Source organism: Rattus norvegicus, chromosome 13, assembly GCF_021556685.1.
Source record: "Rattus norvegicus strain SHRSP/BbbUtx chromosome 13, alternate assembly SHRSP_T2T, whole genome shotgun sequence".
Classification (NCBI taxonomy): Eukaryota; Metazoa; Chordata; class Mammalia; order Rodentia; family Muridae; genus Rattus; species Rattus norvegicus.
In genome coordinates, this window is record NC_141546.1 from 87,631,401 (window position 1) to 87,702,117 (window position 70,717).

The 70,717-nt window shown below is 47.4% G+C and overlaps 3 protein-coding genes and 1 long non-coding RNA gene across 8 annotated transcripts; 1 reads left to right on the plus strand and 3 right to left on the minus strand.

Annotated features, from left to right (window-relative positions):
- Positions 1 to 8,135: 8,135 nt before the first annotated feature.
- Slamf8 (SLAM family member 8) lies at positions 8,136 to 17,963 on the minus strand. Of its 2 annotated transcripts, none has more exon segments than NM_001105973.2 (5): positions 8,136 to 9,284; positions 10,960 to 11,070; positions 11,152 to 11,457; positions 14,748 to 15,074; positions 17,518 to 17,963. In NM_001105973.2, coding segments are annotated over 5 exon segments (840 nt in total). In that variant the 5' UTR covers positions 17,552 to 17,963; the 3' UTR covers positions 8,136 to 9,222.
- Positions 15,381 to 19,207, plus strand: LOC148001818 (uncharacterized). The gene is made up of 3 exons (XR_015636193.1): positions 15,381 to 15,647; positions 16,259 to 16,341; positions 17,099 to 19,207. It is a non-coding gene; the product is annotated as an uncharacterized LOC148001818 (long non-coding RNA).
- A 3,908-nt stretch (positions 19,208 to 23,115) lies between these two features.
- Fcrl6 (Fc receptor-like 6) lies at positions 23,116 to 35,698 on the minus strand. Of its 4 annotated transcripts, XM_087581093.1 has the most exons (8): positions 34,994 to 35,698; positions 33,741 to 33,844; positions 32,500 to 32,578; positions 29,346 to 29,366; positions 28,467 to 28,742; positions 28,035 to 28,316; positions 27,580 to 27,706; positions 23,124 to 23,573 (listed from the first exon to the last, which is right to left on the minus strand). In XM_087581093.1, the coding sequence occupies exons 3-7, from the start codon at positions 32,528 to 32,530 to the stop codon at positions 27,615 to 27,617; spliced, it is 702 nt and encodes a 233-aa protein (XP_087437219.1). In that variant the 5' UTR covers positions 32,531 to 32,578; positions 33,741 to 33,844; positions 34,994 to 35,698; the 3' UTR covers positions 23,124 to 23,573; positions 27,580 to 27,614.
- A 22,680-nt stretch (positions 35,699 to 58,378) lies between these two features.
- On the minus strand, positions 58,379 to 60,552 carry Dusp23 (dual specificity phosphatase 23). Its single transcript, NM_001191830.2, is given in 2 exon segments — positions 58,379 to 59,474; positions 60,216 to 60,552. Coding segments are annotated over 2 exon segments (453 nt in total). The 5' UTR covers positions 60,483 to 60,552; the 3' UTR covers positions 58,379 to 59,288.
- Positions 60,553 to 70,717: the final 10,165 nt, after the last annotated feature.

Below are 70,717 nucleotides of genomic sequence, written 5' to 3' on the forward strand. Positions count from 1 at the left end.
ATAGCATGTAACTAAACAGGAGCTTTGCAGTATGTGAAGCGCCTCCTTCTGTGTCTGACCTTGTCTGACTATGGCCCTGCCATTACTTAGAAAGGCTTCTCTCAGGAACTCCAGCCAGATGCTCCGTGTAGCACCCCAAATGCTGCAGGAGTCTCTGTGGGTAGCTTGGAGTCACAGGAGGTTGAGGTGCCTCGTGGCTCCTGAGGCCGCTCCAGTACTCCCCGTCATTAAGACTTCAGGTCCCGAATGTTCTTGGTTGCTTTTGAAAATGCAAAGGCAAAATCTGGGCCCGGAGAAAGGATCCTGTGTGTCTGGATGAGTTTGGGCTTAAAGCTCTTTGGGAGATGCTCTTACCTTATAAACCTCAATTCTCAAGTTCACATCCAAGGAACCTGTCAGATCTGCAATGTAAAAACGTGCCCGATTAGAGGCATAGCCCTATGATCCTAGCTGGCTGTAAAATCGGAGCAGAGGAGGGATTTTTCTTCTTTAGGCTGACTTATATTTAAATTATTAGGTCGAATTCTATGAAATCATCTGTACTTCTTGTATCTATGGTAATCTTCACATGATCCAATCCAATATATTTTTCATCCCCCTCATATTTTTTTTGGTGAGATCCTGTCCCCTGATAATTAAGGATGAATGAATTCTTGACTTTAACCTACAATTTGCTCAGGCTCTCGATATTACCAGTTTTGGTGAATGACACCTCCATCTGCCTATCATGCCTCTCAGGGCAGATACCTCTGTGGTGTCCTCGGCCTTTCTTCAACCAAGGACACAATGCCCTGTCTATTCAGGTCCTGGGTGGTTGTTGGACATCCTTGTTTTCCCACCACCGCCTGACTCCATCCTAGGCAGACGTCACTTTCTTCCAGGACTGCTGCGATCACTTAGTCTTCATGTCTTCAATCCATTCTTCACACAGGTCTTTTAAAAACGCATCAGATCATGTCGTTTCCTTCTTCAAAGCTCTTCACCACTACCCTCCTTCTGTGTTTACAATTAAAGTTGAAATCTTCCTGTGTCTTACCAGACCCTGCCTGGCCTGGTTCCTTCCCAGGCCTCTCATTACCCACGGGCCACAGGGATCTTACTTTGGAGTCTAAAGTTTAGACAGTCACACACATCAAAACCTTTCCAGAAAGCGTTCTGTACTTGCTGACTTCTGAGTTTTCAGACCCTACCCACTCTGTTTTACTAATTTCTCTCTTTCTGCTGCTTGTGGCTTAAACATCCCTTCCTTAGAGAGACATTTTACACATTGCTTTCCTTTCGCTCCCTCGTTTTTTTCCTTACTCATTGCTCTCAGTTATTTTCTTCTGAGGAAGCTTAGTACCTCTTTAATGACGCATTTGCGCTTATTCCCTTGTTCGGGTCTCTCTCTGCCTTGCAGACTGCTTCCTGAGGGCAGCGAGGGGCAGAGGCAGGCTTGTCTCCTTGGCAGCCATCTCCCCAGTGTTTCTTGCTTGTAGTAGGCACTCCTTAAAGGCACGCTGAGAGGATGACTTTTGAGGATAGACAGAGTGGTTGACTGGAGCCGTTGTGCCAACTTCAAATTCGTACCCTTCTGTTGTGTATCTTCAGGGGCTCTAGACAAAGCTGCCGGATTGCCTTTAGTTATGAAGAGTGACTAAGAATTATGGCAGGAAGAAAGGTGGAGGGATGGCTACTCTTAACGTTTGTAACTATAAATCATCGTAGAAGGGGGAGCAGAGTGATCGGAAGAGCCAGAGGTGGTGGAGTGTCTACAGCAGATAGTGGACAAGACAGCGCCATTGCACATGCGCTCACAGTGGCTGTGTGTGCACGCAGTCTCTGCACTGACCAAGGAAGGGCTCATTAAGTCCCATTCCTGGCTGACAAGCTATTGACAGTTGCCGGCTGGGAGGAGATGCGGTCTCAGTGTATTTATGCTCCAGTAGATGGTCCTATCCCCACCCCACCCCCCGCCATCCTCCCTCACACACACAGAGGCAGCCCTGAGCACAGCCAGTGGAGTTTGAACAAGAGCAGCAGATGAACTTGAGAGGAAACAGTGGCAGTGGCAGGGAGGGTGTGGGAGGGTCGGAAGGGTAGGGCAATGTGGATGAGTTCAATCAAAACGTGTTACATGCATGTGCAAAAATCCTCAATAAAACATTTTGTTACTTGAAATTGTTAGATGTTTTCTTTCAAAATGACCTGGGAGGCCACATTTGGACTGAGCAACTTTGGGGTTTCATATTAAAGCATGGTAGTTAAAAAAACAAGACAGAACAAAACTTGTTTCTTGTCCTGGGCCGGGGGGTTGGCCCTTTATTTTCTTACCTGTAGCTACACCTTCTAGTGAGAAAGAAGACCTTGCACACAAAGATGTGGAACTATGTTCTCCGCCACCCCCAGGCTAACTGCAGACTTAGGGGCATATATATGGTGTCTCCCCCATCATTTACCTAGAAAGAAGTCTCAGAGTTCTTATTTGGTCAGGGACTTACGGGATCTTGGATTCAAAGAGTATTGAAGGTCCAGAGGGAGGATGAACTCCCCACAGTGTCCCTTTGTCTCTTTACTGAGATGGAGGTGAGACAGGGAAGGCCATCGGTAGCACAGGTCAGAGCAGCAGCCATCTTGAAGAAGCGAGGGTGACATTATTTCTGAGCATACCTAGGGGTAACTGCTTGGGAATGAGTTGATGGGTGTTTCAATCCACTGTCCTTTTTGGACACAGTCTCCAGGGAATGAAAGTCTGAGTTTGCTGCTACCTGGACTCAGCTGAAGCTCTGAGTGTTAACTCTGCCTTCTGGTAAAGAATTCTCTGACAGATGTATGCAGTGATGGCCTTCTTCTGTTGAATGGCCAGGTAATAGTCTGTGAGCCTCGGTCTCTACCCCGTACCTCTTATCTTTGCCCCTGTAGTAGCCAGGTCTGTAGCCAGTCCACCTCCTCTCTGACCTTGTCATGCTGAGGTATTGCTGCATGTGGTATTGAAATGTTCTTAAGGCTCAGGAAGAAGTCAAGGCTGAGGGGTGTGTGTGTGTGTGTGTGAGTGTGTGTGTGTGATATGTATGTTGTATGTGTGTTTCATGTGTGTGTTGTGTGTATGCTATAGGTGTGTTGCATGTGTTTTCTGTGTATGTTTGTATATATGTTGTGTATGTGATGTATGTGCTTGTGTGTGATGGGTTTATGTTGTGTTGTGTGTGCGTGTGTTGTGTGTATGTGTTATAAGGTGGGACTGTTAGGGATTTTCTGGGTATTAGGCTGTATGGTAACTTCTTACAGGAGGATCCCACAATATTTCTGAGGAGGGAGAAAGAGGGCCAGATGGCCAGTGGATCATGGGTGGGAGGATTGGGGAGTGGGAGCTGATGTGTTCCTGGGTCTGACAGGCAGGACAATGGTAAGTACCTACTTCTGAACTCCTGCAGTTAACGCTGGCTGGCAGCAGCCGGTGAGTAGACCAACCAGTGCAGGTAGCAAGCAGCAGGTGGGTGCAGCCCACCTCACTTTCTCTCCAGTTAGGTAGAATTTCGTTGACTTTACCTGACCATGGTGATCCCTGAGTAACCTCAACAAGGAAGTGCAACAGCTGTGTGGTGGGGCTTAAAGACAAGACAGAGTATGACAGGCAATGTCCTGGTCCAAGGATTCCAGGTCACATGATCACCCCTGCCCCCCTAGTGTGGCTTTGGCCCCAGCACCCCTCTCCCTTTTCTGCCCTCCTTGGAGGGGAAGCCAAAGGTCACCCATCAGCCTGTAATGTCTCCCCATTCTGGGAGCACAGCTGAACAGAACTTCTTGCTTTAGGAAGATCTGCCCAGGGAATCACCATGCTCTCCAGTCTTCTATGCCAGCTATTTCTAGGCAAAACCTCTGCCCAATTGCCCCTACCCCCACGTGGGGACTGGACTGGCCCTCAGTGGGGACAGAGAGGTCTCACAGATCAGAAGATAGCTTTGAACTCACTTGTGGGGCTGTGTGGCTGTCACTGCTACTGCTGTTGACGAAGGGATCAGAAGCCCTTTGAGGGCAGGGCTGTGACATGTTTTAGCAACTGATGGATCTCTCTGCAGCAGGTGTTCAGAAAAGCTCACCGAACGAGCAGATGGATGCATTTCCTGTTTGTTAAACTAATTATTACTTCTGACAAGATGTCATAAACCAATCTTCCGCTGTCCCAGAAGGAAAGTCCTTGGCTGCAACATCACTGATTTTGAATTTTTTTAGTGAGCAACTGGGGAAGAGAACGTATAAGAGAATAACTCCACGGAAACTCCAAGTGTAGTCAACACTTTTCTTTGGGTTTGGGGTGGGAAAATCTCTGAGCAACCCAAAACTTTAAGATAAACTCTATATTTGCTTTAGTTAAGGACAAAGAGGTTTGTTTCTGTGTTTTTTTGCTGCTGCTGCTTTTGCTTTTCCATAGAAGCTTGACTAATGCCAGCATTTCTCTTTTATTCTTAGACATTCTAAGAAACACGACAGTTTCAGTGACCGTGCGTTATTCACTTGTTTGTATGATTGCTGGTTTGTGTTTCTTGGTAATGGTGTAACTACGTCCATCGCTCTCCCCTCTGCAGTGCACATATTTCCCCCAAGCAACGGGCTGAGAGAAATGGCAGAGGAAGGGAAGCTCCATAAATCTTCCTCCACAAAGCTTGCCTGCTTTCCCACTCCGTAGCCGACCCCTTCCACTGGCCCCTGCCATCTCATTGTTTAGTCACCCATTCTTGCCCTAATTTGTAACGAATTCTCACTGTCGGAGGATGCTATAGATTTTTCCGCCAGAATAGCAAATAGTTCTCCAGAAAACAGTTTGATTGGAACAGTTGGTGCGGGTAATGTCAACATTGCATCTAGACTAGTTGGGAAAGTGTGTTAACGTGTATTAGTCGGGCCTGACATGGCCCTGGAAGTGTGTGTGTGTGTGTGTGTGTGTGTGTATGTGTATGTGTGTGTGTGTATGTGCGCGTGTGCATACATGGACACACACACACACACACACACACACACACACACACACACACACACACCCCTAAAGCATTTGTCACTCCTGGAGCAGCAGCTTCCTAGTGTGATCAATCTCTACTCTTGCTTGGTCTTGCTCTGAGACAGTTTCTCACATCTGCTGAGTCAGCTCGTTTCATAACCGTTTCGTCATCGGTTACAAAGTTCTTTCCTGGTGATGTAGTATAGTGTGAGGGGCTGAACTGACTTAGAAAATCCAGAACTAATATGGACTTCACGTTGACTAATTATGTCTCCTTGGACTAATTATGTCCGCTTTCTACCTAACAAGTTGAACGGAGTAACCCCAAAGCTGCCTCCCAGCTATGATAGCATGTTATTCACACAGGTCAGTATCGGTGTCTTGGTAACATGCTCTGTTGGCCCTGGTTACACACTCTGGGCCTCTGCTAAAGCCCTTCAAATATTTGTAGAGCTGCGTCCATCTGAGGTTTGTTTTTCAGGCTCAGCACCACCAGTTTTCTTGCTTCTCATGCCATAAAGGCTTCCAGGCTCCTCACCCTTTTGTCCATTCTCTTCTGGGTGCACGAAGTTTACTGTTTCCCCCTCAAAGTATAGCTCCTAGAATGGGAGGTAGCCGTGCAGTAGGAGAGCCCCGCTATCCACTCATATGCTCAACGAGACACTCCTGGCCATTGACTGTCATCAACACATAGCTCAAAGGAGAGACAGACACAGAAACTTTCACAGACCTGGGGAGGTTTTATTCTGGAATTTTGCAGGCTCCTCTTGCAGGCAGCATGCAGAATGGAAACAGGGAGCCCATGGATGAAGTCTTGAGAGGGCTGGTTGTCTCCCTGAGAGATCAGTACGTAACCAAGAGCTAAGAGCAGGCACTACATCATAAATGTGGAAGAAAGGCTTACCAGAGACGTCATCGATAATTGTGCCAGCCTCCCCTCCCCCAAGCATTGAGTATTTATAGCCATAAAGGAAATGGAACTCTCTCCAAACAGATTCCTGTTTTATGCTATCTCCCAGTCTCTCATATTAGTTTTGAGATACAGGGTCTCACTCTGTAGCCCAGTTTGGCTTGGTACTCCCTAGGTAACCGAGGCTGGATTTGAAGACACAGAGGTTCTCCAGCTTCAGACTCTTGAGTGCTAAGATTAAAGGTGTGAACCCTGTGCTCAGCTGTATTCTGTCATGTGACCTCTTGGTTCTAGCTAATCTTGCATTTATCCTTCCTAGAAAGGAAAATGGTGTTACTGAAGACAACAGGAGAGTGAGGAAGAGAAAGGGCAGTCTGGAAAGGTTTCTGGTCTGCTCATGTGCATACTGAAAAATCCTCCCCCACAAAGAGACTGACACGTTGGCTCTCTAGGGCCCCCTCTGCTATCCCAACTCGGAGGAGAGGAAGCTCTTCCTCTGTAGACCATGAGGTCCTACTCTGTTTGGATCCAGCCATATGGTCTCTGTTGACTGTGAACTGTGCTCCTATTTAAGAGCTCTGCAAGCTCTGGTCTGTGCTGATGGAGCACTCTGTGCCTGTGCATTAGTCCTCCCCAACAAATGAGTCCTCCCCAACACATCAGTTCCTAGCCTTTTACTCATCCTTCTCCCTCCCTCCCTTCTCCCTCTATCCTTCCTTCCTTCCTCCCTCCTTCCCTCTCTCTCTCTCTCTCTCTCTCTCTCTCTCTCTCTCTCTCTCTCTCTCTGTGGTTCCAGGGCTTGAACCCAGAGCCTCGTGCAGGCCAGGAAACACTCTCCTACTCTCCCACTGAGCTATTTCCCCCAGCACATCTTTTCTCGTCTTGTTTTGAGACAAGTTTGTAAGCCAGCCAGGCAAACCTTGAACTTCTTCCTCCTACCTCCCAAGCCTCCCAAGGAGCTGGGTTTCTAAGCTGTACCACAGAGCTAGGCTGCCCGGCCTTTTAAACAGAACCTGTCAGCATCTAGCATGGACTTATCGGCTTATTTATATGCCATCAAACATGGACTCCAGGTAGGCAAAGGCTTTGCTTCATCCGAAACCAATTCTTCAGTGCCTCAAGGAGTTCCCAGTATATGCTCTGCCCTCAGTTTATTCCTGGGATGGTGTAACTTCTAAAGTGTCTTTCCCAATGCCTCTTAGAATAAGATTGGTCTCCCAGATGTACTCTGTGTTTTCCAGAGGAAGGGTAATAAGTCTACTCGTTGACAAGTGAGTCACTGGGATGTTTGTTTGAGTAGCACGGGGCCTGTTCCAAGAGGCCTTGGTACAACCTACTGCCAAACCACTGCCTATAAGAGTTACCTCATGAAGAGGAGAACTGTGCTCTGACCTGAGGTGAGGCTGTGGAGAAAGAGGGAGGGATGAAATGACAAGGAGCATTTCATCACTCTAGAATCACCATGGCCCATCACTAGATTCTTTTCATACTGACTCTAGGAACAGACTGGTTTTTCCATAATTTGGTGAGAAAATGCCTACAGGTGGCAGGGGAGGGTGGACTGGGCATGTGCATGCTGCAGGAGGATGTTGGAAAGGGGACAGATGAAAAGTGAGTATAGGAGAGAATGAGAATTATATAAAGTCAGATACCTCTGAGAAAAGCCAGCAAGGGGAGTTCTGGGTAAGCAGAGAGGAGGTGTGTAATGTGAACACACAGCCAGTGGATTCCACTTGTCCCAGGTGAAGTGACTGTCCGTCTTGGCATTCAGGAGAGAGGAAAAGTACCAGGGCAGGTTGACCTCTTGGGTGGAGAGACTAAGCCACCTAGGAACCATATTCAAAACGACTTCTGCTTCTTCAATGTTTCCTTTCTCTCTAATAAAGGTCTGGGTGGGGCCCCAGCATAAAACCCATTACATTAGGATCGGAATAAGCGTGAACCTTTGTAGGTACTACTCCCCAGGGATATGTTTAATTCATTAAATGTTTTGTTTTTATCTAAATGTAGCAATAAACAGCCTAGATGCTTTCAGGACAGAATCATTCAGCGGGAGGACACATCTTTCAAAATGGCCATAGCTATATCCTCTATGGTATATGTCAAAGTGACCTTTGATGATCCCGTGGTAGAGACTTCTTTGTCTTTCCCCTTGAAGTTAGGTGGATCGTCTATGCTTGCATCTGGAAATAAATATGGCAGGTTCTAAAATGTCTCCATACTCTTCCCCTATACACTTTTTCTCCTGTGTAGCTTTTAAAAAAGATTTATTTATTTTATGTATATGAGTACACTATAGATCTCTTCACACACACCAGAAGAGAACATTGGATCCCATTACAGATGGTTGTGAGCCACCATGTGGTTGCTGGGAATTGAACTCAGGACCTCCGGAAGAATGGTCAATGCTCTTAACCGCTGAGCCATCTCTCCAGCCCCCCTTGCATAGCTTTTTATGGCTCTTCATTCTCCCAGTTTTAGGAAGACAGACTTATCCTGAACTTAGCTGTTTCTCTTGACATTGTGGAAGAATTTCCTGCTGGCTGGGTCAAACTCTCTGTATTTTTTTCTTTGCTTTTCTTTCTTTTTTTCTGGCAACCATGTAGAATATATGGAAAGAGTTTGAAACACCACCCCGGATATGCAGGAGACACCAGAATTAATGGCAATTATGATGTCTATTAATGTGGTGCTACTAGAAAAATGGCTTCCATCCCAACATGGCGCAATAGCTATCCCTCGTCATCTGTAACCTCAACTTACCTTTGAGGGTCCTTGAACTCAGATGACCTTAAAGTCCTTCAGGCCAGAAAGAGAAAGCCCTGCCCTCCATCTTTCCCTGTTCTATGACTTTTCTTATGACAACATCTTGAACATAAGGACCTCAGACTCTGGGGGTGGGGGTGCAGTTGGCCGAGATGAGCTCCATCTTATGTTCATTCAAACTTCTGATCTCTCTTTGAGCCCAGGACCTGGAGGCAATCTCTTGGTGGCAGTTGGGTAAGATGGACCTTATGTACAGTGGTAGAAGAATGGATGCCTTGGATAATCAATGTCTCTGTAGATCCTAGAGAAAGTTCGGTGTTTTTAAGGACGCGTCCTATTAGTCCACCTTGCCCAGAGAGCGTCCAGCACGTGCAGACTGAATGGAGGAGGGAGGAAGTTTAGGCTAGGGCCATGTTCCAGGATGGTGGTTTTCTTGGCTGTCCAGCAGAGGCAGACAGACTTGTGGAAGTTAGGAGGATCCTGGAGGTGTCCAGACGTGGAGCATCATGTGGCTGGGCAGGCATCTCATCATGGTCCAAGCACCAGTGTATGCTGTCTTTCATGACATCCTCTATGCGACGGCACTCTCTGTCTCTGGAAGCGCTCTGTCAGTGCAGGCATCCTTCCTCTTCCCTGCTGAGGAGATCAGAGAGTTACCCCTCCAGTGTTTGGAGTTGGCACACCTGGCCTGGCCTCAATCCTCTGAAAGCTAAATGTCCTGAACCCAATCACCCCTTCTTATATCCTAAAACCCTGGAAGAGGAGAAGCTTGCTAAGAATAGGACCTTCTTAATGCACGCTATCTACATCCATGCCATCAGTTAGTGCCATAGTATGCCTTGTTAAAGGACAAGAAGTCATGCGGCACATCAGGGCAAGCCTCTGGACACATTTTGTAGAGCTTTTACATTATCCTAGGTGGCCCGAGCTGTTCTTTTATGGGCCTTTAAAATGTTAGGGTAAGTAAAAGGAGCCCATCAGGAAGAACCTCAGAGTGGGATTCCATTCATGTGAAGTGTCCAGAACAGACAAAGAAGGTAGATACGTGGTTTCCGAGGGCTGGGGAAGCACCGGAGGGTGGAGGAATGTTGACTAAGTGGTTATGGTATTCTTTTGGTGGGAAAAGCGATAGAAATGTTCTAAAGTTGGTTGTGGGTTGGAGGTTAAGCTCCGGATTAACTTAAAGCCATTAAATTGCACGCCTTAACTAGGTGAATTGTACAACGTATGATTTACATCTCAATAAAAATGGTTTTTAAAAGCTGTTCTTTTCTAGGCTTCTACCTTCTTACCACTATTTTGAGGGGAGCAAAGGGTCTAGGAAAGACTCACTTCCTAGCAGACAGGACCCCTAAATGGGGTACACTTTCAGCTGTCCACCCACACCTTTCCTGTCCCTTGAGAAGACTATACAAGTACCTGTCACTCTTGGACCCAGTGCCTAATCACAGAACAAGTTTGTGTTGAGGATACAAATAACATAGTAAAACCAGCAAGCTCAGCTGGAAATAACCATGAAGCCCATGTCATCTGAGATGCTCCTTCAGGGACAAGGTATGGGGGCATCTGGGAAGATGTGGGGCTAATCTGTGTGTAGAGCCTAGAACTTAATTCGACAAGATTTTCCTCACCATTCTTCTGTGGAAGTAGGTGTTATCAGCCATTGGCCAGGGCTGGGTGTGGGTGGGGCTTCTCTTGAGAGTTTCCTTCTCAAGAGTTGTTGGCAAGAAATGAGTAGGGTTCATGTATACCTTTCCTCAATAACTGTTCACCAAGGCCGTTCCTGATCCAGGAGCCATTGATGCTCAAGAACCTGTTAGGTGTGTCCCATGGGGACCCAGCCTTTGCCTTTGGAAGGCTCCGAGGTCAGCAGGAGCAAAGAGGTAATTAGTCCTTGGGATGGAGTGATCGAAGGCGATTAAAGGAAGGATATTACTCAGACTGAAGGTAGGGATGTAGATGGGGAGTCAGGGAAGACTTCCTGGAACCCACTTACCTTGAAGGCTCAGCAAGAGAGGGCCGAATAGGGGGGTAAAGTCACAGAAAGTGTGGTCTAGGTAGAGAGAATATAACGTGCACAGGCTTGGGGGGGTGTATGGGAGGGAGCAAGTCATTTGAAGAATTGTGGAAGAAGATTCAAGTTGTTCAGTCTGGTTGGAGACCGAAGTGTAAGGCGAGGGCTGAGGCATGAAACAGGAGATTCAAAGGGGCAGGCAGGCCAGTGGATCTAGGTGGGAGCAGCCCAGCTCCTTCCCGGCATTCATCTCCAGCATTCCAAAACCCCTCTTCTGACTCATAAGACTCCTACCTGAGCACAGGCCATGGTGCCATGCCCCAAAGAGACCAGCCAGAATCAGGAACAGTGTAATTGGCATTACAACCAGGAGCACGTCCTTGTAGGAGGCCTTCCCAGAGGAGGCTGCAACATGGAAGGTAGAGTCAGGGACAGGCCCGATGCACCACGATCCCTCAAAACATTGCCTACTGGTCCTTGGCATACCTGCCTCATGATGGCAGCTCTCCCAGGGGGTGACTGTGGTCATATCCCAGCTGACAGGGTTGGAGGCAATGCAGGTAAAGGCCACATCCTTGTCCCCCAGTCCCAGTGAAACACTTAACACCTGTCCATTTGAGAAAAGGCTGTGCAGTTCCCCATTAAAGTCCATTGTCCCCTCCCGTCGCCAGCTGTAGGTTATGTCGCTGATGTTGGGGGCCCAGCAGGACAAGAAGACCTGACAGGTATTGAGAGGTTGAGCCTCCTCTGTTGCAGCCGTGAACACTTGAACCTCAGGCTTGGGTACTGCATCTGTGGGAGATTAGCAGAGGGGAGCGGGTTAAAAGGCTGCTGGGGAAGGTCCACAGCTCAGTCTGGGTTCTATGCATGGTTAGATGGCTCTCTTACTCTTTAATCTCACTTCTCTCCTCTCTGCTGATTCTTTAGCTTGGTATCCAGAGCCTTTTATGAAATGGTCCATGTCAACCTCTTCAGTTATGCTCTCTGCTGGTTTTCCTTGCCTAGTCCCTTGGTTTGCAGTTCCCCCAAACATGAGGTGCTGCTTCATGCCTCCAATGTCTCTGTGTGGCTCATCTGTGCTCATAAGTGCTCTCTGAATTCTCTCTTGGAGAAAAGGTCTCAGTCTGTACTCTGGGTTGTCCTTGTACTCAGAATCCTCCTGCTTCTACTTGCAGAATGCTGCAATCTCAGGGGCGTGTCACCCCACCTTTTCCTTCTTGCCTCCTATGCATCCTTTAAGAACCGCCACCTCCCGCTGTCCCTGACTCTGTTGCCTGCCTGTGGATCCTGTTTCTCTAACTGGGCGGCCTTGTCTGGCCTCAGTGGGAGAGGATGTGCCCAGTCCTGCAGTGACTTGAAGTGTCAGAGTAGATTGGTGCCCAGGGGAGGGGGCTCCTCCATCTCAGAGGGGAAGGGAAGGGGATCTGGGGGAAGAGCTATGAGAGAGAGAGAGAGAGAGAGAGAGAGAGAGAGAGAGAGAGAGAGAGTCTCGTGGACTGGGAGGAGAGGAAGGGCTGCGTTCAGGATGTAAAATGGATAAATGAACAAACGAATAAATGAAAAACAGACACCAGACACCCCTTGGGCAGATTGCTTTATGCCTTGACTGTGACACTTTTCCTGACAGTTCAGGTGTGACTCAGAACTCTCTAGGCGCCCTGTTCCTGTCTTTTTCTTGTAGCACTTCTTTCACAGTGTGCCAGTCACTCAACAAGAGATGACAAGTATTTATTAGTTCAGGTAAGAGCACACGTTCCTGCACTTTGGGAGCCTACGGTTTGGTGAAGGACACAGACACACACAGACAGGATGATGAATAAAAAAAAATAATCATAAGGGCATAAAATGCTGTGAATGAAGAGCCTGGAGGGAGGGGCTCTGTCTTGTTATTGTCATACCTTAGCTCTCTAGTGCTGGCAAGTTGGTGCTTGATACCTGGGCTGCTGAACAAATTAGAGTCCTGGCATCCTAGTCTGTGGCTTCTCATTCCTATATAGATTGATGAGTAAATCCCCGGGTCTCTAGCAATGAGGCCAGTGGGAGAGCATTTCAGTGCCAACGGGAGGGCCGAGAGCCTCTGACAGCATTCCAAAGTCAAGCCGAGTAAAGCCTCATTAACGCCAGCTCAATCTGGTGGGATTTGTGATATGAAAAAAAAAAGAAATGATTTGCTGGGCATACTAATAGTATAAACAGAGATTACAGGGGGGATATTTACGCCATTTAAGAGGACAAGCTGCCTCCAAACACGATCAGGCGCGGTGGAAACACCCATCGACATTTCTGGTAACCGATCCGCTAATTCAAATCATTCTTCTCTATTGTCAAAGCGGAGCTCCTAAGGACGGCTGCTTGGCAGCTTCCTGCAATTAGTTCTAATCACGCTATGTATTTGGAAGCAATAAAACAGCGATTTCCTTAAAATCTGTAATTCAGATACTGAGAACAAGGCAGTTTAGGGCTTAGCGGTGTGGGTGCTGCACGCATCACCACGCTCGATGTCCTCGTTTCACACGTGCAGCAGCTGAGACTGGAGTAGGGAGAGGCCCCAGGGCCTGTGTGGCTGTGGAGGTTGTTCACCGTGCAAGGGCACGGAGACAGCGGGCTGAACCGTGCTCAAATCCAGCCAGCATCCTGATTGCTAAGACGTACTACAACTCGCTTCAGGCCTTCATGCCTCTGGAAGCTCAACCTATGACTGCATCAGCATCCTGAATGGCTCACCCAGGGGCTGGTATCGTAGCCACCGTAGCCGTCTCTGGGGCTTTGAGAATCCTTCCCTTTGCTTGTAGCCTCTGTCTCTCCTGCTTTCTTGTTCTAGCTGCTATCCCCACTTTCCGTTCTTAAATTTGGACTCTCTGCAACCTCCCACATGTTTGAGTTTTTTACTAAAATACTGGTGTGGGGCTATACACGGTTGCATTGTGTCTCATGCTGTTAGGTGGATGATATGAATGGGAGTTCAGAGGCCTGGGATAGAAGAAATGGAGGAGGGGGGAGGAGGGGGAAGAGGGAGGAGGGAGAAGAGGGGGAAGGAGAAGGGGAAGAAGGAGAAGGGGGAGAGGGAGGAGGGAGGAGGGAAAGAGGGAGGGGGAGGGAGGAGGGGAAGGAGGAGGGGGAGGGAGGAGGAGGGGGAGGAGGGAGGAAGAGGAGGGGGAGGGAAGGAGGGGGAGCAAGCACATATCCCATCCTTATTTAATCCAGCCCCTTCAGCTGCAGAAATGTATGCAGCTGCACAAGTGATGCTGGTTTTTAGTGGAGCAAAGCCGGCCCCATGGACCCTAAGAAATTAAAATAGTGACTATTTTCAGCTCTCAGTGTAGCTCAGGTTAACTTTGAACCTGAAGCAATCCTCCTGCCTCAGACTCCCAAGTGCTGGAATTACAGGCCATGTGTCAACCATACTCAGCTGAAAGATCTTTCCAGAACAATCAGGCTGTGGGAATTCTCGATCTCTGGTAGAAATTTTCTCAGTGTGTACAAGGCCTTGGCCTGGAATCTTTAGCACTGACTTTTTAGAACAGCAGATGTACAGGGCAAAAATTCTATAATTAATCATAGTTTAGGTTGAATTTAACTTGTAAATAAAAACTAATTTTGTCACATGCCGCATTTTTACCCCCTCTTTTCCCTTTTGGTGGCAAATACAAAACAGAATCACTTGTAATCTATGACGGTGCCTTATCTCAAATCGACAGGCCGTGCTGTCTGTAGCACACCGTGCTTTATCCTTATGGGCGCTGTGCGTGGTGCTTATTATAAGCCTCACTGTACAACTGGGGCAAAGGTGAAGGTCGGCTAAGCACATTTACCAGCCTGCTGAGCCAAGGAGAGCATGAATGGGGTACAGATGAGGTTGGTGTGCTGTGAGGCCAGCTGCTTTGAGAGGTGCTCACCTAGGAAGTGTGTGGGGAGCTTTTTTTAGATGTGACTTCTGGGGAGCAGCTGTTCCCTGACTTAGCAACGTGGTCAAAGACCAGGTCTTTCTGGAACCTTGTCCTCCCCAGCCCCCATGGCTCCAGATGCTTGCCTGGTAGTTTTCAGGAGGAGAGAGTCAGGGAACCGGTGTTGGGCACACTTACCGTACACCTTGAGATGCAGGGTCTGGGTCCAGGTTTGACCTCCTGTATCCACCATCAGCACAGAGAAATTGCCACTGTCTCCAGTTCTCAGGGGCCCAAGCTCCAGGCTGAGGTTGTCATAGAGCTGGACTCGGCCCAGGAAACGAGAGTGGTACAGAGTCTCCAAGGAACCCCGGAAAAAGGTGGCCAGGAGCTCCTCTGATGGCCAGAGAGATCGCCAGATAGCCTCACGCACTTGGAAGCCCGGAGGACACTCAGCCACCAGCAGCCCGGAGTCCCCTACCTTGCTTAGCACTTGGACACTGATAACCACAATGGGAAGGAGGCCTGTAGGAACAACAACAACAACATCAACAACAATAACAACAACATCAACAGAAACCCTGGTGAATCTGCCTGTGTAGGCGTCTTGTCCTACTCCTGGCAAACGACTGAGTGGCTCAGAATTGGGGCCCTTCACCCACAGTAGCTGCACTGAGCTGAGGGTGTAGTTGAGTGCTCCCATGGATGGGAGAAAAAACAGGAAGAGAATCTGACTTCCGCTCATGGGGAAACCAGACCTCAAGCCAGCCACTGAAACAAATTAAGTATCACGTGAGGTGAGGAAAAGTGGATCAACAGTAGGTTAATAGGGGTCCTCACCCAGCCTGGAGCTGCCTCAGAGAAGAAGCATCCTAAAGGAGGAGTAGGAATCCGCTGGACCAAGCAGTGGCCACTAGGATGCGGATGGAGAAGTGCTACAGGCCCAGGGAACAGCGTGGGGTGGGGTGGGGGTATAAGAAGAGGGGAGCATGGGGAAATGAAAGTGAGGAAAAGGAGGAAAGACACCAAGAGTTGCTGGGACCTCACTGTACCATGAAGGAACACTGGATTCTGAGCTTTTTAATCCTTTGAACAACGGTGCGTGCGTGCGTGCGTGTGTGTGTGTGTGTGTGTGTGTGTGTGTGTGTGTGTGTGTTTGTGCGAGCGCGCGCGCGTGTGTGCGTTCGCACGTAGGTTTTGAGTGAGAATGTGACAGGATGAAATGCCCTCATGGCTAAGATGGTCACAGCAGGAGGCAGGGAGAACACACTGGTGGAGGCGGGAAAAGCCGAGTCTGTTTTTTTTTTTTTTTTTTTTTTTGTGTTTTGTTTTTATCAATGCAAGATAAAGGTGGTGGAAACTTGAACAAAGGAGTGGACCCACCGGTAATGGGGAGACAGAGAGATTGATACTGCAATTAGCAAACCCTGGTGTTAGATTTATTAGGTTTGAGGTGAAGGGGAGGACTCAGAGGGTGCCCCCAGATTCTTTGGGACCCATTGCATATCGTTATTTGTGATCTCGAACAGGGAAAGAGACAGACAGGAGGTGAGATAGCAAGGTGCAGACTTCTTTTTGAGGACTGTTTTGAAGACAATCCTGCCCTCTTGACTCCACTTCTGACTTATTCCTGTGTGCTTATTCTGGAAGCATCATCATCAACTCTAGCTTTCCCCATCACTCACTGCAATCTTTCTGTTTTCCCACAGTGATCAGAGATCGGCACGCCTGTCCTAGTAGTAGTGTCTGTTTCTGAATCAGGATCTCCCACCAACGCCATGAACTCTTTCAGGTCAAAAGCAAATGTCTTTAAACTTGTGGTTCTTCCCTTCCCCCCTAAGTTTAATATCAGCCTGTAGGAGCTCAGTAATTGCACCAAATTTGCTGAGGGCTGACCCAGAGCCTGGGACCGAAGGAGGCGTCAGGATTCAGGGCAGAATAAAGGCTGATACATAATGTATCCGAGTGCTGGAAGCTGGGATCGGGAGACCTGTTCTAGATGGCCACTCTGCCGGTAACAACTCTAGTCCTCATCTACATCCTTAACCTGTCCAGGCTCAGCCATCTCTATCCTGAAGGACAGAGATTCAGTGTTAGCACTGGATGCCCCCTGAGACTGAGTTTCTGTCATATCCTGGCTCTACCACAAATCAGCTGTGCGACCTTCAGCATCTCGAGAGCCTTCCTCCTTTAAGTAAGACAAGGAGCTGTATCAGTCCTACTGTATCATTCCCGGTGACCAGTAAGAACCCCTTTAAAAACGACTTAAGGTCTGAGAATGTAGCAAGTTCTTCTTTGGTCCTCAAGAGCCCCTGAAGTATACAACGGTGTCTTGGCGGGGGTAGGATGGGGTGGGGTGGGTGGGGTGTCATGTTGGCTATTTGTTGATCAAAGAGGGGATCTCAGCCACTAGAGTGATGGAAGGGAGTCGCCTAGTGTTTGGGGACTCCAACACCAGCTTGCTGTCCGCCATCCTCAAGCCCACAAGGACTCCATTTAACCTGCTGTCACCTCACTTCTTCCTTCCTTGTCCATCTCTCCTTGTACAGGATACAGGGAGGGACCTTAGAATTTCTACAGGCTTCCAGAACACTCCTCAGACCATAGGAACCCTCCTCTGCTTTATCCTCCTCTCTTTTCCCTGGACTATGGAATCCCCACGTGTCAGTAGTGCCAGATCCCCATCGCCCCAGCACCCAACTTTATTTCTCAAGACTGCCATCCTTTCAAGCTGCTCTGGGTCCCGGAATGGGTGGTGTGTCCTGGATACAGATGCCGCTGTGCTACCACCCTACTTCGCCCAAGATGCCGCTTTAGGTTGCCCCAGAGCTTACGCCACTCCTCGCTTCTCCTTCGCTCCTTGGTTCTCACTTGGTTTTGAGAGGTAAGCTGCCTAGCAGTCGGATGAGAGCAGCTGGTGAGGGGCTTTCAGTTCCCTGAGGACAGGCTGTCCATCTGCCCCACTTACCTTGGAAGAGAAGAAGACTCCAGAGGGACCACATGGCCGATGTCCTCCTTTGGAAGACTCCCTCAACAAACCAGGATATCCATCCTAGGCCAAAGGAGTGCTCGGAAGGAGCTGTGGTCCTGCCGGAAAGTCCCGTGTTCAGAAGGAGGAATCTTTACTCAAAACACGATGTCTTGAAAGCGAAAGCATCCGGGTAAAGTGGAAGTTGGCTGCAGGCCCAGCTAGGCCTAGCTGGGCTTTCAGCAGCAGATTCTTGTAAATCAGCCTCCTTTCTGTGTCCATGGCTGGCCAGAGCGTGGTGACAATCACACCCACACAGCCCATGCGCTTCTTACACATGGTCACCGGGTCTCTGCATCCAACCCTGCCCGTGGATGTGTCTAAACACCATCATTGCCACAGAGAAGCCCTCTGAGCTGCAATTCTGATCGGGTCACTTCCCCTCTGCTGAAAAACCTTCGAAACTCTCCTGTCGCCCTCTGGATAAAGACTCAATACTGAGCGTAACCCGTGAGGGTTTTCAGCTTCTCCAGACTGGCTGCCCACATCCGCTGTCCTCTCCGGCCATCCCAGCCAGACTACCTCTTTTCAGAACCATCCATTGACATTTGCACGCACTGGGTTGGCTTCCCTAGCAGACGTACCTGACCCAGCTTTGCACCCAGGCTGTCCTTCAAGGCTTGCTGGCTACAACGAGAGCGAGAAACCCTTTGTAACCACGTGCATTTACTCTTCCCTTGTGTTGCTGGTCATAATTTCAAGGTTTCTCTAGCTGTTTAAGAGCGAATTGTATTTGTTTCTGTGCTGGACATGCTTACTGTTTAAGAGATAGCCATTAAGTGAATGAAGGACTACCAGACATGGATAGCCCTTTTGCTTTTATGTAAGGCTGGACCTTTCTCAGAGCTGATCTTCTTGTCACCCTGTTGGAAGTATTAGTGGTGGAAGAATTAAAAGCCAGGGTGATGTTAGGCAGCTTGCTGGGGTCACAGGGGTCACAGAAGTGCAGAGAGCATGGGTTGTCCCCTCCTCACTCTTATTCTCTGCTTTTACATATTAGCTTCTTTTTTCTCCCTCTTTCCCTCAGTACTAGAGAGAGAATGAACGGCTTCTGGAATGTTCTACCGCAGTGTATCCGTATTGGGAGCAGGGAAGTCATTTTTAAGATGCTGCCCTTGAGGAAGATTTCTAAAGGTCCCGAGTGTGGATCATTGTGTGTTGTCCTATACAGTATCTAGCTTGTCAGTCAAATGGGTACCGTGGTAACACTGCATCAGGAATTAGACATATAGGATGGGAGCTGACGAGCAGGAAGGGTTAGGGAGAAAATCCCTGCCTGTGAAAACAGACATGCCAGGAAGTGAAGGTTGCTGGCACATGGGCATGTCTCTCTCTCTCTGTGTGGGGGGCATTCAGCATTCATTGCACCAGGCAATTAGCGATGCTCGAGATCTGTTGGATCTACCTGTGGATTGTTAAGCATGATTTAGATAGTAAGAGAGAAAGGACCCCATAGGTTCTGGTGGGCCTTGAACACAAGGAGGGAGGGAGGGAAGGAGAGAGAGAGGAAGAGAAGGGGGGGTACGTGACAAGTCAGCGGTGGGAAATTACCTAATGGGCTCCAGGAACAAAGAGGACAGCCAGGGAGCCCTTTCCCCCCCCCCATCTTTATTAAATTGTGTATTTCTTATTTACATCTCAATTGTTATTTCCTTTCCCGGCCTCCAGGCCAACATCCCCCTAACCCGTCCCCCTCCCCTTCTTTATGTGTGTTCCCCTCCCCATCCTCCCCCCATTGCCGCCCTCCCCCCAACAATCACGTTCACTGGGGGTTCAGTCTTGGCAGGACCAAGGGCTTCCCCTTCCACTGGTGGGAGCCATCTTTTGAAGTGGGAGTGGAAGGGTAGAAGGGGAGATTGGAGTCTGATTATGCAGGTTGGACGCTGGGGTCAGCTGTTCTTGAGAACCATGGCTTTCATTGTTCAATACCTGAGTTCCCAGGGCTGCTGGCTTAGTGGGTGGACATGGGCCTAGGAATCTCAGTAAGAACTGTTCCAGGTGATGGCCTGCAGGAAACCCTCAAGAAGCACAGCTTGGAGGCGGGGGCTGTTTAGTGTGGAGCAGCCTGGGAGAGAAAGAGGGAGGGAGTCTGAGAAACAGAAGGGCCTGAACTAGCAGGGAAATGTCTAGAGGAGAATAAAATGTCTGCTGAGGAGAAGTCCCAGCGGACTTTGAGAGCTTCTGACTGTAGGATAGAGAAGTCAAGGGAGGGGACGCACATATGGCTCTCTTGTCAGTTCTGTCATCTATTCGTCAAGCATTTATTGAGCATCTATTTAGGTGCCAGGTGCTGGGGACACAAAGATGAAAGGCTTATCCCTTGCCCTTAAGGAGTTCCGAAGTTTAGAGGAGGAGACGAGATGTGTAACCCAATAATTAAACGATCAATGTAGCAAGAACAATGCCAGAAGCGTGCACAGGATGTTGGGAGCCAGAGGACAAAAGCCTGTCCTAGCTTAGGTGGAAGGCCTGGGAGACCTTAGCTGAAGGGTGGGTGCTTGAATGAGCTTTAGAATACAAAACAGATCGGGGTAGAGTACGTTTTGGATCCCAATTTGGCCATGAAGCCATGAGAACGGTAACTTCAGGCTTCTGGGTGCTCACCTGAGGGATGGGATCAATAACCGGATCTCCCTCTCAGTGCTGACAGTGAACACCAGGAATCTGGGTTTACCATGGATCTGGTCCACAGTGAGGCTTAAATGGCAACTATGCCTGCCAGAGACAGGAAAGGGAAGGCTGTGGAGGCGAGGATGTTTGATGTTGAGCAGGACCTTGCTCTGAGTCTCATCCAGATTGGAAGCCCCATCATGGCAAACAGCAGGTCTCTTTCACATCCCGTGTGCTGCCAAAGGCAGACCTTCTATGAGGCGGTGTCCTGGAAGCATCTGTCAGATTGCACGGGGTGATTCTGCAGGGTACAAGATGAGCGTGGCTTGTGGAATGCAAGAGTGTGATAAAGTGGGCCAGATCCACTTTAATTCCTTTGGAGGACACAGTTGACACCAGTGGTCCTCTAACTTCCCTCCTGCAAAGCTGGCAAGGAGAAGCAGGGAGATCGGGTAAGGCTTGGAAGATATCCTACCTCCCCAAAGGGGAAAATTTTCTCCCTGCTGTATGACAGCTGGAGAAAGGCAGACTGAAGGAGGTGCTTCATCCCAGGTGCTGGGAAGGGTTAAGTCCCGAGGCAGGCAGGTTCTCTCTAGAACTGCTAATCACTGGTTCACACCACATTAATTACCCAGCCACAGGGGGGAATGTGCTAGAGTAAATTAGCAGGTGAGTTCAAAGAGGCCACTCCCTGCATTCCTTAATTAAGGAAGCAGCTGGCTGTTAGGGCTGCTACTCCTGTCTCCCCCAGGGCTTTCTGGGAAGCTGGAATCAGGAGGAGTCTATGCATACCGAGACCGAGACTGGAGAAGTAGGTTTATCTGCCCTGTGTTATATAGCCTGGGCCTCACCATTTGCCCACTTCTACCACTGGCTACAGGAAGGGCAAGCAGGTGGCCAAGCCACATGCCTGAACAGAGCCATCAACCCAGAGTACTTGGTGCAGACCTCTAGGCTGGGTGGAAATGGGTGAGGGCTAGCCTGGTTGTGTTTGAGATGCTCCGTCTGCAAGGGCAGCATGGGGCCATGCTGCTTCCACAGGGTGAAACTGGGAGCTGGGAGAATCTGGCAGGGAAAGGGATGAAGTGGCAGTGGCTGTGGAGGAAGAGGCATTCAACATGCTCCTGGGGAACTGAGAGTGAAGGGGAACGACAGGCATTTACTGGGGAATGATGGGGGAAACCTCTAAGTGTAGCTCAGAGAGGAAGTGTACAGCAGGGTCTGAAGAAGACTGTCAGAACGCCACTTCTCAATCAAACTCGAAGGAGGCCATTGTGGACTGAGATCCCGACCAGACCAAAGTAGATTGGCGTTATTCCTAGCAGGCAAGTTTCTAAAAGATAAGAATTTTTTAAATCAGTTACTCAGAAGAAGAGCATTAAAAAAAAATTATGGGGTCTTGTAGTTTACAGGCTGGCCTTGAACTCACTGATAATAAAGGATGACCTTGAACTTCTGACCCTTTTGTCTGTACCTCTTCAAAGCTGAGATAACAGGTGTGCCCCACCACTTCCAGTTTATGGGGCATCAGGGGGTTGAACCATAGGATTTATGCATGCTAGGCAAACACTATCACCTGAGTTAAGGCTCCAGCACAGTTTCAGTCCTTCCAGGACTATACCTCTGAAATGTCTGACTGGCTTCCCCTGCCTCGTACCTATTTGCTCTGGTCCTTTCTGCCTGCAAAGTCCCAACTCTGGTCAGGTCACCAGGCACCTTTCCTGATCTTATAGGCGAGCTGCTGCTCTGTGGATTGCTAATAGATCATTTAACCAGGTCTGAAATGTTCTTTTTCAGTACCTTGTAAGGCATACCCGCCAGATCTATCTCCAACAGCAGCCCCCCCACCCTCCCCAGCCAGTCTTCTTGGGCAGCTGTGGTGTGTCAGGAAGACTGGGCCTGATGCAGAACAGCTTGGGAGAGCCAAGCTTACTTCAGCCATTTCCTAGAAATATCCACGGCCACCATTTCCACATGTGTGCCCTGGGTATTCCTTACTCCTGAGATGGTGCTGGCATAGACTGTCTTCTCCAACTCAATCATGTCCCGCCTGTCCTGTCTCACCCTGGCTCTAGCTTGTAAAGAGGTAGAGGGGACAATGTCTTCAGTGTGTGGAGTGGGTGAGAAGGAAGAACATGAAGGAGTGTGTGGGTGCAGGAGCCTGGGTCGCTGGGATTCCATCTCAGGGCCTCTCTGCTTTTGAGGCAATGAGATACCTTCCTAGAGATGGGAAGGGAGGGTGCATAAAAGGAAACAAAGTCAGCACAGAGTTTTATTGAGGTAGAGAGGGGAACTGGAGGCTCATACAGACATTCATCCTCCACCAAACACTTGTTGGGTTCTCATCTCCTGCAGATCAAGGCATCCAATAAACCTTTATAGGGCATCCAGGATGCACAATCCCCATGAGGTCAGAACGCACAAACTGGGCGGCAGTCATCCTGTAACTGATGACGAATGTGGCCATCACGATTGATGTGCTCCACGTGGAAAAGATTCCAGAAGTTAAGTAGACCTGGACCACCTTCTGAAATGATTGAGTCACTCCGCTGACTCTCTGCTGAAGTCCCCATGTGCAGTGAGAAGCAGAGGCAGACTTGCTGAGGGCTCTGGGTCCTGAAAGCTGCTGCTGTGGCTTTCCACAGTGCGGGGGGGGGGGGAAGACTGAAGCCACAGAGGGCACAGAGCTTCTCATTTGAATAAGCAGGTAGACCTTGCTTTTTAGCCAAATCTGAACCAGCTTGGAATTGAAAGGAATCCCAAGAATCCCAAGGTACACAACCCTCTTGGTTCCATTTTGTCTTGCATCTAAACTGTATGGTCATGTAGCCATGTATAAAACAACAATCAGGTGTTATTCAATCTCTCTCTAATCTCTAAGTTTTTTCTGTGTCTCTGTCTGTCTGTCTCTCTCTCACACACACACGCTTTTGAGATATTTTGAAAGCTACTTTATTAGGTTCTTATAACTCCGCCTCCCCTCCAAACCCTTTTCCACCCCAATTCCAACTCACAAACACTAGTTAGGAGAGAAAGAAGGCTAGAGGGGAAAGTGGGGCATAGACCTTTTTTATACTACTTTCTGCTGATTTGGGGCATTGGGTTCCTTGAAGCAAGTCCAATCTTCATAGTCATGTCTCCGACTTCTTCTCTTGAACACGACCACATGACAATCCTTAACAACAGCCACCAGGAGCAAGAAGACCAGCAGCAGCAGCAGCATCCTTCTTCATAGCGCCCCTAATCCCTCTCTAGGCTCTGTCATTCATACCCTCTCCAGAGTCCCCTAAATTAGATTATCTACAATTGGCAAAAATCATGTCCTTGCTAGTGCAGACGGCAAATCACAATCACCTGCTGTGATAAGCAGCCTCTTATTTTCATACCTGGGATTAAAACAAAACAAAAAAAACACATTCATATAACATAACTGTTTTTTTTTCAGAGACCAAAATTCTCAATACAGGGTCACATATAGCCTTGAATGTCCTGGAAACTTGTTATGTAGCTGAAGATGAAGCTGAACTTCTGAGCCTTCTGTCTCCACCTCATGAATGCTGAGACCTCCGGTACTCATCAACACCTTGGGTTCCCAAGATGCTTCCAGGGATTTCCACATGCCTAGGAAGTACTCTATCAGTTGAGCTGCACCCCCAATCCCCATATTTTAAGATGCAGGTTTCCTGTGAATGGATTAGACTGAGCGTAGTCAGCACACAAATTCTTCAGTACCAGAGATGGCCAGCAGAGGGCAGCCAGCAGCGGGCAGCCACGGGGCTCCCAAGGGCATATTTCCTTCTCCTTCTCTTAAGGGGCAATTCCAGACTGCTACACTCAGTACCCCAATCCAGGCACGGGATTCTTTCCTGTACCCTTATCCTTTAGGCAACATGAACCTATAGAGCCCAGGTCCCCAGAAAAGGCATGATCACCATGTTCTTCTAGGTACATAACCATTTGCATGTAGCTCTGACTGGAGAAAAAAAGACACAGGGAGTGGGGGACTGTTTGGAGGCGACAGGTGGGCGGGCCTGTGACTAGTGCTATCAGGTACCTGTGGCAGGCAGTAGCTGTCAGTTCTCTCCAGTGCCTTTCCTTAGTGTCAACTGGGTCTATCCTGTTTTCCCAGTGAGATGTGCTTCCCCCCACTCCCTCCCAGGACGTGGGGCTTTGGGTTGGGTTGGATGCTAATATTCCACAAACCAGGGATAGTGAGGGCTGGAAAGTATAGGCATCCTCAGAGAGCTCTGCTGTCTGAGCTTTGGGGAGGCTTTCTTTCTTTTTCCCTTCCTTTCTTTCTCTTTCAGTTTTCTTAGTAATGGATCATTTTTGAAAAAAAAATCGCAGTTTATTCTTTTCTAAACTAAGGGAAAAGGATGTTTTCAGCTGTGTACAAAGATCTGTGGAGACAGATACCAGTGAGGAAAGAAACGTCCCTGAGCACGAGAGAGAGAGAGAGAGAGAGAGAGAGAGAGAGAGAGAGAGAGAGAGAGAGAGAGTGTGTGTAGCTTTTCTGTCATCCGAGCCAAACAACCTGTTTTTCCTTTCCAATCCATTGTGGACCTGTACTTCTGTAGACTATAATAAAAGCAAATTACTAGAAAAACAGAATAAAAAAAGGCATACCTACAAAAGACAAACTCTAATTTTATGATTCTATTAAACAAACATACAATTACTCTGTCAGCTTGCTATAAAATTTCCTAAATATTTGCTGTGATTTTTTTTTGTGCTTGTCACCGATTTCTTAAAAGCAATTCAGACTGGCACTAGTCTGGGTTACTGGGGTAGTAAGGGTGGGAGGCGGACAATTCAGGGAGGAGGCAGTCTACGCTCTCTGGGAAGAACTGGAAGGGCTGGAGACATCTGGCCTTATCCAGTTTTCCTTCATGAGCTGACACGTCTGTGTTTTAGTATTTATATAAGGGGGTAGTTTTTCTCTTGAGGGAGGAGCAATGGTTTGGGGTCTGCAAGTATGCTCTGCCTATAGATTGTCTGGTTGAGCTGTTCAGTCTTCTCAGTAGGCTCTCTGGTAAGTGGCTGAGAAGGGCTTGGCATTTCCTGGATGTGGACTGGATGGTGGCTAGGACCAGGAAACAGATTAGGGACTTCCCTAAAGTCTCTTGTTAACAGATCAGCCCCTTTGAAAGTTGCAAGTTGCCCTGGGATCTTACTGAAATGCAGATTTTGATCTAACAAAATCTGGGGTTGGGTCTGAATGGCTGCATTTCTATTAAGCACCCCAGTAGCCTCCACACTGTTGACATTGGAGAGCCTGGGGAGCCACTATCTAGGATGTTAGTGGGTCTGTGGTGCACTGATGTTTCCTTCATAGGCAAGGCAGGTGGGGTCTGGTGTCAGACTCTGCTGTCTGTGAGTCAGAACAGGGACCAGTATAGCTGGACCAGGGCCTAAAGGAGCAGCATCCTTGACTGGGTGTGGACACCTCAAACCAACACCAAACTGCCAGATGCGAATGGACATATTTCTTTTAACAAACTAGGTCTTACAACCACTTTTTAAATGCAAGAAATCGATGACTGACTTTTCCCGGGCACCCTGTAGTTTGGAGCTTTGGGCGAGCTGAGGTCCGTTTCTGAACGGGGCATGCTCAGAATTACAGGAGAAGGCAGAGTTCCTGCTGCCTTCATGGCTCTGACCCCTTGTCAAGATTCTATGATACTGTATGGGCAGCCCATTTGTTGGTTTACCTTGGTCTTGCTGAACTTCTGAGAGGTCCGCTAGTCCTACAGTCAGGGCTTTGTACTTTCCTTTCAGGATAAGTATATTTTCTTTCTATATAAAAATCTATTTATTGTCCATTTATCCACAAACACACATATATCTATTGGTAGCTAGTTATCTAGTATCTTATCTATATCATCTTCTCTGTCTTGTTACCTATGTATGTATGTATGTATGTATGTATGTATGTATTGATATCCATTCATCTATCTCTTCAAGTCTGTCTATCTATCTATCTATCTATCTATCTATCTATCTATCTATCTATCTCCATTCATCTATCTCTTCAAATCTCTATCTATGTATCTATCTACCATCTATCTATTATCTATCTATCTATTGCCTATAATCTAGCTAATCTATATATTATCTATCATCTATCTATCTGTCTGTGTGTCTGTCTATCTATTATCTATCTGGAAGAAAAACCCTTTTCCATTTGTACTGAAAGAAGATATCTGTGGCTCTGTGTACAATGTTACTTCTGGAACTGTGTGTGTGTGTGTGTGTGTGTGTGTGTGTGTGTGTGTGTGTGTGAAGGATGCTCACACCATTACCTGGTTTCCCACCCAGAAGAGAACCTGCAGTTCAGGAGCCCCTGGAACTGTGTGTGTGTGTGTGTGTGTGTGTGTGTGTGTGTGTGTGTGTGTGTGTGAAGGATGCTCACACCATTGCCTGGTTTCCCACCCAGAAGAGAACCTGCAGTTCAGGAGCCCCTGGAACTGTGTGTGTGTGTGTGTGTGTGTGTGTGTGTGTGTGTGTGTGTGTGTGTGAAGGATGCTCACACCATTGCCTGGTTTCCCACCCAGAAGAGAACCTGCAGTTCAGGAGCCCCAGGCCAGGAATAGGACGTGAGTCTTCCTCACTGCTGGGCTAGGAACTGGGTGACCCACAGACAGAACTTGGAGTCACTGGTGAGTGCTGGAGGCTGGAAGCTGGGAGCTGGAGATGGGTGTATGTTGGAGGAAGACAGAGAGCATCATTGTAAAGTCCAAGGGGATCTTGGTAGGTCCTGGTGTTTGGAACCAGATGGTTGGTGGGAACCTCATTTATCTCTCCTTTTAGTCAACGATGCATAGAGAAGACTGTCCTGTAGGAGAGTTAGGTCAGTATAGGGAGGCAGATAGGAGAACGGGATAAAGACTGAGAAAAGGGATTCCTCCTTACTAGGTCTTTTGGGGTAGGAGTCTCAGGTCTGGCTGTGGAAGGAGAAACATTCATGTCAGGGTGTATGCATTTATCTCCTCCCACCTTCTGGCTTCTGGCTTCCCTTCCCTAAGAGAACACAGACCCTTTCACTGCTCTTTAATTTGGACCTAGGAAGAACTAGGGATTACTGACTTAGATTCTAGTCCCATCTCGGCTACCACTAAGTGTGTGTAACCTTATTAGACATCATATCTGAGAAGTCCTTAGCTCTCTCATCCACGAAAAGGGTGAGGGGATTAACTTCCTCACAAGGATGACAGAAAAGCTCAAGAGAGATAGATGGCCTGTAAAAGATGAATTGAAAATGGCAGCCGCAAAGTATGACATATGTATATGAAGATGTCGTAAGGAAACCCATAATGTTACAGGCTAACTTCAAAGATATCAAGAGCTGGGAAATGCTGGGGACAAGTAAGGGATCTGAAAAGACTTACTAACCATGTTTTTTTTTTTGCAGGGCTTGAAGAACTAAATCAGAACCGCAGCAGCCATGGCCATCCCACCAAGCAGCTTACAGGTAGCCAGATAACCATCGTGGTGCTCTTCATTGAGGCAGTACCTGAGACTGAGGAAATGACTGCTCAGAAATACATCCCAAACTAGCAAAGGAGACAAAAGGACAGCTTTGGAGGAAAAGATGGGGCCTGGACCAGCCTTGTAAGTGGGACTGGTAGATGGCTCGGAAGGTGCTAGCTAGCTAGCATGACTAATCATGTTACGGCTGGCCATGTAACCCCTCCACAAGGGGTTACCCATGGGGACCCCACCCTCTGCCAGACACTCCGATCAGGGTCTGTATTCAGTGAAGCGGGTATGGTGGGAAGTTGCAGAGGAGTGAAGTCTGACTCCTTCCAGTTATAGGGGGTTAAGAGAGTATGTGGGACAGAACATACCAACCAAGGGGAACTTCTTGGGCTCACTTATATCTCTGGAGACTTTGTTTTCAGCTTGACAGGAGTAGTTCTTGCCACTCCACTCTGCCTTCACTGAGATGAGGAGGGAGGCAGCTCTGCCAGAGGGAGCCAGAGGTTCCCCTAGGATCTCTCCATCCATATAGAATGAGTAAAGGATAGGAAGGGAGCCCAGCTGGGTCTCACAAAGAAACTTCACTTTGTCTCCTTCAGCAAGGTTAGTGGCTTCGTGTTGCAGAGTCAGCACAGGTTGGGATACAGAAGCTGGAGGAGGGCACACGAAATGGGAGAGTCAGTCTGACTGCCCAGGATCCAGGATCTCCCCCACCCCTAGGACGCTTACCTATTCCCAGGGAACCCTGTTGCCCCACGTCTGGACCCATTAGGGGTATCTCTCTTCACCCATCCACTTACTGCAGAGGTCGATATCCAGATAGTCACTCTTTTTCTGAATTGTGCCATCCTTAGCGTCCACCACACACTGGTAAAGCCCAGAGTTTTCCTCATTGGCTTCTGAGATGAAAAATAGTGGGTTGTGACTCCTGTTCTGAATGATGTGGTTGTCCTTGTAGAAAGAGTAAAAGAGCTCAGAAGCTGGCTTGTTGGGGTCCACCTTGGTTGTACACTTCAGGAGCAGATCTGATGTCTCTGAAGAGTTGAGACGACTCAGCACAGGATCCTGGAACAACTCTGGGGAGACATCAATCCAGGGCTGAGGAAGAAAGTGCCAGAGAGTGAAGCCCAGGGGGCTGAGGACTGACCTTCCGCATAGGTCAGGCTACAACTGCGAGACTAGAAGAGAGAGTTTCATCTCTAGAGCTTGTCCATTGTTCTCAGGGAATCTGGAAGGACTCTTCCAAAGCCAGGTCCCATGAGAACCCCAGAAGGTCAGAGCCAGAAGACTCCTTAGTGGCTGTGTCTCCCAGAGATGAAAAGTGGGTATCTGGGCTGGTCTAGGGCTCTCCCAAATTCCTTGCATCCTCTGGCTACATATTGGGCATTTAAAAAAAAAGATTATTTTTTTTTAAAATATGAGTACACTGTCACTGTCTTCAGACACACCAGAAGAGGGCATCAGATTCCATCACAGATGGTTGTGAGTCACCCTATGGTTTCTGGGAATTAAACTCAGAATCTCTTCATGTTGGACATTATTGTGGAAATCTCAGGGTTCAGTGGATTACCCCACAGTCATCTGGAAAGAGAGGTCCTGCCCAGAAAGCCACTGTCCTCTAGGACTCATGAGCAATAGTACCTTCCTGTCCCACCAGAACCTCCCACCTGGTGACTCACCTTGGGCTTCAGTCATGGAAACTGCAAGAGATCAAAGTGATACAATTAAGTAGCAGAAAAACTTTCACACAGACAACTGGTCTTTATATAATTTTGAGCTACCAACCACCCAGCCCCCAAGCCACTCATCCATCTACTTACCACCCAACCACTTAACCAATCAATTACTCCCCCCAAACCATTTAACTAGCAAATATTTATAGTGGACACATTACCCATAATCCTCTACATTACTTCTGGTCCAATTTTGTCTTTCTGGACAGGCCTTCCCTCGGACCCTGGTCAGAAGAATTCTCATGTTCATAGAATCCTATTGTATTACTGTTACTTTCCAGAGTAACAGCGCTCCACAGTCCTACTACTAGTACTCTTCAGAGGATTGGCAGAATTCTAACTTATTTGGGAGACACGGCCTTATTCTGTAGCCCAAGCTGCCCTTGAACTCGTCCCATAGCCTAGGCTGGCCTCTGACTCATGGCAAGGCTCCTGTTTCTGGCTCCTGGGTGTTGAGAAGACAAATCTATTCCGCCACACATAGTTTGGATTTGTCTTCTTTGTAGGTGGCCAACAAATAACATTGTAGTAACAATGTAGTAACATTGTTGCTACAGTCTCTCTGCAGGGGGTACAGTGAGCTTTGCCATCTAACTTGGGTCTGGTTGGAAGTCAGTGGTCCCTGTCTCTCTCCTTGCTGTTTCCCCAGCCACATTGGCCAGTCTCGTGACTGCTCCAGAGTAGAAGCTTGCAGTGCAGAAGGTCTCTGACCCCCTCAACTCAGCTCAGCCTCAGCTATGTCCAATGTGCTGTACCCCAAAGTTATTACTTGTATATATAATTTTTGACAGTTTTCTTTTGGGCAGGGGCAGAGGGAGAAAATTTGTTTTCCAATGGTCTATTTGCTTGTTTGTTTCTTGGCCATTTGCTTGTTTGATTTATTTCATGAAACAGACAAGCAAAATTATTCCAAATGGTGACCTCGTCCTGGACAGAGTTTGTAAGGATATAAGGAAGGTGGGGTGTGGGGAACTGTGTGTGTGTGTGTGTGTGTGTGTGTGTGTGTGTGTGATATGTAGCCCTCCTCCCACTATGTTAATAGCTTTTTCTGTATGAGAAAAGGGTGGCATTTGCAGAATAAAGTGCTAGAGGCTGAAGGGGCTGAATGGCTGACCAAGAAAGGAGAATGGAAGAGAAGGAAGGTAGAGAGAGAGCCATGTGGCTGGGACACAGTGGTAGTGAAGGTTGGGTAAGTTAGAGGGCTAGCTGAGAGACTGCCCAGCAAAAAGGTCAGCAGTCTTATACTGTACACATGCCTCTGTGTCTTTATTATTAAACCCTGAGTGGGATCCCCCAAAGGCCCCTGCAATAATGTGGGCGATGGGTTACACTAGGAGAGGGAACTTGTCTAATTCTTGGTTCAGAAGGAAGCTAAGGACTGTCCCTCAAAGGTTCCATATCAATGTGGAGACAGATCCTGTCATGTTTGATGTGGGAACCTCAAGTCTTCTAGATACCTAGAGAGTGATATGTAGTCATTTTCACTCATTATGATGACCGCAGCATGCATGCTATTTCCATGTATGTCTGACGAGGAGGGAGGAACGGTGAATGCCTGGGACTCAATCTCTGGTGGCTAGGTCTTGTCGTCTCTGGTTTGCTCTTGTTATGTGGGTTACAGCTCTAGAAACTTCTATTTTTTCGGAGCTGGGGACTGAACCCAGGGCCTTACTTTGCTAGGCAAGCGCTCAACCACTGAGCTAAATCCCCAACCTAGAAACTTCTAATAGCTAGACAAGACAAGCATGCTACAAAGCAGGCGTTTAGTCATTTTGTTCTGCTTTTCTTCTTCTCTCTGTTCACGTCTGAGAGGAAATGGCAGATGTGCAACTGTTACCACATGCCCACCCCTGGGATAAGTGCATTAAGCTGTTATTCCCGGGTCCCTGGGCATCAAGTGTGACCATTTGTGTCTAGTTCTCCACTATACTGAATGCCACTAAACTGGTCACTGGCTCCTTCTCCCCAGCTTTGCAGTTCTCCATCTAGATCCTAGGTTCAAAACTGAGGTGACCTCAACAAGTCCCAAAATCCGTTCCTTCCACGAGGTCATAGAACTCCACCCCCCTACCCTGTGAACCTTCTACTGAAGTATATTCAGCATAGGTAGCCCTTCCCCTGTAGTAGCCTGAGTGTCAGTCACTTGCCAAGATGGCCATCCCTAGAGCACAGAGTGGCACCATGATGAAGAAGAGAGAAGAACCCGAAGTGGAACAGCCGCTGTCTTCAACAGCCTTGCATTTCCACAAGCTCTGTCCAGGACGAGGTCACCGTTTGGAATAATTTTGCTTATAATTTTGTCCATGAAATAAACCAAACAAGCAAATGACCAAGAAACAAACAAGCAAACAGTTCACTGGAAAATACGTTTTCTTTCTTCCCTGCCCTCCAGTCCCACCCAAAATGTCAACTAAGAAAACTGCCAATGGAAATTGTATATACATTATACGTATATGGACCTAGCTGAGGCTGAGCTGAGTTGAGGGGGTCAGAGACCCTCTTCACTGCAAGCTTCTACTCTGGAGCAGTCACGTGACTGGCCAATGCGGCTGGGGAAACGGCGAGGAGAGAGACAGGGATCACTGACTTCCAACCAGAACCACGGACCTGTAAGGTGGCAAAGTTCACCATACTACCTTCGGAGAGACAACGGAGGCAGAAGAGGCGAGACCAGCTTGAGAAGGGCCTTGGCTAGCCAGTGTGCAGGATGTTTTTTGACCAAGGGAGAACTCTGGCCATCAGTAAATGGTACTCAGAGAATTCTAAGGCTTCATAAGAATGAAGCCTCCCAAGTCCTGTTGTTGTTGAACAAAATAAGCAGTCCCTACACCCCGGTCTCTACTCTTCCCTCTGATTCTCCCGGGGGAAGCCTTTCCTTAGGATAGCCCTAAAAATTATTTCATAGGTTAAAAGTGACTATGAGAAACAATGGGACCTCAGAGTTTAGGAGAGAGGAATGCTTCCACCCTGTACAGCGCTCCTCAGCTTGCCAATGTGCACACACTTTTCTCAAGCTCCATGTACTAATTCTCTGTGAATCTGGAAAGAAAAGGCTAGGACCGGTGTTTGCAGGAAGGAGCACCAGAGCCCCTTAACTCACCACAGAGCAGTAGAACCATCCAGAGCAGCATGGTGCCTTTCTTGAAGCAGAGCAGGTCAGACAGTAGGCAGAGATGAAGCTGGGGAGAGAAAAACCAGTCCTTCTGATCTGGGGGGTTGAGTGGGTGGCCCTTCTAATCTAAGAGGTGTTAAGGCTCGAGGAAGTGGTAGATGACAGGGAATTCTACTTGTCTGCCCTTGAAGAACCTACGTCAAAACCTAACACATCCGTAGCCACCAGGTAGCCAGGTGTATGAGGTTGTAAAAAGGTTTCCAGCATCCCAGAGCTCTCTCCCCTCGCCCTCCTCCTCTCTTTCCTCCTCCCTGAGTTTCCTCTCTCTATTCCCTGTGCATGCCCTCTCTCATGGCTCTCTCTACCCTAGGTCCTCACTCTCCTCCCCCAATAAACGCTTTTTACACCAGATCTGTTGCATGGTATAATTTCTCAGGGGGGGCACTTGACTCGGGCCTGTCAAAGGAGGTAACCTCCCCCCACCCCCACACACACCACATTGTATTTTGTAACAGAGAAATTTGGTAAGCTCACACTGGCATTTCCTCTTTGTTATATATAAGTATATTTATACAAACATAATATATCTAATATATGATACTCAATAAATAGATAAACCAATAAAATATAGATAGAATTACTAAATTTAATAAATGTATAAATATATAATAAACTGATAATCAATAATAAATTGATTTTATTTGACACAGAGTATGAAAGAGTCAGGTAAATCACTAATAAGTGTTTTCTCTGGCTTCACAAAGCTCATGCCAGGGAGCCGGCTGGGATGGATCACAGCCATGGGGGATCTCCTCTGAAAAGCTTCACAGACTGTTTGAACTCAGCCTCAGCCTCCCTGAGTGATAGAGTAATACTGAAACCATGGCCACTCAACTTTCATTCCTCTGGTAGCCTGATGAAGTCTTTCCTTGCTGTAATCTGGCTCTAGATTATTCTCTCAAAACCCACGTATTGGGTCTCCTTTAAGAGGCTGGGCTTGAGCGGGAGGCTGTAGTCATCAAGGATGTGCGATCCCTGCTCTTCCCATCTCTCTCTGCTTCCCATTGGCCACGAGGTAACGAACACCACCATGTGCTCCCTGGTATGATTTGCTGCTGAGCCAACAGACTCAGAAACGGATTCAACCACCATGGGAATAAGTGCGAAAGGATTTACTAGGAGTAAAATGTTGACACATGGTGACCCAGCCTCTTCCTGAGAATGCACACATGCGGGCATCGAAGGGCACGCAAAGTGTCTTCATACAAGCTTTATTTGTACTCGATAAAACTGGAGAGAACTCAGAGGTCCCTCACAGAGATCTTCATAGTCACTGAGGACAGAACAGAACACACAAGATAAGAGATGGAGGGATCTGGTGGAATAGCAGGAGGAATTTTCTGAGGAAGTCTAGACAAAACGTTCTACGTGATCAGTTATTTCTCCATCAGTGAAATAAACCAATCCAAGTGGATATTACACACACACACACACACACACACACACACACACACACACACACACACACATATATATATATATATATGTATATATATATATATATATATATATATATATATATATATATATATATAAACGCAGGCTTATTGGGAAGTTGCCCTTGGGCAGGCAAGTTCACTGGCCCCAAGAAAAAGGCTAGGGAAGTTGCCAATGGAGGTGAGAGAGAAACGAGGGGGAAGAGAGAGAAAGACCCTGCAGAGAGAGGGACAGTGTTGGGGTCACAGGTACGTAAATAATGATCAAAGGACCCCCGAAGTCAGAAATAAACCAAAAGCCACTTTATTCACTGCAGGAAAATGTTTCTAACTAGCTAGGGTTGAGGTCAGGCTTGGAGCTGACAGCAATGATCCTGCAAAAGTGGGAGCGATTCAACTTTCCCCCCAATTTTAAAGGGCTAACGCAGGGCATGGGGCTTCACTGAAGTGAGAAGTAAAATGGGGCAGCAGAGCAATCAATACCTGGAGCTACTCTGGGATCCTCAGACAGGGGAGAGAGAAGGAAAGAGTGAAGCAAGGAGAGAGAGAGAGAGAGAGAGGAGAGAGAGAGAGAGAGAGAGAGAGAGAGAGAGAGAGAGAGAGAGAGAGAGAGAGAGAGAACATCTTTGGATTCTTTAGGGAAGAGCCTCTGAAAGGAAGAGAGACTCTGGGCTGCAAAGTTGATTATGCCAGGTAGAGAGACTGAGGGATGCTGGGATGCTTTGGTGTGTAAAATACACACCTCAGCCCCTTGTCCCAGGGTCTGAAACCCAAACACTATGTAGTTGGGAGAAAATATTCATTTCCTGATGAAGGTAAGAACAGAGAGAGCGACTTTTCTGTGTTCTTGCCAAAGATTTTCTGACTTGGTGGAAATGGGAACCCATCTGACTCTGATACTGCTGGTAGTGTTCTGGTGGTCAGATCAACGCTTTAGTGTTCACTCAGAAAGGAGAAAAGATAGAGTCTAGTGCCTTACCACTCACCTAGAGGGGTTCGTACCTATGTTTCCCTTCTTCGTTCTTTGCCTGCAGATTTCTGGTTTTTCTTCAGCTCTGTTCAGCAATGGCACAGGTCAGTTCCGGTGAAGGAGACAGAGTCACTTCACACGCAAAGCATCTGTGACGTCGGGAGCTCAGAATGTGCAAATCATCTCCCTGGCTTCATCTACTGTCACTGTGTCCCAGCAGTTGTGGGTGTGAAGTGAATCCTAAGTCATCCCCCACCCCCACCCCCGAGGGTGACATGCTGGTGTACCACTATAGGTGGATGAGTTGACTGTCTGAGCTCAGCTGGCTGCTCGTCACTCCCTTGCGGACGAAGGTGACTCTGGAGAGTAGCGGTGAGGTTAGAAATCTGCCCAGGTCTCGAATCTCCTAGGACCCAGTCTACACTGAGTGGAGACCTACGACGGGTTAGTGAAAGGCTCCAGACCCATCACTGCGTTTGCTTTGCAACCTGACATTGTCACCAACAAAGTCCACCCAAGAACCACGCAAGGAGTTACAAAACGAAACTGCAGAGGCTTTGAGCAGGCATATAATTTTGTGTTGGGCTACCCTCATATCCTTGGCTGCAGGTCAGCCACACCTGCAGGGGATTGGACAGAAAGGTGGAAGGATTCTTTTCCAAAAGAGGCTGGAAGCCCCAGTACAGCCGTGAGGGCGAGTAGGTTTTCGAGACAGAGAGATGTCAGTTTAACTCCCAGGAGGTCACAGGGGAACTCAGGAGACGTCACTGGGGACAGCTCTGGGCATAGGAGGGGCAGGCTAGGTATGGAGTCAGTCAACCACCCAAGCTTGAAACCTGGCGTTGATTCTTAATCTGACGAGAGACCTTGGCTAAGTCTTACAACTTTTGGGTTTCGGGGACCTTACCTCTAAGGTGAACAAATGATTATACTTCGAGTGTAAGGGAGGTTTCCTGAGACTTAAAACCATTAGGTGCTTAAACAGTGCTGTCTCTTGGGCTGCTCTGAGATGCTGAAAACCGTCCCTGGCAGCTTCCTGCGGTAGTTCTCGGTTGCACCACCGATATCAAACACTTGAAATCAGCTGCCAAGGTGGAGGAACGACAACTGCATTTGCTTTCGTTTTTGGAGATTTAGTGTTTGACGTTACACGTGGCTGTTGGCTGCTTTCTTGGCCATCACAGGCTTAGAGCCATGGCACACAAGGAGGAAGTCCTTGATCAAGGCTAGCATTGTTAGAAGAGTGAGCCAGTTGACCTAGCACTGCTAGACTCCTTCCAAATGTCACCTCTTGGGAGGTCCAAGAGATGAAGCAGCCTGGGTGCAGGTACTTAGCTGTTTAGCTTAGGACTGGGACCACAGGATTTGCTGGAAGCAGAGATCCAAGAAAGATTCAGAACACTTCTGAGTTAGGTTCTAAAGACAGGACGGATTGGAGATGTGTAACACATGCTTAAAACTTAGGACAGGAGCTGAAAGGTGAAGAGTACAATAAAGGAAGGAGCCAGATTGGAAGTGAGCTCTGGGTCTGGCCTGCAAGGGAGGGGTCACTAGGAAGCATTGGCCAACCCCCCTCATTCCCTCCCCTTGTCACCTCCCTTCCTCCAGAGGCAGCTAGGTAGAAGTTGGAAGGGCCAATGGGAAACTGTGTTTGAGTCAGGTCTGCAGCGACCCCTTGTGGCTACATGGACAACAGCTGCTTTAAGAAAGTTATTTCCCCTTCTGAGTGGGATTTAGAGGGAGGGAGGAGGGGTGAGGAGGGGAGGCAGGGGTTGGGGATCAGGTGTGGGGAAGGGTGAAAGGACTGGGAGAGAGAACAGAGATTGGTTTGTGTGGGGGCACCTCTGGAACAAGTCAGAGACTGGAGACAGGGATATGAAGGTAGCCCTAGCTGAGACTCCTAACAGCTGGGCATGTAGAGACTGACTTGGCCACCTCCTGTAGCCAGGAGGGAATTCCAGTGGAGGTAAGATGACATCAACCCATCCAGAAAACCTTTGGCCCAAAATTTGTCCCGTCTACAAGACGTGCAGGGATAAAGATGGAGCAGAGACTGAGGGAGCGGCCGCCCAGCGACTGGCCCAACATGAGACCCATCCCATGTGAGACAGCCAATCCCTGACTCTATTAATGATACACTGCTATGTTTGCAGATAGGAGGCTAGCATGACTGTCTTCTGAGAGACTTCATCCAACATCTGATGGAAACAGATGCAGAGACCCACAGCCAAACATCAGGGGCAGCTCGGGGAGTCTTGTGGAAGAGTGGGCGATAGGATTGGGGGACACGGTTGTCAAGGACCACAAGAAGATCTACAGAGTCAACTAACCTGGGCCCATGGGACCTCACAGAGACTGAACCACCAACCAAAGAGCATGTGGTGGCTGGACCTAGGCCTCCTACACATTTGTAGCAGATGTGCAGCTTGGTCTTCATGTGGGATCCATAACAATTGGATCAGAGCCTGTCTCTGACTCTGTTGCCTGCCATTGGATCTCCTCTCCTCCCTGGACTGCTTTGTGGGGCCTCAGTGGGAGAGGAGTGCTTAGTCCTGCTGTGACTTGATATCCTGGGGTGGGGTGGTAACCCTGGGTTTGTGTGTTTTCCCTTCTCTAAGGAGAAGAGGAGGGGGGTTGGGAGGAGGGGCTTGTGAGGGTGGGACTGGGAAGAGAGGAGGGGAAGGGGGCTGTGATTAGGATATAAAATGAATCAATGAATGAATGAACGAATGAATAAATAAATAGCATCTAAAGCAAAAGATTTTAAAAAGCTATCTGGAAATGCCCTTTCTCTTTCCACCCACTCACCCACCCTTTCTTTCTTTTTTCTTTTTTTTTTTATTAACTTGAATATTTTTTATATACATTTCGAGTGTTATTCCCTTTCTCGGTTTCCGGGCAAGCATCCCCCCCCCTTCTTTATGGGTGTTCTCCTCCCCATCCTCCCCCCCTTGCCGCCCTCCCAACAACAATCTAGTTCACTGGGGGTTCAGTCTTAGCAGGACCCAGGGCTTCCCCTTCCACTGGTGCTCTTACTAGGATATTCATTGCTACCTATGGGGTCAGAGTCCAGGGTCAGTCCATGTATAGTCTTTAGGTAGTGGCTTAGTCCCTGGAAGCTCTGGTTGCTTGGCATTGTTGTACATATGGGGTCTCGAGCCCCTTCAAGTTCTTCCAGTTCTTTCTCTGATTCCTTCAACGGGGGTTCTATTTTCAGTTCAGTGGTTTGCTGCTGGCATTCGCCTCTGTATTTGCTGTATTCTGGCTGTGTCTCTCAGGAGTGATCTACATCCAGTTCCTGTCGGCCTGCACTTCTTTGCTTCATCCATCTTGTCTAATTGGATGGCTGTATATGTATGGGCCACATGAGGGGCAGGCTCTGAATGGGTGTTCCTTCTGTCTCTGTTTTAATCTTTGCTTCTCTATTCCCTGCCAAGGGTATTCTTGTTCCCCTTTTAAAAAAGGAGTGAAGCATTCGCATTTTGATCATCCATCTTGAGTTTCATTTGTTCTAGGCATCTAGGGTAATTCAAGCATTTGGGCTAATAGCCACTTATCAATGAGTGCATACCATGTGTGTTTTTCTGTGATTGGGTTACCTTACTCAGGATGATATTTTCCAGTTCAGACCATTTGCCTACGAATTTCATAAAGTCATTGTTTTTGATAGCTGAGTAATATTCCATTGTGTAGATGTACCACATTTTCTGTATCCATTCCTCTGTTGAAGGGCATCTGAGTTCTTTCCAGCTTCTGGCTATTATAAATAAGGCTGCGATGAACATAGTGGAGCACGTGTCTTTTTTATATGTTGGGGCATCTTTTGGGTATATGCCCAAGAGAGGTATAGCTGGATCCTCAGGCAGTTCAATGTCCAATTTTCTGAGGAACCTCCAGACTGATTTCCAGAATGGTTTTACCAGTCTGCAATCCCACCAACAATGGAGGAGTGTTCCTCTTTCTCCACATCCTCGCCAGCATTTGCTGTCACCTGAGTTTTTGATCTTAGCCATTCTCACTGGTGTGAGGTGAAATCTCAGGGTTGTCTTGATTTGCATTTCCCTTATGACTAAAGATGTTGAACATTTCTTTAGGTGTTTCTCAGCTATTCGGCATTCCTCAGCTGTGAATTCTTTGTTTAGCTCTGAACCCCATTTTTTTAATAGGGTTATTTGTCTCCCTGCGGTCTAACTTCTTGAGTTCTTTGTATATTTTGGATATAAGGCCTCTATCTGTTGTAGGATTGGTAAAGATCTTTTCCCAATCTGTTGGTTGCCGTTTTGTCCTAACCACCGTGTCCTTTGCCTTACAGAAGCTTTGCAGTTTTATGAGATCCCATTTGTTGATTCTTGATCTTAGAGCGTAAGCCATTGGTGTTTTGTTCAGGAAATTTTTTCCAGTGCCCATGTGTTCCAGATGCTTCCCTAGTTTTTCTTCTATTAGTTTGAGTGTGTCTGGTTTGATGTGGAGGTCCTTGATCCACTTGGACTTAAGCTTTGTACAGGGTGATAAGCATGGATTGATCTGCATTCTTCTACATGTTGACCTCCAGTTGAACCAGCACCATTTGCTGAAAATGCTATCTTTTTTCCATTGGATGGTTTTGGCTCCTTTGTCAAAAATCAAGTGCCCATAGGTGTGTGGGTTCATTTCTGGGTCTTCAATTCTGTTCCATTGGTCTATCTGTCTGTCTCTGTACCAATACCATGCAGTTTTTATCACTATTGCTCTGTAATACTGCTTGAGTTCAGGGATAGTGTTTCCCCCTGAAGTCCTTTTATTGTTGAGGATAGTTTTAGCTATCCTGGGTTTTTTGTTATTCCAGATGAATTTGCAAATTGTTCTGTCTAACTCTTTGAAGAATTGGATTGGTATTTTGATGGGGATTGCATTGAATCACCAACCCTTTCTTTCACTTGTGTTTTCAGTCATCCCTATAGCCAGCCCATTTTTTCAAGGCTCCTCTCTATTTCTAACTCATTGGCTCCTTGAGCTCAGAAAAAGACAGGCGCACATTCGAGCATAGTCTTTGTGCTTTCTTAAGGAATTTCCCATTATTCTGTTTATCACACCACATTGCATCTTTTTGTTTTTGTTTTTTTTTAAACCAAAATCCTCCCCTATGTCCAGGCTTTTCAAAGTCAAGTGTGGAATCCAGCTTATCTTTGGGTCTCTAGTCCTAGCTCAGGACATGAGGTTCCAGACGCATCAACGTGTAGCTCCTAGGGGTGCTGGAGACAGGGAAAAAAATTTACTCATGAAAGTCTTGGTTAAGCTGCTTAGCGAGGGGAGCACCTGAGCTGGCAGCTTAACCTTATTGGAGGTCAGATTAAAAAATTTTTATATGGTAATAAGGACACCCAATTTTTAGTAGTGTGCAGAGAACTACACTTCACATACAGGGTAACCCCAATTTTTACCGTCCCCTCCCTGCCCTGCCCCCTGCAATTGGATTCTTGTCTCCTTTCTTAGGAGCTGTCCACTGCGCCGCTAACGGTATTCAACCCTGCACACTGCATGAATTCCGTTATGCCACCTCAACTTGGTCTTTTCGCTACACTAGATGCTTCTGAGAAAAAAAAATGCTCATGCTTTCTTTGCCTTGAAGCCCTCCCCTGTCACACCTGTGGAGGCTCAGTCAGCCTCATCCTGCATCAGGTTACCACACACGGTTATGGGTGTTATAAGATACCGATCTTAGTCCTAAGAGCAGGCACGTAAGGCTGTGGTCCTATGTGGAATCAACTTTACTCAGCTACCAAGTGTGACATTTAAATATAATCTTGTGGCTGCAGAGATGGCTCAGTGGTTACGAGCGCTGGCTGCTCTTCCGGAGGACCTTGGTTCTACCCGCAACACATAGATGGCAGTTCTCAACCGATCGTAACTGCAGTCTCAGAGGATCCAATGCCTTTTTCTGGCCTCCAGGGTACTGCGCACATGTGGTGCACAGACATGCAGCCAGGCAAAACACCCACACAAATGAAATAAAAAATAAAGGTAAAAAAAAACCCTAAAAAGATAGACTTAGGTACCACAGAGCAAAAATGCTCTGGAAACCCTTAGGTGTGCTTGTGGCCCCAGCCCTGCTCCTCAAACTAGACCCAGCCAGTCTGTCTCCAGCCTCTAATAACATCGCCTGTGTATCTGGGAAGCAGGCTTAATCTCGTTATTTGAGCTGATGTCACCATTGCTCTTGTTGACTATTGCCCCTTTCTTTAAAACCAAGACACAGCCTCTCTCCTTGCTTGGCTCCCATCTCTGTGTGGAACTTTCCCATCATCCTCTGCAGGCACAGCCTCCCCGGGTCTAGCGGCTTTGATGGAGCTTTGCAGACTCCGGTCACAGGTCCGTTTTAACTCCAGTTGGTATTCTCTTAAGTATTCTCCTCTATGCCATGGGTTAAATTACTCTCCGTAATTCGGTGAAGCCCTAGTATGTGTTCCTGGGCCAAGGTCTAGCCAAGCGTCAGATACAAGCGTTCAGCTGCTTCTGTAGACCTGCAAAGAGGCATTTGACTCAACCGAGACTGAACCCTCCCTTTCTGTACGGAGTCTTCACCGTCAGTTGGACTGGATTTAGAGTCACCATGGAAATCTACCTCGGGGCGTGTCTCTGAGGATGTTCCCCGGAAGGTTAAGACAATGCACTGAAAGCTGGCACAGTCCCAGGGCCTTGGGTCCAGACTGCGGGAGCAAGTGGGGCGCCAGCATGCATCCGTGTTTCCTGACAGCCCACAGGTGTGATCAGCCATGTTTTCCCTGCCATGATGGACTGCGTCCTCAAACCAAGAGCCCAAACAAACCCTCCCTTCCCTAAGCTGCTTTTGTGATGTATGTTGTCACAACAATGGGAAGAGCAATCTATCTCCTCCCGCGGTCCTCTCCTGGTGTTTTCTGTGTGAGCTAACGGGGCCACTTATTCCAATGTACACATCAGAAATTGAGTGTCTTGGGCTGGAGAGATGGCTCGGCCGTTAAAGCGTAGGCTCACAACCAAGAAGATAAGAAGTCGAATGTCTTGATTTTGATCAGAGTCAAAGTGCAAATTAGTCAGCAAATATGTTATCACGAATACGCCCTACAATATAATCGAATAACTCACCTTTGTAATATGTATTCGTTTTATTTGTTCTGTTCCCCCGAGGAGCCCTATTCAGCCTCTTCCTGTCCTGACCACTGCCTGGCCCCTGAGCACATCCACCCTGCCTTATCATCTGGCACCTTTATGTGGTGTTGTAACCACCTCACCTCTTGCATTCTTTGTTTCTTAGAGGTGCTTGTTTCTTGAAGGCAAAGACCACAGTTTGTCCTGTTCCTTGCTGGGGTTAGATATCTGACAGAGCCTGTGTTCAACAAACAGAACAAAACAAAATAAAACGCTTTGCTGCTTCTACTTCTGCACAGGAGCAGTATGAATGGATGGTAAATTGTCGGAGGTTGGGGGAGGGGTGAGACTGCCTCACTAAAGGTGGTTGTTTATCTCTCAGTTGGTCCAATGTCCACAAAACTCAGTGTCCGTCTGCATACTCCCCTTAGTTCGAGTGGGAGACCACCTGTTTGGAGCAACGTTTTTCTCTGCCTCATAACTCCGAGTCTCATGTCTAGTTCCTTACTTTTCATTTATGCCCCTTTACACCCCTCCTCACGTGCACCTCCATAGGTAACATGTCAAGCGTTGCCTGTGTGCTTCAGATAGGACATCTGTCACTGGGGACACGTGGTTACTAAGAGCAGCATTAATAATTTGGGAATGGCTTCATAGAAGGGGCTGAAAACTGCTGGAGGCTTATTCTTCCCCAGAGATTGAGGAAGAAAAGCATATATAATTAAAGTGATAAATTGGATTTTTTTTGGGCTTCTCTGTTTACCACTGTCAAACATAATCTATTTCATGCATTTATACAGAATGCATAAAATAGGTCAGAATTAATTTTCTTCAGTTTGCTTATTTTCCCCTCCAGTTCCCTGGGTAGATGCATAGCCTAGATAGGGAGGGGACGGCCGTGCGACTTGTGTATTCAGAGGAGATGGTAGTGGAAGATTTAGTGTACTGAACCCCGGGAGCTGATGACACCCGTGAGCAAGCAAACAATAACGAGAGGTAATGAGCATCTCGGAACCGGCTTGAGACCTGGATCAGGCGCCAGAGTTAGCGTCACAGCTCAGTCTAGTGAGCGGTGTGGCTGCGACTCCAGTCTCCTTCCCTTTTTCCTCCAAGTCCCTTCTGCATGGTTTCCTTTGCTGCTTCCTCCGCTCTCTCTCTACTGTGTTCCTTTCTTTTGCATGTGGATGCGAATAAGCACCCCAAATAATTCCCTCCATCATGTTCCTGTCCCACGGTTTACCTCATTGTTCTTTCCACAGACCCAAGCTTTTCAAACGATCCACCCATAAACAAATCTAATGCAGCCTCCACTCACTTGTCAACCTCGGGCCATCTGTCCTCCGCCCGTGCAGAGCCCCCACCCCTCTGAACTGCTTTTGTCAAAACCATAAAGGTTCCTGTACTGCCAGCTCCAAGGGGATTGGGGCGGGGGTGGGGGGATGGTTCTCTGCTTGCGTGCTGTTTATTTGGTTACACCGCAGCATTTGTAACAGTTGAACTCGGCTTCCAACTTAAAACATGTTCCGGGCTTGGCATCTCTCATGCCCTGCAAACCCCCACCCATTCTTCTACTTCGTTAAGTCTATTTGCTGGGTTCTCTTTTTTCCTACCATAAAATGGAGGGGACGATTGGAGTTTGGTCCCAGCCTTCTTTTTTATTTGCACCTTCTGCCTAATTGCATGGCTTTGAAGAACACACCAGTGACACCTAAATTTATGTCTCCTGACCCTACTCAACTTTTCCCATGGACTTCTGAGCTAACCACACAATTGTCAGCTCTGGGCCTCCACTTGTGCAGCTGACAAATGACCACGGAATGAAATTCTTCATCCTTCTCTTTGCAAGGAAACACCCACGGTCCACCCCTAGTTACTGCCCCCTTCAACTCCCCCCGCTTTGCTCATTTTAGTACCCTACCCCCACCTGGCTGCTTAATAAAACCTCAGACATGCTTCTCATCAAATCTCTGGCTAAGTTCCATCTACTCCTCTTCAAAATATATCACAGATACTCGAGGAGCCATGACCGGAGTGGTGTCTTCTGCACACGTTACTGTAAAGACCTCTTCGTCCTGTCCTCCTACCCCGTCTCTCAGTCGGCTTCCTCCCACCTTAAACATAGAAGAGTGTCCCACTCCTAGCTTGCACAGTCCTCTACTTAGAGCTCCATTACACTGAGAATAATGTCCCTCCCCTTGTTTACAATATCCTGCATCATTGCTTTTTTTCTTCCGGAGGCCACACCCTTCTTTGTGTCTTGTCTTTGGGCTCCATTAAGCCAATGGGCATTGAACACCGCCTCTAGCTTTCCTTTGCACAGATATCCCCCAACCCCATCTATTATCATACAACAAACAAAATATTAGATAATTTAACAAGAGAGATGACTATAAGAAGTGCCTAGGCACTCATCACTTAGCCCTCTTTAATTACAAATTTTGGTCACACTTGTTTTGGCTTACTTTCTCCCTCTCTCTTTCCATACTTCCCTGCTTTCTTTCTTGATCCTCTTTGCAACACAGCCCGGGTTGGCCTCAGTTTCCCAGCTGACCTTCTCTTCCTTCTGCGTTCTGGGATTGCAGGAGTGCAATCCTGCTTTTGATTTCTTTCAAAGAAATCACATACTGCCATTCAGCCAAGGGCCCATGCGGTCCCCACTCCTGCATCTGGTATTTATTCTTTCAGCATCTGTTTCTGCAGTCAGTACATGCATGTGGGCCCACCCACGGTGTCTGGTTTTTGGCTTACCTGCAATTTTCCGTAAATGGTATTTTAGAGAGGGAAGTCTCCACGGCTTCCCCTTTTCCTCAGCGTGGGTTGTCATATGTGGCATGTGACTATGGGACACAAGTGGTTCTCCATTGTCACTTACTGTGGTAGAGTATTTCATTGGGCGCAAAGTTTACCTCATCTGTTTTCCTAATGGCGGATAATGTTGCCCTTTTCAGTTTGGGCCATTGTGGAGGATGATGCAAAGACATTTGCACACATTTCCTTGAGCTCATGCTTGAGCTTCTCTAGGGCAAACCTTAAAAACAGCATTCTTGAATAATAAATAGATCTTGTCCCCTCGACTGTGCTGGATAAAGGCAGATCGGTCTTGACAGAGGTTGAACAAATTCCGAGGCCTAAATCAACACAGCTTCTTAGAGCTCCACCTCAGCCCCTACGGAGCTGCCGATGTGGTCTGTGCCGCCAGGGGGCGTCAGGCACCTCGCCCGGGCGGATTTTGCTCTCCTGAACTCAGGGTGAGAACAGTGTAGGCTCCGGTTTGTGAGTCGCGGAGAGATGGGGGCCTAATCAAACACAGCATTAAAACGAGATAATAAAAACGACAACAATAATGGTAAAGGCAAAACCATACTCATTCTGAAGAAAAAGGGACCCACATTGCTCAAATAAACATCTGCGTGCTTAACATGTAATACTTAATAGGGCTAACTTTTCACACATTTGTTTATTGGAGACGATTAAGAAATAACATAACTTAGCTGATTTTTTTTTCTCTCTTCCTTCTGGGTTCAGCTAAGATTCCGAGTTTGGTGGGCCTCCAACTGACTTACTTGTACGTGCGTTTTCATAAACAACTTACAGGACTATTTTTATTTTGTTTCTAATAGTGCGCAAGTTTCTTCCTGGCACGCCCGGTGTGGATTCCAGAGCACACCTTCATTGGTGCTGCAGCGTGCGCAGGGCGCGGCTCTTCCAGTCTCCTAAGGGGGTCTTTTAGGCTGTTTGCAATTTGGGGCTATTGAAACAATGGTGGGTATGCAGGTTGCCAAGATGCTTATTTTTGGTTTCTGCTCATGCTCACTTTTTAAGTTTCTGGAATTGTGTCTGGTATATAACAAGTGTCCAGCAAGGATGCATTGAGCAAGTGAATGAATGGACAGCCTCTTACGGGTCTCTAAGTTGTTCTATGCATTGTGTCCATAAATGCATAAGCACTGCCTAGATATGTGCATGCATATATGTCAATATGTATACACAGGCTAGGTTCTGGGATGAACTTGCTCTCTAAGGATGCTGTATTAAATCGGACATCATCGGCAGTTTGAGAGTGTGAGCCTCTCCCAGCCTTGCCAGACATAGTTCGGGGTTGAGTACATGTTCAACACTGCTGTACATAAAATCCTAAAATTGCCATTTTAATTTGTGGTTTAAGTTATTTCTGATAGCCCAAGGAATACCAGTATTCCCCTTGAAATCTTCTGTGGTTTCCAGTTGATCAAATGAACAGGAGAGGGCCAGAGTAGGTTGAGAGTCATTCCTAAGGCTGGGACCTGATTCCTCAGTGGAACTGCAAGCCTCTATGCATCCTGGGTCTCTCTTTGACCCTGGAGGCTCTTAAGCACTGGACATACCGGGGATCCCACAGAACTGAAGAACTCAGCATGGGGACCTGGGTCACCTACTTGTCCAGCTGTACCTTCAAGTTCTGAAGGTTCTCATGGGGGCTGGGATGGGGCTCCACAGGGACCTATGCTGTCCTTTCTAGGAATACCTGGCACGAGGGCCTGGGAGTCAGGGGTTCTAGAATGTTCTAGCATTTGAAGCTACTGGGATTCATCTGGGGACTCGCCATATTCCCAAGGGGTAAGCTGTCCTCAGAATGCTTCCTCCACCTGGAGGAAACATGCTAAACTGGCCTGCCTGGCTCCCTGGACTGACAGGTTGATCCTTATTTGGAGGAGAAAACAGGCTTGAATTAAGGGTCAGGTGTGCCAGCAGACAGGGTTGGGGAGTACAACTGAGGGAGAAGGTTGGAACGTTCAGGAGGCCTCTTGGCCTTGGGGGAAGCGCCAGAAAGCGGGACAGAGGGAAGCTTCAGGGCCCACTGCCCCTGAGAACATGGAAAGGTATCGTCAGTTGAAATACGTTTGCAGTTTGGTTTAAACTTCGACTCCAGAGAATTAGGCAGAGTGGTGGGGATACAGCTGCCACGAGAAAGGACTATTTGCAGCACAAAGGGATGACACTCATTTGAGATCTTTTCCCACTTTGAAAGTGCTTAAAAAATCATAACCTGTGAGCCCAGAGGGTGAGCACTCTGACTTAACAAACCCGTTCACTTCCCTCTGCAAAGCAGTCCAGCCATTCGCTTCTAGGGAGAGGAAAGCGGGTCCTTACTTAACTCTTGGCTTGTGAGCTAAGTCTTCTGAAGACCTAGAAATCAGCGGCCGTGAGGCCTCCTCTCCTTTTGACAGTGTTAAATCATAAAGCACAGCACTGCTACTCAGTCGTGGGGCGATTCTGTCAGACTGCAAGTTAAGAAAACACAGAGCCTCCTGACATGTCCTCTGCTCGGAATCCTGTGGTGAGTCTACACTGTCAATCAGACGAAGACCTTTCTGGTGGCAAGAATTTCTGCTCTTCCTTTACTCTCTTAACCCAACCCTGTATCCTCTATTTCCCACTGGATGGGGATTTTATTTCATCCATGCCTTTTGATGTCTTTATTTTTTCCTTCCCCTGAGGACACACAACATCTGACCCGTTGTCATCTAAGCCTCTCTGAATGGAGTCCACACTCAATGCATGACCTTTAATAACATTCAACACTTGTATGTCTCTTTAGGCTATGCAGCCACATCTTTTGGAAAGGTTCAATTAAAAACTTTATTTTAACAGACTCATTCTTACCTTTTAAATAGCTATAGCATTGCTTAAGTATTTATGCGCTGCACAGTTCAGTTCCATTTTGTGTTTATATCTAAGAGTTTTTGTGCCATGCATTCCTTCACTAAATTCACTAGATTCATTCCTTCTATTTTTTCATTCATGGGACAGCATATTAGCCAGTTACTTGGAAGTGGAAGTTTTTAGACATATCATATGATGCAGACTCGGGTGGTGTTTTGCTAAGACAGACTTCTGTAGTGTTTTACTGAGGAGGACACGTGATGCTTGGAGGGGGTATAAATAGGACTCAGTGGGCAGTGAAGACGGGCTTGGAAGGCTAGCTCTGCAATGCTTGATTGGTCTTCATCTCCATTGATCTTCACTTCATTGAGAGAAGCACGGCAGAGACCTTCTCCTGGTTTCCCTGTTGGTCCCCTCATGCCAATTCAGCAGTAGGGTAGAAGGGGAGTTGAAGCATTTGAGAACCCTTATTAAAAGTAGGGTTTTTTGCTTTGTTTTGTTTTTTTTTAAAATCTAAGCCTATATGGAGGGGAAATTTCCTAAACAGAACTCCAATGGCTCAGGCTGTAAGATTTAAGAATTGATAAATGGGACCTCATGAAACTGGAAAGCTTCTGTAAGGCAAAGGACATAGTCAATAAGACAAATCAGCATCCTACAGATTGGGACAAAAATCTTCACTGACCCCACATCTGATAGAGGGCTAATATCCAAAATGTATAGAGAACTCAAGAAGTTAACTTCCAAAAAACCAAACAACCCAATAAAAAGGGAGGGGTAATAGAGCTAAACAGAGAATTCAAAATAGAGGAATCTCAAATGACTGAGAAGCACATAAAGAAATGTTCAAAGTCATCAGGGAAATGCAAATCAAAATGACCCTGAGATTCTACCTTATACCAATCAGAGTGGCTAAGATCAAAATCTAGGTGACAGCACATGTTGTCAAGGATGTGGAAAAAGAGGAATGCCCTTCCATTGCTGGTGGGATTGCAAACTGGTACAACCACTCTGGAAATCAATCTGGAGTTTCCTCAGAAAATTGGAAATAGCTCTACCTGAAGACCCATCTCTTGGGCATACACCCAAAAGATGACCCACCATACCACAGGAGCACATGCTCCACTATGTTCATATAGGCCTTACCTATGATAGCCAGAAGTTGGAAACAACCCAGATGTCCCACAACAGAAGAATGGATAAAGAAAATGTGGTTCATTTACACAATGGAATACTAGCCAGCTATTAAGAATGACAACATCATGAGTTTTGCAGGCAAATGGATAGAACTAGAAAATATCATCCTGAGGGAGGCAACTCAGACCCAAAAAGGACATGCATGGTACGTACTCACCAATAAATGGAGATTAGCCAAAAAAAGTACAGACTGCCTAGGATACAATCCACAGAACTCAAGAAGGTTAACAAGCAGAAGGGCCCAAGTGAGGATGCTTCAAACCCATGTGGGAGGGAGAAGACAGCAATCTCGGGAGGCAGAGGGATAGAGGGATGTGAGTGGGAGGGGGAGGGGAAAGGGGGATCATGATCAAGTATGGGGAGGGGAGACAGGAGAGAAGCTCTGAGCAGAATGAATGGAAATGCTCAACAGTGGGGAGAGGGAACTCGCAGAGTCCACCTCCAGTGGAAAGATGGGGCATCAAGTGGAGGGATGGGGTTGCCATCCCACAGTCAAAAATTCTGACCCAGAATTGTTCCTGTCTAAAAGAACTGCAGGGACAAAAACAGAGAATAGCTGGAGGGAAAGGCAGTCCAGTGATCGACCCAACTTGGGATCCATTTCAAGGGGGAGGTTCCAAGGCCTGACACTATTACTGATGCTATGGTATGTTTGCAGACAGGAGCCTAGCATGGCTGTCTTCTGAGAGGCTCAAGAAACAGCTCACTGAGACAGACACAGATGCTTACACTATTGAGCTGAAGTCGGGGACCCCTGTGGTTGAATTAGGGAAAGAAGTTGAGGAGGAGGGCGACCCCATAGGAAGACCAGCAGTCTCAACTAACCCCAAACCCCTGAGATCTCTCAGACACTGAGCCACCAACCAGGCAGCATACACTAGCTGATCTGATATACACATATACAGCAGAGGACTGCAGGATCTGGACTCAGTGGGAGAAGATATGCCTAACCCTCTTGAGGCCCCAGAGAGTAGGGAGGTCTGGTGGGGTGGGGTGGGGACATCCTATTGAAGACAGAGGGGACGAGGAATGGGATGAGGAACTGTGGGGAGGTGGACTGGGAGGAGGGGCAATGATTGGACTGTAAAAATTAAAAGTGATATAGAAAAATCTAAGCCTATGTTACTCTATTCTCCTTGTACAGCTATGCAGTGGGCATTGCCCCAGGTTTTAGAAGTTGAGGCAAGTCTTTTTTTTTTTTCCAGAGCTGGGGACCAAACCCAGGGCCTTGCGCTTGCTAGGCAAGCGCTCTACCACTGAGCTAAATCCCCAACCCCAGAGGCAAGTCTTTAGTCTCCAGTAGAGACAGGAAAGGGAGAGATAAAAATGATTAAACTATTGAATGAATCAGCATAGGTTCATGAGAGCAGATGCTAAGGGAATACGGACTTGAGCTCTGGAAGCCTTTCTCTGAGGACTGATGGTTAGACACAGACAGATAGGGGTAGGAAGAAATGAGAGCTAAGCAAAAAAGCAGAGGGGGCATGGCACAGTACCAGCTGCCCAGATCATCACATGGAGAGAACACCAAGTACAGTGATCTGACCCCAAAAAATGTCCCCCATAGGCTCATGTACAAGAATGTTTGATCCCCAATTGGAGGCACTGCTCGGGAGGGTTATGGAACCTTTAGAGGGTACAGCCTTGCTGGTGTTGAGCTTCCCACATGTGGATGTGTGTGATTAGCCATCTTCCTGCTGCTACTGCCATGCCTTCTGCATCATGGTGGACTATGTTCCTCTGGAACTGTAAGCCAAGATGAACCTGTCCCTCCCTTACATTGCTTGTGGACATGGTGTTTTAGACAGCAATGGAAAAGTAACCAATGCATTAAGTGCATTTAAGGTTAACACAGTAAGCCGGGGATGCTTGGGCCACACACTCTAAAGGTCTTCAGACTCTCTCTTGCCTTTGGAATATTCTGAATGATAAAAGTATTTCTGTATACATGAGCCCTCAGGCCAGCCAGATGGTTCATGCCAACAACGTGATTTATGGTGAACACCTGTTCTCTTACATCTAAGTTGCTTTGGACCATGCTGTTTCAATTTGACCTCTTCTGGGGCTGGGGACTGAATGGCTAAGGGCAGTCCTACTGCATTCCCGTGTGACTGACCTTCAATAAAACTCTGCTCAACAAAGCTCAGGAAAGCACCTGTGCTTGGCAATATTTGGTATGTTTCTCCACTCATTGTAGCTAGGAGAGTTGTGTCTATATGCATCCCCTGGGAGAGGGCAATGGGAAATCTAGGTTTTCCTGAATTCTGTCCTATGAGTCTTTCCTGACTTTCAGATTTTAATCTGAGTTCTTTAATTTCCACAAGAGTTGGCTGTTTTAGATCCTTATGGATTATGATCAGGAGTGACAGGGTTCTGTCTGTGGGCTGGAGCCCAGTGTGGCTTTACCTAGAACTCAGCCATATCTAGAAACCACAAAAACATGAAACTCAATGAATTTTCTTGGAACGGGGGGGGGTGTGGTAAGGGAGACCAAAGGCACATACGATGTACTCAAAGAGATCAGCAGTGCCACCTGGGAGGTGTCTGCAACCATTCCCATTTCCCACGGGCCACTTTGGATTCAAAATCAGCCACAATTCCGTATTTATTAGTAATGGAGATGAGTGTGGTCATTATGCAAGCTGGAGGGACAAACAAATCCCAGAGCTGTTTGTCATATTCAGTGCTGTGCATTGAGAATTCAGAGGTGGTGTTGCTAAGTTGTTCCATGCTCACATATCTGTGGTGGCAGAGTAAGTCAAGGGAGAAATAGGGCGAGGGGGTGGTTTCGGCAATTTAAGCAATTTATTGGCACAAAGGACTCAGTTATCAAGGCTGTAAATAAGGCACGAGTTTCAGGGATAGGTGTGCACCAAAGTGTTTCTCAAATTTCTGTTTGCTTGGACAAGCATGCTGCCTTCCTAAAACTGTGCCTTGAATCTGTAATAACTAGAAAACGCTGGCTGTCCTAGGGGGATGTGCTTATGTAAATAATTTTTCAATCAACGGGGGACTTCAGTTTTGATGCCTTTTTGAAGCTTGAGGAAGAGGTCTGTTTGAGATGACGATGGGCAGTGTGGACACTATTTGGATGGCAGTGTCCCTGAAGTCTAGAGATGAGAGGCTTTCGCTGATGGCCCGGGAGATCAAACACCTCAATTCTGGGCAAGGTCCTTGTATTTCTTCCATTTTCTTAATTACAACAGCCTCCCTTCTCTGATCTGTGAAAGGGAAGGTGGTTAATTGCTAACTGCAGGCTCCCGTCTCATTCTACTGTGTGACTTGGGGCTCAGTGCTTAAAACTCTCTGGGTGTCTGTGTACTCACTGTGTGTTGGTTATTGGGGTAGCACTTTGTACGTGGGGTTTTATACAATTCCTTTCTGAAGAGTGAATGAGATAATGTCTGTAAAGCACTTGGCACAGCGCCTGGCATACATTAAGGGGTCAAACAACAAAACCATAACTAGTAGCAGGATTTTCAACAAATCATCACACATTAAAAAAGCCGGTTTTTTGAGGGCTCCATGCCAGCAGCATAAGCCCTAAGACTGTCATCCTTGGAGAGGACATCTACACCTATGTACCCTGAGTTAGAAATGGATGTGACAGAGGCACTTTGCTGGTATTTGGTCCAATGCTCAGGCCACCTTTGATTTTTAGTTCATTAAAATTTTGTATGTGTGTGTGTGTGTGTGTGTGTGTGTGTGTGTGTGTGTGTGTGAGTGTGTGTGTGTGTGTGTGTGTGTGTGTGTGTGGACAACATGTGGGAGCAGGTTCTCTCCTTTCAGTATGTGGGCCCAGGGAATTGAACTCAGGTTGTTGGCCTTGGCAGCAGGTACCTATACCCACTGAGAAATCTGGCCAGCCCCAGGTCATATAGTAAAGTGTAACACATAATTAAGGTGTAATTGACTGTGTTCAGGTGCAAAATTATTCTCTGGTCACCTAGAAGGAAGAAATGGGTCCTAGGGGACAAGTAAGACAATCTGTAGGGCTGAGCTCTGAAATGCGTCTCTAGAATCACGGGGAGTCCTGTAAGGAGGGTATTTGGTGAAAGGAACATCAGCTCTGGACTTGGGAGGTGATGCAGATGACTTAGGTGTACATCCCAACTTCTTTGAAACAAATGGTTTGAATGTGAGATGCCCCCCTCCCACCCTGTGCCCATTCCTAAGCTCATGTGTTTTGAACGCTTGGTCCCCAGTTGATACAGATGATTTGGAAGGTTGTAGAATCTTTAGGTGGTGGAGCCTAACTGGAGGGAGGGAGTCAATAGGGGTGGGGCTTGAGGTTTAACAGCCCAGCCCCTCTTCATGTCCTCTCAGCTTCCAGACACTTTACACTCTCTCTGTTGTGTTTTCTCTCACCATGATGGACTGTATCCCTTTAAACTGTAAGCCAAAGGAAAACCATCCTTCCTTAAGTTGCTTTTGGCCAGGTAAGCAGTCTCAGGAGTAAGAAAAGTAACTAATACAAGTGTGATTTTTTTTTTTTGGTTTTTTATGCACTTTTCTCGATCCCAACTCTTTCTATAGAAAGGAGAAATCACTTGACTTGCAGAGTTATAATGATAAAATTACATATGGCAAGGTATGTAAACCACCAGCTACATGGTAAGTGCTTCATAAATGATGGCAATTATGCTTATATAAGCAAGCAAAGTACGGGTGTGACAAACTGTGAAATGCATTTGGTGGTAACTGTCATTGTTTTGTGACAAAAATTCCTGTGAGACCAAATTAGTTTCCCTCTCAGAAAGAATGATAAGACAGGGATAGCTGAGGCTTTGATTTGAGGGTTGGCAAATGCGTGCGAGTTCATGCTGAGAAAGGATCTATCATTTAGATCAACTCTCTGTCCCAGAAATATGCTTGGTATTGCCTCGAGGGAACACTTTGGGGATCATGCTGGGCAGGTGGGAGGGTGCGAAGTGGGGCAGACCCCCTCAGGCAGGAGAACATCAACAGCGAACTGCCCTTTGTAAGGTGTTGCTCCATAGTAGGGTAGGACAAACAAGACAGAGTGGGTGGGAATGGACTGAGTTCAACGCCACAGGAAGTGTGAACAGGCTCACGGGCATGCAGACACGGGAAGTGTGAACAGGCTCACGGGCATGCAGACACGGGAAGTGTGAACAGGCTCACGGGCATGCAGACACGGGAAGTGTGAACAGGCTCACGGGCATGCAGACACGGGAAGTGTGAACAGGCTCACGGGCATGCAGACACGGGAAGTGTGAACAGGCTCACGGGCATGCAGACACGGGAAGTGTGAACAGGCTCACGGGCATGCAGACACGGGAAGTGTGAACAGGCTCACGGGCATGCAGACACAGGAAGTGTGAACAGGCTCACGGGCATGCAGACACAGGAAGTGTGAACAGGCTCACGGGCATGCAGACACGGGAAGTGTGAACAGGCTCACGGGCATGCAGACACGGGAAGTGTGAACAGGCTCACGGGCATGCAGACACGGGAAGTGTGAACAGGCTCACGGGCATGCAGACACAGGAAGTGTGAACAGGCTCACGGGCATGCAGACACGGGAAGTGTGAACAGGCTCACGGGCATGCAGACACGGGAAGTGTGAACAGGCTCACGGGCATGCAGACACGGGAAGTGTGAACAGGCTCACGGCATGCAGACACAGGAAGTGTGAACAGGCTCACGGGCATGCAGACACAGGCCTCTGGCCTTCCTATAGCTCCTTCTGCATCATGAATTCAGGCAGTCTCGAGACTCTTAACTCAGAAATCATGATGGGTATGTGTCTTAGTTAGGGTTTTACTCCTGTGAACAGACACTATGACCAAGGCAAGTCTTATAAAGGACAACATTTAACCGGGGCTGGCTTACAGGTTCAGAGGTTCAGTCCATTATCCTCAAGGTGGGAGCATGGCAGTGTCTAGGAAGGCATGGTGCAGGAGGAGCTGAGAGTTCTACATCTTCATCTGAAGGCTGCTAGCAGAATACTCACTTCCAGGCAGCTAGGATAAGCGTCATAAGCTCAACCCACAGTGACACACCCACTCCATCAAGGCCACGCCCACTCTAACCACACCTTCTAATAGTGCCACTTCCTGGGCTGAGCATATACAAACATAACCGTATTCGTGCACCAAACCCAGAGTTTCTCATCCTTAGCACTCCTGACATTTTGATCTCGGACTGTACGATGTAGGGTGTAGATTTGTCCTGTGCACTGTCTTGGGTGTCCTGGAAGGGGAAAGAATGAAGGCAGGAGAACCAGGCTAGGGAGATATCTTCTCAAATAAGCTTGGAGTTGGTTTCCTTCTGTCTTGACCCACGCTCATCCTGCATCTAAACGTTTTCCCAGGAGAAGCCCCAGGAGGTCATCACAGAGCCAAGATGATATGGAACAAAGGTTTCCAAGCAGAAGATCTCTGTTCGTCAAAATCCTATCGTGTGCTGGAGAATAAACTTGAATGAACTTTACAAACACAGGGACTGTGCGCTCATTACTTTTTGTCAGCTCGGGCAGAGTGAACCTCAACCTCGACTGGCCTGTAGGCACATCTGTGGGGGCATTTCCTTGATTGCTGATTGATGAGGGAGGGCTCCAGCTCGATGTGGGCAGTGTCATTCCTGGGCAGGCTGAGAAAATCATAGGGGGCAAGTCCATAAGCAGGGTTCCTTCATGGCCTCTGCTTCAGTTCCTGCCTCCAGTTCTTGCCTTGGCTTCCCTCCATGACGGATGGCCAGTTGGAAATAGAAGATGAAACAAACCCTTTCCTTCCCAATTTGCATTTGGTAATTGTGGAAAATGGCCCCCCGTAGACTCAGAGGGAGTGGCATTATTAGGAGGTGTGGCCTCGTTGTAGTAGGTGTGGCCTTGTTGGAGGAAGTGTGTCACTAAGGGTGGGCTTTGAGGTTTCAGGAGCTCAAGCCAGGCCCAGCGTCTGCTCTCTCTTCCTGCTGCCTGTTGTAGAACTCTCAGCTCCTTCTCTAGTACCAAGTCTGCCTTCAGGCCGCCGTGTTTCTCACCGTGATGATATTGGACTGAACCTTTGAACTGTAAGCCAGCGTAAATTATATAAGAGTGGCTGTGGTCATGGTGGTGTCTGTTCACAGCAATAGAACTCCAGGGCAGTCATGTTTATCACAGCAACGGAAACAGAGCCTGAACAAGGGTGGAAGCCGTTTCAGCTGTGGTCGTCAGCAACTCACTGGGAAAAGGATCCTGAATGAAGAAAAGCCAGTGGTGCTTAAGACCTTGCTGGAAAACAAGCCTAGGAAGAGTTGAGAACCTGGGAATAACTTGGCTTCCAGACACCAGTTGGAAAGGTAGCCATATGTGAACTGGTCCTTGTCCCCCCTATTATGTCATTGTATATGTAAGCTCCAGAATCCATTCCTCTTCTTCCAGAGAAAATGAAACCCGCATGTTGGTCTGCTGCAGTCTCTCAGTGGGGCAGGCTTTGTTCCCATTGGGAATATATGACCGTGTCTACACACATTTTTGGCTGTCATACCTAGAGGGGTGTGTGACTGGCCCCTGATGTGTACAAACCAGGGACACTGCTAAACACCCTACAGCATAGAGTCCCCATGACCCCTGATTATCCAGCCCTGGTTCAAAATGTCAGGAGTGCTAAGGATGAGAAACCCTGGTCTGTTGCAAATGTAAATATGCTTCTCAGAGGGAGGGGGAGTGTTCCTAACAGGAGGTAGGATGCGATGGGGATGGGCCATGGTTAATAAGTGCCCTTTCGTTGGTAGACAAATACAGAAGGAAGGATGATGGGAAAGGCGAAAGTTCTGGGGGCATAAATGAGCACTCATGGTGCTTCAGGCCAACCCCTCAAGGTAGATAGAAGGAGAAGGGCAGAGTTTTTCATTTGAAGTCAACTCTTACTTATTTAAAAGCGATTTCCTTAAGCACATAATTATATGTTTATTTCCCTAAGGAACTCTTGAGGCAGCGGAGACCTGCTTAAATTATGGGGAGGGAACTGTACACAGGGCTTTAATGGGGTTAGAAAAATTTTCTGTCTCCTTCAAAGGAGCCTTGGGAGGAAGGTAAGAGCGATTCTGCTCTGGCAGTGCAGAGGACACGGGGAGGACCAGACAGCAGAAGGGGTGGGGACGGGTCACATAGCAGTCGGTCTGTACTGACAAGGAGTCACAACTCTCAGGCACAGCTTCCAGTCCCTCGGACCTTCTCCCGCACGGGTAAGCACTGGCAGTGAAAGAAAAGAGAAGAGGGAACCGGCCTTTCCCTCTTGCAGGCTTATGCCCTCCTCAGGAAAACATGCGCACAGACATGCGCACTAGCAGCCAGTGCCCACAGACTTGCGCACTAGGAGCGGTCTGGTTTGCATCATGGGGCAGGTGTGGAAGGGGCAAGGTGGAAGCAGCTTTTGGTGAGAGGAAGGTGAGGATTTCATGCAGTGCATCTGCTCTTTCTCCTCCTTGCAGCCTGAATGTCTGGGACTTTTGAGTTTCTTCTCTTTAGCTGATATATCCTCCTGGGTGGGCTAGAGAAGACCCAGGGAGACAGTTAAGGAATGATCGGTTCCAGACGAAACAGAAAGGATTCTGGATGAAGGACTCTTATATTTTGTGATGGTTTGCATATGCTTGGCCCAGGGAGTGGAATGTGATGGTTTGCAAATGTTTGGCCCAGGGAGTGGCACTATTGGAACGTGTGGCCTTGTTGGAAGAAGTGTGTCACTGTGGGGTGGGCTTGGAGACCCTCCTAGCTCCTCCTAGGATGCTGAGTCTGTTCCTGGCTTCCTTCAGGTGAAGATGTAGAACTCAGCTCCCCCTGCACCAGGCCTGCCTGGATGATAATAGACTGAACCTCTCTCAACCTGTAAGCCAGCCCCAATTAAATGTTGTCTGTTATAAAACTTGCATTGATCATGGTGTCTGTTCACAGCAATAAAACCCTAAGACATATTTCTTGCTTAAAAAAGCCTTTTGTGTAAGAGTGAGTTGGACAATATTGAGTTAGGGGCAGCAGGGAAGACTGAATGAAGTGCAGGGGGAGGGGCTGGTATAGGCCTGGCTCTGGGCTTTGATATGAGATGGAGGTTGTAGGGAACTTGACTGTCCTGTGTCTGGAATAGTAGAGAGAGCCTTTAGTGTGTGTCACATGTGAAGGGACTGTCATTCCCCTTCTTCTCCAGGAGGCAGGGCCTCTGAGAACAGGAGTCTTGGCTTACGCTGCTGAGTTGGCTCCATGTCTAACAGCACCTGGTTCACACAGGCACACAGCATATACCTCAGGGTGAATTCTCCCGTATTCGGTTCAGCCTGCTATGGCAGAGGATAGGGCACGAGTTCAGACTGCCAGCATGGAAAAAATAATCCACTGGGCTCAAGTACGGCATTTATCTCATCTCTCAGAAAGTCCAAAGTGTGGTGTTCATGGCAGGACAGAGTCCAGCAGGGGAGAAGTGAGGATAACACCTAGGAAACAAGACCAAGATTCATAGTCCCAGAGTTATTTATTTGATTACTTAATATCCACCCTGTAACTGCCAAGATGCAGTCCCAGCATTCCTTGGTCTGAGGCTGGGGATGACATAGGGATCTGAGGTAACAGGTGAGCTGAACACATCTGAGGCTGGTAAGAGGTGACCAGCCTGGAGAGAAGGGGGGAGGGAGAGGGGAAGGGGGAGAAGGAGGGCGGAGGGGAGGAAAAGGAGAGAAAGAGGGAAGAAGGAGAGAGGGGGAGGGGGATGGGAAGAGGGGGGAGGGAGGAGGGAGAGACAGACAGACAATACAGAGACTTCATCTGTGAGCAGGATATGCAGGTCTTCTGTACCCTGAGAGGAACAGAGGTGACTCAGGTAGGACAGAGGACCCTACGTAAAGGGTGATATCAACAGGGTACTGCCAGTGTGGGTGTGCAGAGCCCCGAGGCTGCCCTGAGGGATCTCTTTCGCTGACCAGTTCTCCTCTATCACATCCGGCCAGGGAACAGCACCTAGAATCCCATCCTCTTTGAGGAGACAGAAGGTGTGTGCTGCAGTCCTGGCCCATCCTTTTGTTTCCTAGAACTGTTGACCGTAGGCCTTTCTGAAGTCTAGCCACCTCATCCAAAGAACAGAAGTGTCCTTCGTCTTGTCCACAGCACAGGGCTACAGGAAGCTTATGCGCTGGAGTGCTGTGTAAACGCTATGCAGTGGTAATGAGCTCTTATTAGTTACCACTTCATTTTCATGGGCCGTCCTGCCAGCCAGGATTTTATGGCTTTGGGGTTGGGCCTCTTTTGTCCAATAGGAGCCAGAGGGCGCTGAAGGAGGTAGTACTTTTTTAGTCCTTTTCCCTTCCACCCCGCCACACTTGCTATAAGCAGCAGGAGTCGGGGAGGGGGAAGGGGGCTACCAAACCCCTCATTTTGTTCGCTGGTAGAACTGGAAGACGGCCTTCTCTTGTTCATACGTCTCGATGGATCCTGGTCGCAGGCGCCGAATCTCAGCAATGGCTTCTCCTGCGGCCAAACCCCGCTCCTTCACCAGGTAGCAGGCCAGCATGGTGCCAGTGCGGCCAAAGCCTAGAGCACAGTGCACTCCAACAGCCTGTGAAGTGGAGACCGATAGAGTGGAGTCCAATGCCCTTCCAGACACTCTCCTGTCCCCGCCCCACACATCACAGGCCCTCGCAGGACAAGAAGTGACATTAAAGCTGTGGCGGGCTGTCCTTGCTTCTGGTGACCAGGAGGCCTCTGAAATGGCTGATTCCAAGTTGGGCTCTCAGCCTGTACCTCCTGGCCTCTAACCTGTGCTGTCCTGTACAGTACATCCAGTCACTTGTGGTGCCACTTTTCCTGATGCTGAGATGAGGTGGAAAATACTTACCAGGCTCTGAAGATGCGGCATGAGCAAGACTGGAAAGGCCTCATTAATAATTTGTTTCATATTGATTCTATGTTGAAATAGTATTTTTGACTTACTGGATTAGTACAAAATTAACGTCACCTGCTTCTTTTTCACATTTTTTTTTTAAACGTAGCTGCTAGTAAAATTTAAAATTACAAGCGTTTCTGTATGACATATGGACCTCTAGTAAATGGGTTTTGAACCGCTTCCATCTGACTTCAGCGCTCTCCCGACTCCTGGAAGTATTTCGCTTGACAGTACTTAATTTAGTTACTTGGCACCACCTCCTCTCCTAGCAGCATAGTTGACTCTAGTCAGGGGGATGGGTCCCTCTAGCTCCCACCCCACCCTCCCCCACTCCTTTCGGACTCCAGCTCCCGGCCCCGCCCACTCATTCCTTCCAGGCCCCGCCCTCTCGCTTGAGCTCACGAACGCTCTGACCTCTCCCCGGGCATTGGCCTCGTCCACAATCTTCACAAATTGGTCGATCTGTTCGGGGGCCGGCGGGCAAAAGTCGGGGATGCGCAGTCGGTGCAGCGTGAGGCCGGGACAGCTGTCACTGTGAGGGGGCCCGCGCTCCGTCAGGGACACCAAGTGTCGCACGCCCAGGTCCAGCAGGAACTGGTAGTGCGCGGGTAGCCGCGGTAACGCCAGCCCGGCCAGCCGTCCCGGGAGCACCCAGGAGAAGTTGGGGGGCTGCACGCCCATCGTGGGGGGAGGGTACCCGGAGCGAGGCTGGCCTTTCCTACGCCCTGCGATCGGGTCACCCGCTGGGGCTGGGTTCCGCCCCTGCTCAGCACTTGTCCTAGCGGTTCACGTAGTCTCTCGGACCCGCCCCCGTGACGTTCCTCCTCACCCAGGGTTGGCTGAACAGCGGGGGCGGGGCTAAGAGGGCTCTTAGGGCTTGCAGAGAAGCCCTACAGCCCAACGGATGCGGAGCAGGGCACTCGTTGATAGGCTGGGTAATCGACAACAAGCGTGATTATTGCAGCCGGGAGCAAATACACTAAGGAAACCTGGAACAAATTAATTGCTCCTGTAGAGAAAACAGCCCAGGGCTGGGCTCTGCTGCGCCCTGGTGGTGCGTTGGAGTTACTGCATGGTGGGCCAGGAGCGTAAGGGCCTGGTCTCCTCTTCACAGTTTTTGCACTAGGGTTTAAATAGTAGTAGACAGATCTACTTCTGCCTGGGCGCGGGTGTGAGTGGGTAATCTCTTCTCTGACCAAGCAGTCACAGTTGGTGTCTTCTTGAGTTCTTGTAATAAGAGGGAACTACTATGTCCTAGACAATAGGAAATTTCATTTTCTTATTGCTGGGACTGTTAAAGGGAGGAGAACATGTGGCACCGGAAATGGTACTCACGGTAAAGTAGTAATTACAATCAACAACATAAGAGTTAACAATATTTGAGCATTTGCTTTGTGTTAGGTGCTCGTGGGAGCACTTTTTATAAATGTTAATTGACATAAGATAGATGATCACAGTAACCCCATTTTAGTCACTGAGGAAGCTAAGCAAGATACCGTTCTCCAGAATCTATCTCTCCCTTTTTAAAAGATTTATTTATCTCATGTATATGAGTACTGCGTAGCTGTCTTCAGACAGCTGTATCATATCCCATTACAGATGGTTGGGAGCCACCATGGAGTTGCTGAGAATTGAACTCAGGACCTCTGGAAGAGCAGCCAGTGCTTTTAACTGCTGATCTGTTTGCTCCACATCCCTCCCCCCTTTTAATAGCACACTTCCCTGCAGTCAACCAGGAAATGATATTCTTTTCACACAGCCATCTTCACACTCTTCCACACATTGTGGAGTTTAAAACCCTGGGCACTTTTTTAACCAGGAGTTTAAAGAAGTTGGTTCCTATGGTCAGGAACATACTCACCTAAGCCTACAACACGTGGTGTGAAGAAGTCCTACCCTCCTTTTGTTGCCGCTGGTCATTAGGGCGAAAATCTGGGACTTGGTGGGCTACTTGTCTTCATTGGGCCAGTTAAATAAATGTGCTAGTGAAAGTGGGCGGTGGTTTATTCAGTGTGCTACATTAGTAAGAGAAGCAAAGGGGCCCAGTTCCTACCACCCAAGTCTACCTTTGGGGTCCTGGATTGAGGATTAGGCTTAAGGAGAAGGTAAGAGTTAGGCATAACAGCATTCCTGGTCAAGGTGTGGTCCCCCATCCCCCCATCATCCTAGCCTGGGTTTTAGCCTCTCATATAATGAGAGAAGTCTTCAGAACGTGTGAAATCTCTCTGTGGGAGACAAGTTCCCCATCTCTCAAACACCAGGCTCCCAGTCTTTTCCTTTCCCAGCATGAGACTCCCAGGGAGATTCCAGGATCTTGGAGTCCATTGCTTCAGCAACTGGACAGCCAGCTGGAGGGAAGGGCACACATGTCTCTAGAAAACCTTCCTTCCTGCCTATGTGTCTTCCTACCCCTCAGTACACAAAGTTATGCTATGGCCTCAGCAAAATGGAAGGATTCTCCCTTCCAAGGCGGACAGCCTGTTCTGGTTCAGTAGGAAAGCGCCTTGACTGCAGACAGGTACCCTTCCAGGTTCCAGGAGCTGTCAGATTTTCCTTTCCACCAGTGTCCTGACGAGAGCCTTCCTGGATCATACCACCACTTCCCCCACAGCTCTCCGCCTTCCTAGCCATTCAGTTCATACCTTTTCCTCCTGAGCTGTGTGGCCCAAGAGCCCATTCGGCTTCTCCCAGTTGAGGTTCTCCATGGTATCTGGCTGAGCTGTCTCCGGAAGTAACATTTCCAGGAAGTCCTTATGAGCAGATCACTTCTTGGGTTCCTTGCCTTCTCTATCCATCTTCCACGTGTCGGGGAAGAACTTCCGACATTTCTGCTCACCCAGCCTTGCGATCCAGCTCCAAGCCTGTCTTCTCCAGTGGAGAAACAATTTTTGGGAAACAGATTCTTCTGTCTTTTGCTTTCAGTGTGCTCTCTCTCCTGTGGGTCTCTTCGAGGCTAAAAGCACATTCAGGATCCCTACCCAGACTTGACTATGGAAAGACCACTTGGCTCTCCCTTGTCTGCTCCTCCGTCATCTTCCAGAGAGGGCTCAGGATCCATGACTGAGCTGTGTCCCATTGCAGATGTCTCCTTTAATTTTCTATCTCAGCTGAGGGTTTCTGTAAGAAAACCACTGCTGGGCTTCTGGCTGGGCTTCCTGCAACCTTGGTAGTCCCTTACATGATACCGATGGGATCGTTCTTGTCTGTCCAGAGCTATCTGGGCCTCAGGAGGGTTTAGGCTCTGTGGACTCTGATCTCCCACTGTGGAAGTTACTTTGTTGAGCCAGAGTTTCCTGTTCTCATTAGAACTAAGGCTCATTTGTTGAATCTTTTATTTTTACTGGAGCCTGAACATGGTGTTCAAAAATGTTAAGAAGGTAGATTGAAAAAAATAAAAAAGAATGCATTGGCAAGACATACCCCAAGACGTTGGGAGTCTCCAGGGTGTTTGTGGGTTCTTCAATTGCATAGGGGCTGTGTTGAATATTATGTACAACTTCTTTGAGAGCTTCATTTTTTATTGTAATATAGTTCATACACCAAAACATGCAATGAATACACTTCGGTGGATTTCTACATGTGTGTACACACACATACAATACACACACAACACACTCAGACACACTCACACACTCACAAGCACTCATACACACACCACATTCACACACACACCACACTCACACACACACCACAAACACACACACACCACACAGCATACTTATACACACACTCACAACACACTTATACACACACATTCACACACACACTCACACACACTCACACACACACTCACACACACTCACACACATTCACACACACAACACACACACTCACACACACTCACACACACAACACACTCATACACACATATACACACTCACACACAGTCATACACACACAACACAATATACTCACACACTCACACACATTCACACATACACTCACACACATACACACTTACACACACTCACAACACACTCACACACTCACACACACTCACACACACTCACACACATACACTCACACACACTCACACTCACACACACCTAAACACACACTCACACACTCACACTCACACTCACACACATACACTCACACACACACTCACACACACACACATACACACACACACACTCACAGATGCACACGCAGGCACACACACACCCCCACCAATTAAAGTAGATAAGGAACATTATCCCATACTGTTTACTTGTTCAGTTTATGCTTTTATTTTTCTGAAAGGCTTAAAATTTTTTTTTAGAAAACAATTTCATACAGAGTTTTGTGATCATGTTTGCCCCTTTGTTACCCTTTCATCTCCCTCCTGCAAACCCCCCCTCTTTCCTGTCTCTCCTTTTAAGGAAGTGATTCTCTGTCTAATTACTATTTTTGCAAAAAGGGCAGGTTTTTGGGTCTTTATTGGACACGGACCCTATTGCATGCCCTGTGTTGATAGATAGTATGTGTATGTGTGTGTATGTGGGTATGTGTGTGCAGACAGACATGTTTTTGGGGAACAATAAGATTTAATAACTTCCCCAACTTTAATGAATTTATGACATACTTGGGGGGATTTAGACACAGATATAATTATTCCCAGAATATGTTATAAAGTACTAAACTTCTCATCAAAGCCATTGACAGTGTCTGACAATCAGATAATATACAATCAGAAGCTAATTGTGCAATAACAGTAACAAGAATGAAAGAAGTTAGTAGGGGCCAGTGAATCTGGGGCTCGAGCCACAAGATGTTTCTAAAGGCAGACTCTTCCTTTTCCATCGATTTCTCTGTTTAGTCAGAAGCTCAACAGAATAGTTTTAACACATCCTAACTATACCTTCTCTCATCAATGATAATATTTTGACATAATTCTTTTTGTGTGCATGTGTGCATGTGTGTGTGTGTGTGCATGCATGTGATGTGTGCGTATTTGTGTGTGTGTATGTGTGTGTGTGTGTGTGTGTGTGTGTAGGCCTGTCTTTGTTATTTTTCTATTGCTATGCTAAGACATCATGAACAAGATGACTTATAAAATGAAACTAATTCAGTGGTTACAGAAGGTCAGAGTTCATGACTCTCATGTAGGCATGGCACTGGAGTAGTAGCTGAAAACTTACATCTCACTCCATTAGCATGAGATCCCCCCCCCCTCTCACACACACACACACACCACATACACAGAGACTAGGAGAGACTGGGAATGGCATGAGCTTTTCAATCCTCAAAGCCGTCACTCAGTAACACACCTCTTCCTACGAGGCCACACCTCCTAAATCCTCCCCAAACAGTTCTACCAACTGTGTACCAAGTATTCAAACATATGAACATCTGGGTCCATTCTCGTTGAAACTACCCCTAGGCCTTAGTCTCTTGATTGACAAGAGGTGAAGGTAGACCCAGACATTTCCTTCCTTCAGCTAGGTCCCTGTGTCCCATCAAAGCAGAGGGTCACTTGAATTGCTAAACAATCTTTCTGTGTCTGACATGTTCTGAGTTTCTTATGTGTTTACAAACTTTATACCAGGACTCAGCGATCTGGAAATTGGACCTACGAAGAAGAGGCTGTGTGGAAGGCAACCTCCAAGATGCTCCCATGGCATCTCATGTCTTGGACAGTTCTTTTCTACAATGTTAGTGCCAGTGTTTTGTAGCCAGGTGGCTGTTGTTGGAATGGTAGTGTAAAACTTCCTAGGTTTGGTCACAATAAACTTGGATTTGTTTCCTTATTCTTCTTTGGGAAGATTTGTCATGGGAGATCTTGCGGTGAGGTCAGTTGCCACGTTATAAGGATGTGGGGAGATGCCTGTGAAGAGAACCGAAAGCCACTCACTTGCAGTCAAGCTCATGAGTTAACTATTCAAGAAGTGGGTCCCTCCAGCTCCACTCAAGATTTTAGGTGACTTGTTCAACATCTGGATAATACAATCTCATGGATTGCCTGGCTCAGTACCATCTAGCCAATCCCGTCCTGGATTCCTTACACGCCGATGCCAAGTCAATTAATAGTTATTGTGTAATCAAAATATTGAGGGAATTTATTGTGTAGTGACAGGAAATTACTATAGATGAAAGTATTATTTGAAAGAAAGAAGATGAATTGCCAGTAAACGCAAGGATGAAAATAAAAACAAAGGGGGAAAGGCACAGCCAAAAGCAATTGTGTTATGAGTGGGTTTTGTGAGAGGTTAATGCAAAATTTTCACTTCTGGTGAACTTCATGTAGAGTAGCCAACTAGAGTAGTTTGGGTGAGTGTGTGTATGTGTGTGTATGTATAGTGTGTGGGTGTGTATGTGTGTTTGTGTGTGTATGTGTGTGTATGTATAGTGTATGGGTGTGTATGTGTGTGTTTGTATGTGTGTGTGTTTGTGTGTGTGTATGCGTGTGTGTATGTGTGTATGTGTAGTGTGTGTTTGTGTGTGTGTATGCGTGTGTGTATGTGTGTGTATGTGTAGTATGTGTGTGTATGTGTAGTGTGTGTGTGTGTGTGTGTGTGTGTGTGTGTATGTGTGTGTTTGTGATGCTGGAGGTAAAGGTTTATTGGGTATTTGGACAGTTAGGGATGAGGTATAAATTACTTTACCACCAGCCATGAGCAAGATGCGAACAATCACAATGCATTTGATCTTAACCAGACACGGTCCCTATAAACTAATGCTGACACTGTCCTGAAATCCACCGGCTGTGTGTCCTCTGGGATGGAGAGGTCTGCAGTGGTCTGGGTGTGGCCAGATCACCTTGGACATTTTAATACAGGTCTTTCCACCAGATGGCACTGACAGCTTTTCCTTGCTTCTTTCTCTCTTTTTTGTCTTACTGAAAATGTATGATTTGTATACGGTTGCAGAACGTTCCCCAGCCGAAACCTCACCATTTGTTAGTTGATCTCTTGTACCTTTGCATTCAAGATGTTTATAATTATATTTTCTTTTTAGCTCATTCCAAGGGCTTTAAGTTGGGATGTTGGGGGGAGCGGGGGGATACTGTTTTAGATCAGATGTTATTGTGTGAGTCAGAGGTAAGGAAGTTGATGGGAGAATCAGGCTTTAATGTCCACACAGCTATTCAAAAAGGCATGTAAAGGCAGAAGAAAGAGGGAACACCCAGCTACAAAAGTCATCTTGGTGGGTTCTCCTGCCTTTGCTTTCAGTGTGCTTGGAGTTCAGATGTAAAACAGCCCGGCTGGCATTTTGATGCAAGCTTGTTGAGATTCCCAGTCTCCACTGGGAGTGCAGCTAAAACTTGTAACTGGAAGTCTAATCTACAGTGCTGTGACCCAATCAACATTTCTTTAGCAATTAAGTTGGTGGAAAACTTCCAGATTCTCTTCTTACTTATGTCACTAATTATTAATATTCTGGCTACCACAGTGTTAGTAGCTCCTAAATGGCTGTGCTGTTTCTTGTCTCTTCACTTTAAGCCTTTTAATTTCCAAAGCGGTGACCACACCGATTCATTTTGTTTTTAATTTGAAATTCAACAAATATAGTCAATCTACGAATATAGTCAGTCTCACACAGCCGACATGTGATTCCCCTGGGGCTTCTGAAAGTCCTGCTCCTCACCAGGCTCTTTCCTATTAGGCTTCTCCTTCCCATGAGTGCTTCTCCTTTCTCTCAGTGCTTCTCCAGCTCCGAACCACAACTGATAGCACATGGTACTTGTGAGAAATTCAGCCTCTCAGACTCCACCAATGCAGCATTTGTCAGTATCACCTCTCTAGAGCTGAGAAAGCACTGAGCAGGTCTGTGGGCAGAGGAGGCAAACAGCAGCAGGGGAGGGGGGAGGGCGCACACTGACACTTAGAGGAGTCTAACTGGCCTGGATGGGCGCCCAGGGCCAATTAGAAACACCTAACAGCCCGAGTTAGAACAATCTATTGGCTGTAGGTACAAGTTAGAAAGAGATCCAAGAAAAATATGCTTAAATGTACATGTGTTTTTCCTGTTTTTGTTCCAAGGAAGGGCTTGGTTCCTAGATTTCCTTTCTGGGGGAATTCTTGAAACATCACTCTCTGCCCTCTTCCCTTTTTAACTGCACTCCAGGCATGGCAGAAGCTACTCTGGTTGCAATCCAATTGACAAGCGCCCTGCTTCCCCACACTATGAAGGAAAGAGAGAGGGAGCCAGGGGCAACTTAGCACATCACACCATCTTTCCTGTTCCACGGCAGATCTTCTCATCCAGACTCCATCATTTTAGACCCTCCTTAGGAATCATCACGTCTGTGGGCCTCTGGAATGGCCTCATCTAGTCTGACTACAAATTTCCCTTTGCGATGACCTCATAGAATTTAGATCTTGACTTGTCCAGTACTCTCTTAGTTGTATTGCCTTCCGAGACCCCCTCATACACTTGGTGATTGACCCATGAGCTCTGCAGGCTGAGGTTCTAGTTTTTTCTCTTCAACTTCATCTCATAGCATCCTATTGTAGCGTTCCTGTCACCCACCGATGCATGGGTTCTCAGAGAAGCAGGGTGCTCCTTCCTGCTTTGCCCAACTGTGCCCTGCACCTGTCTCCCCCACCCCTTTTTTAGCTTGCAGCAGAACTACATCTCTCTCAATATTCAGTCTGGAGGCAAAGCAAGTGTCCCAGGAAGGCTTCTTTACCACTCAGGGCTTACACACTGTTCTGAGCTTCTATGTATCTCTATAGATCTGTGGGTGGAGAGCATGTCTAGCATGTACAAGGTCCTGGGTTCAAACCTAGCCCTACAAAGAATTTTATGATACATTTAGACCATTTAAGACTTTAGATAATACACTGTACAAGTAAGTATTGTAAAAGAATTAAGGTGGGGTTGGGGCTTTAGCTCAGTGGTAGAGCGCTTGCCTAGCAAGCGCAAGGCCCTGGGTTTGGTCCCCAGCTCTGAAAAAAAAAGAAAGAAAAAAAAAGAATTAAGGTGCATTTATAAAAAAAGCAGACAAGGCAAAGAGGAGCTAGCCTATGCAGCCCATGCATGGAGGAAAGCATTGTAAGGAGTTTGAGGTTTATATATCTGTTGGGTGGGCTACTCAGCAAAGGTCACAGATGAACTTGGCCTGTAGGGCTCAAGTGAGATGCTCTCAAAACCATTGCCTGCAAAGGATCCCACTGTAAATTTCAAGGTCTTCTGGGAAATTCCCACCAATTTTCTCAGCCTGCAGTACTGATGTGAGGAGTCTCAAGAAATTGACTTGGATGCTATGAACCTGTCATCTTTCTATTTGCTGGCCTCTGGAAAATAAAATTCACCTTTCTTTTCTTCTACATCTCAGATGAGCCTCTCTAGGGAGGGAAGAGGACATCTAGAATGTCCTCAGTATCACCTCTATGCCAGAGAGGCCCTAGGAATAAATGACACTGATGGTTCAATTTCTAAGAGACTTTCCCAAAGCACTACATTTTGGTAGCCACCTTTCTCCCATTCTCTATATGATGCACATATAAAACTCCCCCCTTACTGTGCTCCCTCTGCCTGCGATTCTGCATACATTTCTCCCTCTGGCTCCTTGAAGGTTTAATGAACTTGCTTCTCCACTTTTTAGAGCAAGGATTCCAAGCACTAGTTTGATGACACCCTGGAGTGTCTTCATTTATCTCAGGGGGTGCCTTGAAATTCACAAAACAAGATTAATTTAAATTCATTTTCGTTTAAAAAAGTAAACAGACATTATATAGTAATTACAGGTACAAGTGTGTGTGTTGAAATCAAACTAATAAATGCTTGCCTTAGAGAGAAATCAAGAGGATGGGGGGGTAGGGTTGCAAGAGATTATAAAGGTAGTTTAGTCTGCGTGTTTTCTAAAACACCCCTTTATCTTATTTCCAGGTTGACCGAAATTAATCATGTTGTTGTGTTGGAAGTGAGGGATGGTAGGGACAAAAGCTCCTAGGACCACGGTCAATTTTCTGTGCCTTCCATTGGCCCTGGCATTCAGTAGGCCTTCAGGAATCATATTTTGATTTTCTGTTGGATGGGGATACAGTGTGATGGGTGAGGAGGATGTATGTCTCAAGATAGACATAACTCTGGGGGATTGGCAGCCATCTTCAATGTAATGGGGTTATGGGGACATGCGTTGTTACAAACATGCTGTAAGATAAAGCCAAAGAGAAAAAATAAGAATTCCATTCCTCAGGGCTTATGTGTCAGTCAGTGGTGGTGGGTGGTGGTGGTGGTGGTGGTGGTGGTGGTGGTGGTGGTGGTGGTGGTGGTGGCGGCGGCGTCTAATAAGTTACAGAGAACTTGGCAGGTTAAGATATGAATCCTATGAGGTCACCAGGGGTACATAAAGAAATATAGACAGCTGTAGAGCTGGTGAATGAATTGGCAATCCTATTCTTGGAGAATACAGAGTCCCACACAATTGAGAAGAGGCTGTCCGGGTGAGACGCTCTCAGTGTTAGGTGACTGGCCAGAGGCTTCAGTAATCGCCTATTAGCAATTTGTGCAATTCATCAAAAAGTAGGGTAAATTACTGTCAACATGTATGAGTGTTAGTGACTTATTCCTGCAAGTAGAGACACAGGAAGGCTACATACACAAGAAGGAACTCCGAATTCTGCATGAGCCTAGTATCTTTGAATTAATAGAGTTGGTATTGTTTTCAAATCCTGATGCACCACTTAAAGACTATATTACCTGAAATAAGGGCTTTTTGCCTTTGAGCTTATCTGTATAAAGGGGAAATTATCGTAACGCTCTACTTCAACAACTGTGAGGATTGAATAAGTTACTACATAAAGTGCTTGGAACAGCGCTTGATACCATGAGAATTCAGTGAGCACTGGCTCTCCTCCTCCTCCTCTTCCTTCTCATTCTCCTTATTGTCATCATTGTCGTCATCATCATCACCACCATCACCACTACCACAACAGTAGGCTTCACACTGGAAAGACTAATAGATTAAAAATATAGAAAGTATCAGTGGC

What these genes read in the sequence shown, in the direction of transcription:
- Fcrl6 (XM_087581093.1), bottom strand. Translation starts at nt 32,530, where the DNA reads ATGCTGCTCTGGATGGTTCTACTGCTCTGTG. An exon ending in TCTGGATATCGACCTCTGCA is followed by an intron (nt 28,317 to 28,466) that starts GTAAGTGGATGG and finishes GCCCTCCTCCAG; the next exon opens with CTTCTGTATCCCAACCTGTG. An exon ending in CAAGAAGTTCCCCTTGGTTG is followed by an intron (nt 27,707 to 28,034) that starts GTATGTTCTGTC and finishes TCATTTCCTCAG; the next exon opens with TCTCAGGTACTGCCTCAATG.